Source organism: Mercurialis annua, linkage group LG6 (assembly GCF_937616625.2).
Source record: "Mercurialis annua linkage group LG6, ddMerAnnu1.2, whole genome shotgun sequence".
Taxonomy (NCBI): domain Eukaryota; kingdom Viridiplantae; phylum Streptophyta; class Magnoliopsida; order Malpighiales; family Euphorbiaceae; genus Mercurialis; species Mercurialis annua.
In genome coordinates this window covers 34,357,327-34,429,415 of record NC_065575.1, presented here as the reverse complement: position 1 = coordinate 34,429,415, position 72,089 = coordinate 34,357,327, and the positions used below count along the sequence as shown (strand labels likewise).

The window sequence follows — 72,089 nt, the reverse complement described above, 5'->3', positions numbered from 1 at the left end:
ATGAGTTTATACCACTATCTACATTTATTAAGTGGAAAACCTTTGAAACCGTTTAAAACGTTTAAATACGATATTACGAATAATAGTTGGAACCCTAATCCACAATTCTAAATAATAAACATAATCCAACAGGTCTGGTCCCGAGAGCTGAGCTACACCGAGTTACCACTGACCACACTTATACCAGAGTCCCGAGAGCTGAGCTACACCGAGTTACTCTACTTGGTCCCGAGAGCTATGCTCACACCGAGTTACCACATTACCATAATTACCTTTCCCAGATCATTACCGGTGCGCACGCAGTCCTAATGATGCCCATTAGGTAGCATGTTCCAACTAAGAGCCATAATACAAAAACAGTTCGAAATATACGTACTGTATATATACTTAATATTAAAATAGCAATTTACTTAATAAAGCGGTAAATAGCAAGTACAAACTCACTGCTTGCTTGTCCACGTAAAACTTGGCAAACAGCTAACCCTGCGTAGACTCCGAAGCACGAGCAGTGGACGGGTCTAAAACATATATAAGTCAAAATCCGAACAATCCCTAACTCTAAGAATACTAAACTCCACATAGGACTAGCATCTTGAACACAACTAAAGTACAACCCAAGTAAGGTAAACATCCATGTACCAAACAAACCAAAGAATTCATATCATTCACTTTAAACAATTTAGGCAAGTTAGCTTAGATGAGTTCTTATCCTTAAAAGCAAAACAGAAGTCCTTTCCATAACTTAAATAGTTCTTTTAAACCAAAGAGTTTTCCAAAGTAGTGTGTTAGCCTTAACTGCAGTATAGCTCAACACAACAAGTCGGGCGACCCAAGTCTAACCCGACCCAACCATAAGCCAAAGTGAAAACCAGAGTTTAAAACCAATCCTTAAATAAAACCAAAGTCATTTGAAAGTAAGAACTCAATCCCTAGCTTAACAATGCCAACCTTAAAAGCAATAAGCCACATAGCTTGCCAACACTTGGCAAGTTTCACCCAAAGTATACATCACTTAAAAATGTCACCTTAAATGAAATCAATTGGATTTAAACACCTTTTAAAGGTTTAAACTTAAATCTGAAATATTAACTTATACATAACACCTTTGTAAAATTGACCATAACTTATATACCATTTCAACCATCGATTACCAAACAACATAAGATAAAACTAACATTTTATAAATGTCCAAAATAGTTTATAAAACGTATTTACATCCATTAACAATTTGATCAAAACCAATATTAAGACAAAGCACTCAAATAATCAAATTTGGCAATTTGCCGAAAATTGCCTAAACTAGCCAAACGATTCAAAACCAACAATCGATGAACCAAAGTATGTTACTACTGATTTAAAAACATCAAAACATCATATAGAAAATATTAGATCAGTAGGTATAGCATTTGAAAACCAATTTGCAATCGTAGCGTTTAACTTTCGTAAAATTGTCAATTTCGCAAATCGTAGAGATTTTTACAACATAGATCAAACCCAAATCTCACTTCAAGATCCTAACTCATAAGATCATTAGCTATTGTAGTATAACCACATAATATCCCAAATAACTCAGATTCAACACTTTAACAAATCACTAAACGAATCAATTTCATACAAACCTAGAATTAGCCAATTCGTTGTTTAAATCATGCAAATCCAATTCCAATCATGATACATCATATTATAATCATATTAAACTCCATTTAAAACATAATATTCAAATCATAAATCTCAGACCATTAATCATAAAGTTCCAAACTCCAAAACACCCTAAATCATGCAATTCTACGCAAAACACAAGACAACGATTCACCAATACATAAGAGATGGAAATAATTACCTTAGAATGGAGAATAACAAGATTATATAAGTATTAAACCCTAGGTAAGGGTCTGGACCAGAAGCAACAAGAGTCACAATCACACCAACGAAGAACACCACAAGCAAAACGCGTAGAAATCGCAAAACGGATAAACAATCACCAATCAATTGTTAAAAATCATCAAGGATCATAAAGGAATGATAAAAATAGGGTTTATCTGAGTGTAGGGTCGCATTAGGTCTGATAGGATGAAAAAGGGCTGAAAGAATCGAGTTAAGGAGCTATTTATAACAAAACAGCGAACCCTACAGTGCCGCGTCGCGCTCGAGATGACTGAATCGCGCCCGTGATGGTGTATCACGACCGTGATGCTCCTGTCACGCCCGTGATACACCCCCTGCTTCCAAAATTATTGATTTTCTGGGCCTTAAGCCCAAGGTCGATCCACACGGCCCGAACCACACTCAAAACAAGCCCAAACATCGAAATAACTATTGTGCAACCTAAACCAAAGTTCCAAGGAACTAAACCACCAAATATTAACCCAAAACACATTGAAAAACTCATCGTAACAAGCCGAAAAAATACGGGGTGTTACATTCTCTCCAACTTAAAAACAAAATCGTCCTCGATTTTAATACAAAGCACAAAACACAATATACGCGCACAAAGCAACCAAAGTAGAACATATAACACAAATCCAAAGTACTAAAATAGCATCGAACATTCGAAGCAGCGCTAAACCCCACGTACCTCAAGGAATGAAAGATAACGATTGCACATAATGGACTTCGTCCCCTACGTATACTCCCCAACTATATAACCGAATAAAACTCAAACCATAGGCATTCCTCCACTCATCAACCTACGCACTTGCATAACCACAACTCGACACGTTGTACCTCGAATGATAACTCAAATCACCACTTACATAAAACAACAACTCAAATTTCCACACCACGTATGCGCAAAATTATAAATTCAACAGTTCAATACTCCAACTATTACTTGATTAAACAAAATATAAACCTCCAAGATTATTCAACTATAAACATTAAACATGCTCACAAGGAAGGTTACTAAACTCGTTCGAGTTCTAACAGCAATCAAGACAACCTTGACAAGGTGCAAGGACAAGCCCGAAACTCAAATCGCAATTCTTACAATACCAAAATCTAACACTTCAAATGAAAACCTCGAAATCCCCATTAATAACATCATGCAATCCTCGCCACCTACTTAACATCTCTACGCCTATTATCGCATATCAAAGATATAAATAACTCGTTATATCAAATGAACGGTCTAGTCCAAAATTAACTAGATAAGGTTCTCGCCAATATAAATCAGCCAACTTTAAAACATCATGAAATTCGAGTTGTACACACGACAAGGACTAAGCTCGACAAGACCATCAACCTTAACGAATCAATAAACACATACTCACATACTGATATTCCAAAGAATAAATCACTTTAACCTATGATAACGAATCTCCAAGTTACATACAAACCGACTAATTCAGAAAGATCCTTCCACTCATACAATAAGAAAACATACAGCCCGAAGTTACCCAAAGTAACTAACACCAACATACATACAATTTTTTTTTACACAAACCAAATTTTTATGCCGCACACAAAAGGTTCAACAATTAGATGAAGCGAAATCAAATTTTTTACAACAAAAATTCACAATCAGTATTGACCAACCAACCTTTGTTGTCGAAACCTACTCATCGCGATTCTCAAATCAACTAACTCATAAATCCGAACCAAACTAAAATTCTCAAAATTGTTTCACCAAAAATAACTGTAACCTTGCTAAGAAGAGATCACCTAGATCACATTCGCTGTAATCGGGTCATTGGTTATGCTCAAAACCAAACTTATAGAGAAATAGTTCAAATCACAAAACATTACAACTTCCCACTTCTCTTTAAAAGATTTTAATATCTTATAACTCCTTTTATATTTAAAATCAAAATACTTTTACTATTGGAAAAACCTCCAATTTGTGAACACATCAACATTTTCAAAATATCCGTATTTTGAATTCCGGAGTTACACCTTAGTTTCAATATAAGTTTGCAAATATATAAAATAGTTCAACTAACAAAATTTTTATTCTCTTTAAATCAATGCTTGATAAAAATTTATCCTTTTGTCAAAATAGAAAATATTTGTAAAGAAAATCTTTTTTTTTCACACAATATTTTTATACGAGTATACCAAAACATTATACAAAAACGAATATGTAAAAACAAACTTCCTTTAAAATCACGGCGTAAACACACACGTCGAGCATAACCAAATCCCTTAATCTAATAACCTCAATTCATAAATCGTAAGCTAACACAAAGGCCTTCCAAACCGACCTCAAAATCCTATCATACTTATTATAAATATAACTCGAGTGCAATGTTATATTCATTCTTACTCCCTACCAAGTACAAAATTTGTTATACAACAAACCAATCACTCATAACATAATCATCCTCAATTCACCACCATCATCACAGAGTATTTTGTCTAGCTACCCTTCAGTAACAGTTTCAAAATCATTTGAAATCCAACCTTATAAATATATTTATCCCAAAGTGACTCGCGAGTTCGTTTCAAAACATTTTTCTCAAAAATTCTTTATTCCCGAAATCCATTTTACATAATTGTGCGCCAGGGTGATGACACCTTTCATCCCCAAATAGTTGCATCCAACTCTAACCATTTCAATGCACGTGATGCATGTACTATTATGCATGTACAAATTACTTATTTTCTTATTATTTAGTGAACATACTTAGTGCTCAATGAAATCCCCTATTCGTGACATACAAAAATGCATGTTCATGATATGTCTGGGCACAATTACGTGATAAAAACATTTCAAATACTTTCAATAAGTTTCATTTGAAATCAGTTTATTAATAAAACATTTGCTAGACGTTTCACTCTGTGAGATGTGCACTCGATAACCTCAAAAACATTTCTCAATCCTTACTTGCAATCTACCAAATCATGTGATACTAACATAACAATTCAAACCGATAACTACTATAAAATCTCTTATGCGACAAAAAACTTTCACTAAGCTTAAACTTAACTCAAGGAAAAACAATATATCACCTACGTTTCTACAAAACAAACCACCAGTTCCCGCATCGCATCATCCAATCTGGATGAAAACGCCAGTGTATTAATACACCGATCTATCTCTTCGAATAAGAATTTCCAACATCTTTGTCCAAGATAATCAAAAACCACCAAAGAAACACTTTCTTCATCTTACTCATATCGAAACCCCAAAATCTCAAATCCACAAAATAACACACCAAACCCAGCATAATCCAAAACCGAAACTAAAGCAATACAGGGTCTAAATGAAGGTCCTACTCATAAAATAAAACCATACACCAAGGTAAGCCAACCATGACCACGTGAAATAATTCATCTCACGTGCTACTCCGCACGAAGAGATAAAACAAAAACAATTAACATAGTTCAACCAAACATGTGAGGTATACAAACCATAAACCTCCCAAGCACGCCATTAAGCACAATAACCCAAACATACTTAAAGGACGAATCAAGACATGATACAATAAATTTCGAATCTCCGTAACAAAATAAACCTATAATATATCATCTTTTAAAAGTACGTATCAAAATTCATTTTGAAGTTTATAGTCAACCAGAAGACTTCCAAATTTTAGTTGAGCCCCACGGTTAAAAGCAAAATCAATATCCGAAAATATCTCCTCAATTAAACAATTGCTTTAAAATTTCCAAAGTATCTCAATCCATAAAACCATCTAGTTAGCCGAGTCATTACAACTACCAAGCTCAACTCCCAAATTTGGGTGACCTAAGTCAATCCCAAAACCACCATTTTTAAAACTTATTCAAAATATTTATAAATTCGGAAAAAGTCTTTTAAATAAAATTAAAAAAAAACAATCTCAACCTTTTCAAAATAAGAGCTCAAGCAACCCAAGAATCGAAATCAACTCAAAATCTTAAGTGAGAAAATCTTTGATCTCAAACAATCATTTTGTAAACACCTAAGCAAGCCAAACATAATTACCAAATATATGACCAAACGACGCTTCAAACGTCGACATACCACAACATGGTAAAATAACAGCCAAAAAATATTAAATTCTCAATACGGTGGGAAAAGCTCATAAATAATATTATTTTAAAAACAACCGTTTGTCAACACCAAGTCTAACGTAACATTCTAAGATACGAGAAACTCATTTTACTTGCAAAGTAACCAAAAATCACATTTTTCAATGTACTATGACCAGACCGCTCATCCGGCCCTCGTGTCAAAATAATAACCAAATCAAAATAATTTTCTTAATAAAACTATAAAACCATCGTGCGGTCAAACAGCATAAACCCACAAAACATGCTTAAAGATTTGACACGAAATCTTTTAGAAACCACACAAGGCCAACGCCTAACATATCATAATACGTGCCAACGTATTTAGCACTCAATAACACAACCAAACCAAACTGTACTCACCAACAAGGTGAAAGCAATCAAATTATAATCAAAATCATCCAAAGGCGTAAAAGCCAACAACTAATCACCCAAGGTAAACATCATAAAGGGCACAACAGCCAACAAAGCATCACCCGAAGTAAACACCATATAAGGTACAACACCAACAAAACATCACCGAAAGTATATCTCATATATGGTACAACAGCCAACAAATCACCCAATGTATAAGCAATAAACATTCCAAAGTAAAGCATCAGTAACACATAAGACCGACACTCAACATTCCTATAGGTGAAGGTAGAAAGTTTTGAAAACCAAAAGATGACGTTTTAAAGACAAGACTTGAATCCTAATTCCGCAGTAGATCCTATGACACAACAACAGCACTTAACATGCCTTTAAGCAGTAAACACATAACATGCAAAATGGCCTTGGTTTGAAACCAAAGCTCTGATACCAAGTTTGTCACGACCCATTTTCATGAATCGCAACCGGCGCTAGGGTATGGGTGATGTAGTACCGAAACCCGTAGCTAGCCTTCCATATATCACATAAAAACATAAACCTGCAGAAAACCAATGCTCGGGGGCAACCGAGACTTCAGCCTAAAACTAACAGTTATAATATTCAACAGTTTATATAACATGCTTATTCAATCCCGAGCCTAAAATAGGTTTATCATCAACCAATGTAAATAATCTAGCTTCCACAGAGAATTTGATCCCCTCAGAGACTTGAAAAGGATTCATAATCTTTTGATTGAACACTGCCTCATTCCTAGCTCTCCAAATTTATAAACAGTGGCTGCAATGCTAATTTTTCTCTTCTTAGCAATCACATATCTACCTTTAACCCTTCTAACGAACCAGCTAATCTCTCTTTTCCAGGGATAAACATTTCTGCTAATGTCTAACCAAGTCAAGAATTTCTTCATAATGGAATTAGACTAAACACATTCAAAGAACAGATGGTTTATGGACTCCTTTTTCTCTTTGTAAAGACTACACACATCATCACTGATCATTCCCCAAGACAGAAGCTTGTCCTTGGTCAGGATCTTGCCTTTTATCACCAACCAGAGCAGAAAAGCAAATCTAGAAATGTATCCAGCAGACCAAATAAGAGAGTACCAGGGCACTTTGGTTTTATCCTCCACAAAAGTTTTGAAGGCACTCTTGATAGAGAACTTACCATTAGGATTGGCTTTCCACTTAACAAGATCATCCTCTTCAGTTCTAACCTTGAAGTTATCACTAATGAACTTCCAAGCATTATCAGCATCTTCAATAATAGGGATAGGCAGATTCCAGCAGTTATTCCTCCAGAACTGATTAACTTTGGCATTAGAAGGAATATCAGCATCAAGGAAAGAAAGATTGACATATCTAACTCTTAAAGACTCTCCCTTAAGCCATGAGTCATGCCAGAAGAAGAATTGATTCCCTTTACCAAGCTTATACTCAATTAACTTCATCATAATAGGCCTTAAGTTGAGCATCTGTCTCCAACTCCAAGAACAATCATTCAGCTTAGTTATTCCCTAGAAACTTAGTCTTTTCAACTTGTTATCATTCACCCAATTAGCCCAAATAGAGGGTTTCTGGGAGATAATACCCCAAACATGCTTAGAAATAGCAACAGAATTCCAGATCCTCAAGGGCTTGATGCCCAGACCTCCTTGACTTTTAGGGCTGCACACTTCATCCCATATCACAAGACCTCTTTTCTTGACAGAATTAGCTCCATGCCAAAGGTAATTCTTGCACACATTCTCCACAACTTTGATAACTGCTTTAGGGATAATGAACATGGCACACCAGAAAACATTCATGCTCCAAAGAACTGAAGTGATCAACTGGAGTCTCCCAGCATAAGAAGGAGACTTAGCAGCCCAACTAGCAATCCTGACAGTCATTCTATTAATAAGAGCAGAGCAATGAGTCTTAGAGAGCCTAGAAGACACCAAAAGATCACCTAGGTACTTCACAGGAAGAGTTCCATCTTGAAACCCAAGGATATTTAAAATTCTTCTCTTCTTGGCAACATCTTTAACATTAAAGAAAACAGAGCTCTTGTTCAAGTTGGGGTTCAGACCAGAAGCTTCAGAGAACACCTTCAAAGCTCTCTTAATAATCTTAATTGAGTTTTCATCATCACTGCTAAAAAGAAAGAGATCATCAGCAAAACACAGGTGGTTCAACTTCAAACTATTGCAACCTTTGTGAAATTTAAAACTGGACCAACTGTTTGTACTATACTTCATAATTCTGGAGAGATACTCCATACATAAGACAAAAATCAAAAGGGCTATGGGGTCCCTTTGCCTTAAACCTCTCCCTCCTGCAAAATACCCATCAAATTCTCCATTAATCATAACTGAGTACATAGGGGATCTAATACAACTAATGACCAGCTTAATGAAGCTGTTAGGGAAATTCAGGCGAATTAGCACCTCCTCAATGAAGTCCCAGCTCACTGAGTCATAAGCTTTCTGGATGTCCACTTTAATGGCACAAGAACTCCCATCCCCTCTATGATAGTTTCTCACAATCTCATGCGCCAGTAACATTTTATTTTATTTAACCGTAAAAGAAAAGGAAAATTGCAATTAAAACGTATAAGAAAAAAAAAGCAAATAATGAAAGTATTTGTCAATTTGGACAATTTTATTTTATTTGAACATAAAAGGAGAAAATTAGTTAGGAAAAAGGAAATTTATATTATTATGCAGTTCTATTCTAATTAGAACTGCAATTATAATATTAGTAATTAATTAAATAATTAATTAGTTAATTATTATAAAATCTTTATTTAATAATTAATTTTATAGAATTATTAGGTAAATGTGCCTGCCCCCCATTCATGTTTTTATATATAGTACTAGCGTTAAGCCACGTGCTACGCATGTGAACGACATTAACATGACCCGATATATATATTTAATAATAAGTAAAATAAAAAATGAAATAGTTTAGTTGTTAATAAATTATTATGAATGATTTTTTTTATGTGTATGGATACGCATGTAAGTGATAATTATATGACTCATTATTTAGTTTAAGTATTAGTTAAATTATTAAATATTTAGATATAAATACATTATTAGTTTTTAATATTAGATTAAAATTATAGTACACAAGTGACATTTGCATGATCCGTCATGTATATACACATGGTAAGTTATATTTAAAATATATAGATCATTCTATTTTTTATTTTTTATTAAATGAAAAAATTAAATGTCATTTTATTTAAGTGTTAAAAAATTAAGTGAACTTGAGAAAAATGATGAAAATTTGAACTTGAAGGGAGTCATTCCTTATATGTTTGTTTTAATTTTGTTAATTATCCGGTAGTATTATGTCGAGTAATAAATTATAGAGACGTAGATGACAATTTTATATAAGATTACATATACATGGCCCAATTATTAAAAGCTTAATTTATAAAATTTGATGATACTTTTATGAACAAAGGATCACTTTACCCCTCGAACTTGGCATAAAAGTATCAAAAATGTTCAAATTAGCGAAATGGGATCACTTTTACCCTGAAATTGTCAAAATCGGTATAAAAACACCCCTCCCCACTTTCACCTAAAAGAGTGAGATACAGTCCAGTATTTTTCTCTTAAGGTGGTTTTTAATGAAAAAAGGTTTCAAATGATCCTAATTTTTTTTTTCAAATTAATCCATAAAAAAATCAAATTAATTATAAAACTTTATATATCAAATTTTTATTAACTAAAAATATAAAGAATATTTATGTATTTTATACAAAAAAATGCAATTTTTTTTAGAAACCGATGAGCAGCTGCCGGAGAAGAATCTGGCAGCCGCTCATCGTCTCGGCAGCAAGCAGAGACGACGAGCTCGTCTCTGAAGAGACGAGGTTGTCGTCTCTCACAGAGACGAAACATCTATGTTGAAGACGAACCCATCTGTGTTCGTCTTCAATCAGAGACGGCTGAAGACGAACCCAGATGAGTTCGTCTTCAATAGTTGGAGACGAACCCAATTCGTCTCTAACAGATCTCAACGGATCTGTTGGAGACGAACCCAATCGGTACTGAACGGCTGTGGTTCGTCGGTTTTGGGTGGTTGGTCGGTTTTGGGCGGTGCCTGATCGGTTTTAGGCGGTGGACAGTGGAGGTATGGTGGTTGGTGGTTGGTCGGTTTGAAGAGAAGAGAAAAAAAATTGAGAATTTGAAAAAAGTTTAAAAGGATCTCTAAAATTTTAATTAGAATTAATTAGTATTTAAGTGTAATTAATTAGAATTAATTATGATTTTTATAAATTTTATTTTCCAATTAAGTGCCATGTCAACACAAAGGGGATTTTTGAGCCGGTTTTGTCAAGTTGAAGATAAAAGTGATCCGGTTTTCTTAATTTGAACGTTTTTTATACATTGTGCCAAGTTTAGGGGATAAAGTGATCCTTCGTTCATAGTTTTATTAATAATATTTGGTTGTAGTAAAAAGTAATAATATCGTAGTTAGTGGTGTTTGAGGTCTAAGTGTATGCTAATTGTTTTTTTGATAGTTTGGGGAAGGAGGAGTTTAATGTTCAATTATTATATTAATCGAAATTAGTATAATTTGGAATCAATGTTTGGTTGACTTGCTAATAGAATTGCATTTTGATTTTAATTATTATATTAGTAATCCTAACCCAAATCAAGGACTATTAATCAATTCTATTATCTAATTGATTAATTTTATAAAATTCTGTTACATCGTAATATTAGTATTAGAATCCTATAGAAATTAAACCTCTTACTCTTTAACAATATTTCAATTTAATTAAATACTAATTCATTTTTATATTATATTATTTTATTAGTTTTATTTTTTTAATTATATATTATACTCTTAACGAAATCTATTATTGTAGTTTTGCATATCCTCACCCCCTTTCCCATATATAAAATAGTTATTATTATTACTATTGTTTTGCCACGTGCTACGCACGTGAGCGACATTTATATGACCCGTTATATAATTAACAAAAATTAAAATACTAAATCAAACATTTTAGTTTTTAATACTTATTTTAGTAATTTTTTATAATATTATTTATACAACTCGTTATCTATAATTTATAGTATCTTTATTCATATTAACTTATTGAAATTAAACACCTACTTATTTGGTAGTTCTTAATGTGAGTTAGAGTTAAACTCTTAATTAATCTATTATAATTTTATTTATATTATCTTATTTAAATTATACTCCTGGCCACGTGCTACGTACGTTAGCGACAATTATATGGCCCGTTGTATGCAATATATATTAATTCAATTACTAAATAAACAATTTTTTTATTTAAATCAAATTATAGTACGTGAGTGATATTAATTAAATATAATAGCCCGTTGTATGCATTAAATATTAATTAAATACAATATTTTTAATAAATAGAAATAAATTATTCTTTAGTTATTCAAAATTATTTTTAAATTTTATGTTTTTATTTCCACATATATTGTGATTTGTAATAATAATATTTAGGCTTAATTCCTTAAAAAACCCCCACCTTGTATTTTTTTTTCGTTTATACCCTGACCTTGTAAAAGCACCATTTGTACCCAATTTTGAGTTTTTATGTTTCATCTCTACCCAAAAGCATTAAATTGTACTCTTTTCATTTGAAAAAGAGTTTAAAACAATCCTTCATTTTTAACTTATATACTAATTAAATATTAATGTTATTAATAGTATAAAAATACCATCTTTTTCAAAAAATTAAAAATAATAATATTTTTTTTAGAAAATATATCTGAATTTTTTTTCATTTTTTTAATTTTTCTTCATTTTTTTAAAAAATATCTCCGACAAAAAAAATTAAAGATAATAATAATTTTTTTTAATTTTTTAATTTTTTTATAAAATTAAAAAAATTAATTAATTATTTGGGTGTATTTGATTATTTTTTAAGTTTAAGGATTTATTTGTATTTTTTAAAATAGAAAAAAGTATGTTTTAAACTCTTTTCTAAATGAAAAAAGTACAATTTAATCCTTTTGGGTAGGGATGAAACATAAAAACCCAAAATTGGGTACAAATGGTGTTTTTACAAGGTCAGGGTATAAACGAAGAAAAAATGCAAGGTGGGGGTTTTTTAAGGAATTAAGCCTAATATTTATATGACCCGTTAAATATATTATATATTGATAAATTATTAAATACTAAAGTATAATGGCCGATAATAGGCGTGCATATATATTAAATAAATTTATATAATTATATCATTATTTTTATTTATAATCAAAATTAAATTATTTATAAATTTTTGTTAGAAATTATTATTAAATTTAAGATTAAATGCATCAAAAGTCACCAACTTTTGCGTGTTTGCATATTTAACATAAATTTTTAATTTTGGCAGAATAATATACAAACTTTCCAATTTTTGGCAATTAAGACCATGTTTGCATTTTCTTTAAAAAAATGGTGCCGTTTTGCATCCAAACGGTGCCGTTTTACATCCAAAACAATGTCGTTTTACATCTAAAACGGTGACTGTGTCTTAATTGTAAAAATTGAAAAGTTCGTGTACTTTTTTGCCTAAATTAAAAGTTTATGTTAAATATGCAAAACACGCGAAATTTGGTAATTTTTAGTGTATTTAGCCCTTCAATTTAGAGAAAATTACTTTCAGGCCCCCACGTTTGTCGTAATTCACAGTTTGATACCTCTTGTTTGAAAATCAAACTATTTGGTACCTCAGTTTTGATTTTTTAAACTATAAGGCTCTTCTTTTAGTTCCGTTAATAATTTGATATTTACTTTCAATGGATTTGGTACCTCAATTTCAATTATGTAAACGATTTGGGACCTCACATTTAATTATTTTAACGATTTGATACCTCATTTTCAAACGTTTTGCAAACAATTTGGTACCTCACATTTCATTCCGTTAATGATTTGCTACCTATATTTAACAGAAGGGCCTTATAGTTTACAATATCAAAATTAAGGTACCAAATTGTTTGATTTTCAAACAAGAGGTATCAAACTGTGAATTATGACAAACGTGAGGGGTCTTAAAGTAATTTTCTTTTAAATTTACTATAATTATATTATTGTGTTTTATTTATAATAAATATCAATAAACAAATAATTGAATTAAAAAACTTCTTATGAGTTAGATTAAATTTATTTGAAATTATACTATTGTCTTTTATTTATAATCAATATTAAATTAGTTAGAGATAAGTTAAAATATTCTATGAGTTGGATTGATTATTAATTTTATTAGTTAGTTAATACTATATTAAATTAGACATTTCATTATTCATGCTAACTTTAGACCCTTTATAAGTAGTTTGTTGTATATAAGAAAAAGACAATTCTAAGAATAAGCTGTATAAGTATTAATTATAGTTATATTAAGAGTGCAAAGATTTGAAACTTCTCATTTAACTTTTACAGTCCGACAAACCTATCTAATAAACAATTAAATTCTTCGTCATTATTCAAATCAAACACTTATTTAATTTCTCTTTTTATTAGAATAAAATTTGTTATTAATTTTGTGATTTTTTTAATTATTAAAAATTAATGTTGTAATTTTACCTGTCATTCCCTCTCACATATAAGATAGTTATATATATATATATATATATATATATATATATATATATATATATATATATATATATATATATATATAAATTCTCATAATAAAAAATCAGAATATATTTAACCCCTATATTTTAAAACAGATACTATTTTTTAATTCATAAAAAAATATTTTAGTTATTATTAAAATATTATAAACTAATTATTTTATTTTCTGAATTGATTTAATTTATTTTATAATCTAAAAATTATTTAAAATTACTTAGTGTAATTTTTTTACACAAAACATTATTATAATTACTTAATATAATTTTTTATTTAATTATACTAAATAAATATTAATTATTTAATAAAATTTGTTATTTAAGTAGACTAAATAAAAATTAATTATAATTACTTAATTGTAGAATTTATTATTTAATAATACTACTGTTTAAACAAAAATTAAAAATATGACCCAAAGGCCTATAAAGTCTATTTTCTTTGAAAGACCATTATACTGTAATTAATTGGACAAAGGTTGACTTCAGAGGTTAATTTCAGAAGTTGACTCTAAAGGTTGACTCTAGAAGTTCATTTCAGAAGTTCACTCTATTGGTTAATTTTAGAGGTTGACCAGTAATTTCTCAGAAGATTTAGAAGGTCCAATTCCATTTTCAGAAAAGTAAACCCATATTTAGTTAGACCATTAAACTGTGTTTATATTTACATTCAAATATATATATAATATTTAATTTATTTTATTTTATTTAAAACTAATTTTATATTTAAAATACAGAATACTAATTAAAAACAAAAATTCATTTTCAAATAGTTTTCAAACAAAATTTATTTAGAAGAAATGAATTGTATACTAGAATTGAACAAAATAGACCCGTAAATGAAGCGATCATTACATTATTACCCTTAGAAAAGAAATGAAATAGGGTTAATTGCAAATTAATACACAAACTTTATCCTAATTTGCAATTATAACACGAACTTTAAAACTTGGCAAATTGGTACACCGATTTTCATTTTTTGGCGAATTGATACAACAAACTGGAAAAACACTAACGTGGACCTTGTCATATACATCAAAGTGTTGTTGTATGATTGGTCGGTGTATTAATTTGCTAAAAAAATGAAAGTTGGTGTATTAAGTTGTCAAGTTTCAAAGTTCGTGTTGTAATTGCAAATTAGGATAAAATTCGTGTATTAATTTGCAATTAACCCAATAAAATATCAACGAAACTCCAATACTGCAATGAATTTAGGAGGAAGAATAACTATGTTTGAGATTCATTCAAGTTGAATTCCATTGAACTTTAATTTTGAATTTTGATGGGATACTCGCATAATATGGGCTCTATTTGACTGCTTAAATGAAATTATCAACACAGTTTAAAAAAAAAATGAAATCTTCAACACCTAAGGTTAAATAATAAAGGCAAAATGTAATTTTTATCTCAAAAGTACATATCAGCTCTTTTATTATTTTTTAGTGCAATTAAGCCCCCGTATTTTAAAAATTGAACAATTAAACCTGTATTATTTTAAAATTAAATATAAAAAAATCTTATGTTTTATTTTTGGGACAATTACCCTCTCAATTTTTTAGTAAATATTTTAAACATTAAATTTTTTTTAAATTTTTTTCTTATATGATTATGAGAGACAGTAAGCCATTAACGAGTGTTTCTAACGGTATTGAACGAAAAAAGTTATTTGTTCTATTTGAAAACAAGAGGGCAAGTATACCCAAAAAAAAAAAAACTGATCTATATTTTTATAAAAATTATGAGTTTTTTTTTGACCTTTTACTAAATTTACAAAAATAATAAAGCAATAAAAGATCAATTGGGCTAACTAGCTAGCTGCTAGCTGTGTGAGTTAATGCATATCCAGTCAATCTTGACTAACTTTATGTGTCATTTGGAGTAGTTTAGCGGTTGAATTTACTCATTTATACACCTATGTGTGATAGGTATTTCCGGACATCTGAGCAGACTTATAACTGAACTAATGCCTGCATTTCCCTTATACATTTTCATTAGAATTAATGCTGTGTAAGGTCTGGATTTATTCATGTGAAAATAAAGAACAGTCTGATACTTATGACATTTAGCTAAAGAGAGCACTACAGCAGAGGCACATGCATTGCCTGTTACAGAAACTGAAAAACATAAAATGTAAATTAGAGTTTGGTGATCAAATCAAACTCTAAGGAAACTCGTACGAAACCTTGGCCTCCGGGTTCTTGTTAGCAAAAGATAAACGCTCCACGAATTCATTAATATTCTTATCGGAGCTCCCTCCTTCGCTAACCGTAGCTTTCGCGAGCTGCTTCCATTTTCGTGCATTCGTCTTGATTTCTTGGCTCGTCTCGCCTTCCATTACTTCTTTCAGACATCGAATCACTTCTTCCTTACTAACAACTTCACTCTCATCCTCTTTTCCTCGAACCCCAACTCCCCAAATCTCTTCTATAAACTTGGCATTAGGCAGCTGGTCAGTCCACTGCGGTATGGCCACCATAGGTACGCCCAGGCTGAGCGCTTCGAGAGTTGAATTCCACCCACAATGCGACACGAAGCATCCTACCGCCGGATGTGCCAGCAGTTCAAGCTGGTTACACCATGTAACCATTAGACCCTTGTTGTTAGTCATCGAGTCGATAAATTCCTTCGGAATCTTATTCATCTCCGATTCTCTCACGACCCACAAGAAGTTTAACTCGCTATCCTTCAAGCCCCATGCGATTTCTTCCATCTGTTTTACGGTTAAGGACACCATGCTCCCAAAGGAAATGTATACGACTGATTCAGGTTGCTTAGTCTCCAGCCATTTCACACATTCTTCCCCCAGTGGTTTCCAAAGACTGGCACCGTACCCCTTGTCACCGTCAATATGACCGTCTAAGTACGAAGAGGGAACCATCGGTCCGATCAGTTTTGCAGGCCAAAGTTTCGATATGCCATCTATTGCCTGTTTGAACGTATAACTAAATCATTAGCATCAATTATAGTGTAAATAGGAGTGCAAACACGGGACAAAATCAAGTACGCAATTTTCAATTTTTTTGGTCTGTCCAATTTTGGACGTAAAAGAATTTTATTTTAGTTTTGTAAACAAAACTGCGAAAAATCAACGGACAAATTGGTTCAAATCGAAACTATAAACAATTTTTGATATTTTGGTTTGGTTTTGGAGGTAAAAGAAATTTCAATTCAATTTTAGTGCAAATTGACTTGAAGAAAATCAAGGAATTGAATTTTTTTACATTTTTGTAAATTACGTCTGGTTCAATTTTGAATAGATTGTAAAAAATTTGTTCGGTTGATTTGATAGAGCCAAATGCATACCCTTAGGGCTTCTCCAAACGGAGTCTATCAAAATGATTTTTAATGACTCTTTTTCAAGAGTCTCATCGAAAATCATTTTTATGGATTATATTATTATTTGTTTATATCACAATTTTATATTTATTTTTTATTTTTTATCTAATTAAATATTTAAATATCATTTATGGTAATATTATAGAGTACTTTTATACATGAGAATATTAAAATATTTATTTTTCATAATATAATACTAAATTAACATAAAAATATTATATAAATAATTTTACGAGACAATAGCCTGGAAATAAAATATATATAATAGCATTTTATTTATAAAATATACATAATATTATATATATATATATATATACTAGTTTCGCATTACGTGCTATGCACGTGGCTCGTAGCGTAACACGTCAATGTACATAAAAGTAAATTTATTATAATTATATCAATTTTTTATTTATAATAAATATAAATTAGTTAAGAATTTTTAACATATTCAATTATTAAATTTTTTTCCATACTAAATTTATTCTTCTTTTGATTTTATAATAACCATAATTAAATAATTAACTTAAATTTATTAATTATATCTTTAAAAATAATAAGATAGAAATTTAAATAATAATATATTGACCAAATACAATATTTTAATTTTATAGTTAAATCAAACTAAAAGATAGGTATTCCTACTAATTTAAAGACAATTTAGCTATTTTTTATATACTAATAACTAAATTAGAGATAATTTAGCTACCTATTCTAATTAGAACTTTAATTACAATAGTAATTAATTAAATAACTAATTAGTTAATGACTATAAAACCTTTATTTAGTAATAAACTGAAAAGGATTATCCAGTAAATTTGCCTGTCCCCCCCCATCCGTGCTTTTATATATAGTATAGATATATATATATATATATATATAGTATTTGAATAAATATGAATATGAATAAAAATAAATTTCTAGGTGTAATTGGTAACATATGTACAACTAAGAGTTAAAAATAATTGAAATATTAAAAATAAAATAAATATGTTTTTGATGTTGGATTTGGTGATTCCTTTTAGAGCACCAAATTATTTTTCATAGATAAATATTTAGTTTCCTGACTATAATTATTGTAAATTTGCCAAATATTAATCAATTTGGTATTTATGATGAATATTTGGTGATTACTATCATAGATGGTCAGAAAATTGATGATATTAATATGTAGAAAAGGAAACAAACCTTGGATTCTAAGTCCTGAAAGGTGTTAACAAAGATCCAGTCAGCCATGTCCAAGTTAGAAAACTGACTCAGTTTCATAGCCAAATAAGCCGGATAACTCTCCGGAACCTTGAGAAAAGTTGGCAAATCAGAGCAGTACAATGGAGGCAGACCAGGTAACACCAAAGGATTATTATCCCCCACCTCAACTGGCAGCTCAAGCAATCCATGGTGTAACTGACAAAATATGCTACAAACCGCAGCCGAATTCGTAAAAAACGGAGCACCAAAGATTCCGTTTTCCCTGGCAACATCAAGAGCCCAAGGCAGAAATGAATCATACACAATGCAATTCACAGGAAAATCAGAATCCTGAAACTTTTTGATGAGCCGAGACAGAGTTGTCGAACCATTGGCCTTGAAGGACTTGAGATACAAGTCGACTTCCTTCGCTTGGGCGAACCCGCCCTCGTCGAAGCCATCGGAAATGGCCGCAACGGTGACGTTCGGAGCGGAAATCGAGTCGACCGTGTAGTAGGTAGTAGCAAAAGTAGCCGTTACACCTTTAGAAGCTAAACGTTTAGCAAATTGGAGAAGAGGGTTAATGTGGCCCTGGCTTGGATATGGAACCACCACAACGTGGCCTTTGTATTGTGTTGTTTCTCTCATTTTTCTTCGTTGGTTTTTGGTTTAGGTATGATTATTTTTCCACCAATATCAACTTATTTATAGGTGACAAATTTGAAGATCAGTTTCCTTCGCTTCTATTTTTTTTAGTTTACTAGTTTTTTTTACATGCATCACACGCCTACGTGGCTCTAAATATGACGGGTTAATACTTAATAGTATAGACTTCTTAATTTAATATATTCATCAAATTTGAAATTGCCAACTAATTAGAGCTGGCCACAGGCCGGAACCGCGAAAAACCAGCTCCGAACCGGTTTCGTGCAGATTCACAATTAAAAAAATTAATTTTTTTACTATATATACAAGATTAATTAATATATCTTACTATATTTATTTATTATTTCTTTAATATGTTAGCCCTAAATTGTTTTTACATTTTGTAGTGTAAGATTATATCCTACCATATATAGAATATTAAACGCTAAAATTTAACATCGTTTTTAAAGATTAATCATAATTTTTTTTAATTCTCATATATTAATATGTGATTGCGTCCTACCATAAATATAAATTATCAAAATTTAGAGTTAATTATATTTTTGTTGATCGATCATGTCATATAAGCCCGAGAAAGATATCCAATTGCTTCGAACAATACATTTTTGAGAAGAAAAATATTTTTTTCAATAGCACTCGATTGATTACGTATTAATCAACATTCAATTGATTGGTATGAAGTTATCGATAAAATTCTTTTGTCTAAGTCACTTCATTTTTTTGTCCAAGTTACTTTTTCTTTTTCTTTTTTGACCCAACTAATTAGTTCTTATTCTTTTGTCTAACTCGCTATTTAATTTTTGGGTTAATCCTTATAATATATCAAATATTTGCGGATTTTGTCGGTTATAACCAAACCTTTCAAAATCGGCTAGTTTAGCCCATCTTGAAATTTTTGAAATTTATTCTAGCCATTTGTAAATAAAATCAAAAAATTTGTTATTCGTAAATGGGTTACATTACCCAATTTTAATTGATTTCACTAGAAAAGGTTTCAAATATCTCATATCAATCAAAATCGGCTCGTTCAATCCATTCATAAATAATAAAATTTTGGTTTTACTCACGAATGGTTAGAAAAAATTTCAAGTATCCCAAAATGATCTAAACTAGCCGATTTTAAAAGATTTAATTATAACTGACAAAAACCCGTAAATGTTTTATTTTATTGGAATTAACCCTTAATTTTTCAACTTAAATATAATTTTTTTAAAACTAATAATAATAATAATAATATTACATTTGTAGGGTACTCTAAAAAATTGAAAAATCACTCCCGGCCTGAAATGGATCAAACATTTTGCGCCATTGCATACGTCACTTGAATCATAGAGTGTTAGGGGTGAGCATAGGTTGGTTAACCGATACATGATTGTTATATGCAAACAAGTTCATAATATTATTGTTTTTAAAATTAAAAAATAAAACCTGAAATTTCAAATAAGTTAACCATTTAGAATGGTTAGGATTTTTGATTTGCGAATTTTAACCATACAACCATAAAAGGTAAAATTATATAAAAAAAAACTAAATTTGATAGAATTAAATTTATGTGTATTCTAATACGAAATGATGGATCTATTCTATTATTTTAACATATAGGCCTATAAAATAGAAATAGAAATATCTTATATACTTATAAACCGATTATTCGATTAACCGTGATTTTTAAAGCTTCAAATTCTAAACCATAACCATTAATATAAAACTTTATAATATCAAATCTAAACCTAATCCTAAACTCTTGATCGATTAACCTTATTTTTAGAATTTGATTTCGATTTCAGTTCATTTAGTCGTTTTTTTTTGCCCACCTCAATGATCAAATATATATATAGATATATATATATTAATCGCTCAAATACTACATTTCTTAAAAATGTTAATTATAATATTTTAACCCTTATATATTAATATATGATTATTTTTTACTATATATAAGATTATCAAAATTTAGAATAAATTATTTTTTTATTGATTGGTCATGCCATAAAGGCTCGAGTCGGACATCCAATTGTTTTGAACATTCCATTTTTTAACAGAACATGTGTTTCTGATGGTCAATCAATTACGTATTAATTAATACTCAATTGATTGGTATGAGGTTATCGACAAACGTTTTTTGTCTAAGTCCCTTCGTTTCTTTTTATCCAAGTTACCTTTTCTTTTCTTTTTTCCAATTTTCTTGTCTTTTTGTCTAACTCGCTGTTTCATTTTTTAATTAATTTTTTTGAAATCGATTATAATAATATTAGATTAAGTCAGAAGAATTACATTTGTAAGGTACTCTGAAAACTATAAAATTAATCTTGATAACCTGAAATGGGACGAACAATTTGTACTAGAATATGTGTTTATTGATTCGCAAGTCTCATGCAAATAAAAGATAAATTAAAAAATTGATTCGCTGAATCAACATGGTTTTCAATTAAAATATATGTTTCACACGCGATGGGTTTCTAATATACCTCTATAGGATTCGACTCCATAGTTACATCACACCACCCCTTAAGCCAACTTAAGGCTTTTCTGATACCCATAGCTTCAGCACACCCTAGCAAGAACAAACCCTCCAAACTCAAATTCCAAGCTTGAATGGTCTCACAATGATTATCTCGAACCACTCAACCTGTTTAGATCATCTCTCAATCACTTAACACTGATGTGTCTATATTGTACTTCCACCGACCTACTACCGGTAAACTCCACTTCATCAAACCGTCACACCTCTCGACTACTGCAGATTTCATATCAGATTTGCCAAAGGTTGCCAACTCCTAAGAAGACAGTTGATATCCAACATCATTTAAAACCGACAACACATACCCTATCTTCTTCGCCCAAATTGCATGATTTCTATTACACCATAAATACTAGCAACCCATAGCTATTCCTTCAAAATTGATAGCAAGTTGAGACACCAATCAATAAGATAGCTAGAGGCACCATTATGAATACGGAGCTTAAGATCGCTCTAACAGTCCGCTGCAACAGGGTACAAGCAGAACAGGTGTGTAGAAATTACCATAAACGAACTGCAAATTGGACAAGCTGAGTTGATGAAAACGTGCTTACTCGCAAGAGCATTTGTTGTCGGAAGATAACCTGAACACATTCTCTACAAGAAATTCTTCACATGCAATAAGATTCTTAATCTCCAAAATTTACTCCAAACGGCAGAAGGCTGGTGAGTAATATTTCCACGTAAATATCTATAGCAGCTTCTAACTGAAAAAAATTTCTCCAGTTTTAAAATCACATTCCCAACTATCACAGACGTTTCAAATATTGGAAGGAATACTTATCACTTATTTTTATATGAAAAAAAATCACTTATCTTTAAATTTAATTTTAATTTTAATTTATGTTAAAAGTTTTAATTTTAACCCGCTAGCTTAAGTTTTTTTGAGATTGTAATATGTAGCCATTTTTAACAAGTAGTAGATCAAAATGAGAAATCACATATATTTGATGTAATATTTCTCAATTTTTTGCATTAAATTCATTAGTTATAGTTCTATAAGAAGAAAATTTAAAGATGGATTCCAACAATAATTTATTAAAGCGAATATAGGTGATAATTTATTGAGTTTCCCATGTAATTTCCAAAATTAGAGTATGAAAAGAAGAGAGCAAAACCAGGAAAGATAAGCAACAAACCATAAATAGAAAATAAACATATAAATTAAATGAGATGACATAGGGTGATGGCGTCATATACAATGAGGTAAGCAAGCCAGTAGCACCAGCAGTAGTCATCAGCGACTAGCTCCACGTGCACTATATGACGCCGTTTGCAACGGCATCGGTCAGTGTGTATCCGTTACGATTCTTCATAGTTGCGTCATTGCTGATTCGCTTGAAATAGATACGCCAAATTAAGGATGGGTATGCACCGATTGAGTGTTGTGTTGTTTATAAATCATTTATAATAGGCCAAATGTTGTAAAAAGACCAAATCTTTCACAAAAGTTTTACAAAAGTCCTGACCTTTTAATTTTGTCGATTTTGGCCAAAAACTGATTATTTGGTTTCACAAAAGTTCCGACCTTTCAATTTTGTCGATTTTGGCCAAAAATGGATTATTTGGTTTCACAATAGTCCTGACCTTTCAATATTTGGCATGCCATATAGGCGCCACATAGGCGTCACATAGGCAAATTGAAATCAAATTGAGAGTTGGTCACAATTGAAACCAAATAATTTATTTTTGGCCAAAATCGACAAAATTGAAAGGTCAGGACTTTTGTGAAATTTTTATGAAAGGTTTGGCCTTTTTATAACATTTGGCCTTTATAATATTACAATTTTTAAAATTAAAATAGTTAATCGGTTAATTAAAACATTTTGAATTTTATAGATTTTTTATTATATAATCATAAGAAAATAAAATATTAAATTAAATTTTAAGTGTAATTTCAATAATAAACTTCAATTATATTCGATTTAATAAATATTTTTATGATGTTGTCTACTATGTACATATAAATTTATTTATTTATTTTTTTATTAAATAAACTTTTTATTAAAATTATTTTTATATATAACCTCCAAAAATATAAACATATTCCTAAAAAGAAAATTGTTGTATATATTTTTATGCTCATGGTATCTATGTGTAGTGAGTTTGTCTTCTCGGCGGGTTAACCTGAAAAATCAAAGTTAAATTGTTGATCGAACGGTGGTTGTCCGATGAGCACTCTAATTTTTAAGACAGTTTCTAAATTAAGAGAGTTTTTAAGTAAAAGTTATTGTAGACTTCTATTTTCCGGATAGATAGAGATTTAAGCATGCAGTGATAATTTCCAGAGTAATTTGTCTTGGTAATGAGTTTGTGGTCCGCTTGTTTGGATTCAAACTGGTTAGATCAATGTGCAGTTGCAAACTTAAAGGATTGAAACGTAATTGGCCGCAAATAGTCTATAAAAATCCAAAACAATTGTGAACTAAGCCTAAGAAAATGGACCAATTGCAATATCTTAAAAAATTATTTACCACAAGTTTGACAGATTAAATTTACCATACTCAAATTTTTGGTGTCGTGGAAGCTATTTTTGATACTTCTAGGCACCAAAATGGCATTTTAACCCTTGTTTGCATGCCATATACTAATTAATACCAATTAAATTGATTAAATACTTAGGATAGACATTCAAGTTAATCTAAACACTTACTTGCATAATCCGAACTCTAATTAGACTTTTAAGCTAATCATTATACTCACTTTTAGACATTTAACTTAATTCTAACTTTGTAAACCCTAATCAAACTTCTATAAATAAGACCCTAACATAGTTTAGCTAAGAGTCGATCTGTAAATTGGTCATCCAAGAAAAACACATAAACCTTAAAAATATCAAGCATAGCCACCCCCCCCCCCCCCCCAACCACAGACACAGTAGTCAATCAAACAATATAAAGACGCTCAACCAGTTAAGAACGCACTGTTGCATATCGATCCTAAGTTGGATTCCACATCCGGATCGCTAGAAAACGAGTCAAGGACTCATAATAGTACTTTTGAGGACCCGGTTATATTTTTCATCATTTTTGCCATATTTAGTTTAAACCTGTTAGATTTCATGTTTTAAATTACATGTTTAGGTTGTTTTCTATAAACTGTCATGAAGTGTGATTTTGTCATAGACTCATAATTACTATGTTTTTAAGCTTTTTACATGATTACCATGAAAACGACTTAGAAATATAAAGATTCTAAAATTTATTTCGATTCTAACTCATATGTTAAAACTGTTCGATTCTTATGCTTAGAACGCATGCTTAAAGCTTAAATTGCCATGTTTTTAGTTGTTTTTACGACTTCCATGAAACCAGCTTAGAAACAAGTATTTAGGGTGTTTAATTCAGTTTTAAACATGGGTTAATTGCAAATTAAATCACAAAATTTAGTGTAATTTGTAATTACAACATGAACTTTGAAACTTGGCAGTGTTAGTAGCCAACTTTCATTTTTTGAAAAATTGCTACACCGACCAATCATGCAACAATACGTTGCTGGATATTACAATGTCCACGTTAGTGTTTTTTTAGCTCAGTGTATCAATTTACCAAAAAATGGAAGTTGGTTACTAACATTGTCAAGTTTCAAAGTTCGTATTGTAATTACAAATCAGGGTAAAGTTCGTGATTTAATTTGCATTTGACCCTTTAAACATTGTATATTGATTCTAGTACATTCCAGTATATGTTTTGTGCGTTTTGATTTATTTTTTAGTGTTTTTGCATGAAACCCGAACCAAAAACTACAAACCCCGTAAGTAGAATATGGTGGCGTCGCCGCCATCATATGATGGAGCCAACACCACACTATTTTGGCACCACTGCCAATTTGATTGGCGCCATTATAATCCTCTGTTTTTTGTTTCATCCGCTTCTAGATCTTTCAGATGCAATCCAATTTTTATTTTTGTGTTTCTCGGTTCGTTTCAACTCGGAATTGGATCCCGTTTGAGCCCACGGACATGTAATGAGTTGTAAGACCTATTTGAAAAATTTAATAGGCCAAAAACAATTTATTTTGTGCCCATAAGCCCAAATTTGTAACCTGCCATGCTAACCGGGCCCTCAAGCACAAGCCCGCTAGAGACCAGCAACTTCCAGAAGCTATTCTGGGTTTATTTAAACCGGAATCGACCCCAGTTTGAACCAATGGATCCATGTCGACAAGATAAAGAGCTTCTGTCTTTTGACCAAGCCAATATTCCAGTCACACAAACTACTAGACAATAAACGAGTACTAGACACATATTTCTAACCTTGTATGTATATCTACTACCCATGTGTATGTTTATATTGTTTAATAGCTTTCTAAAACATGTATCCAATCAAATATTAGCTGGCTAATAAACTTAACCACTTTAACTTAGCATTAAATCCAGCAAGTTAAGCAAATCACTTAGAAATTATAAGACTCCCATGATAACGTAATAGTGGTTATATAGACATTCAAGATGACTTAGTAAATCAACTTCACATATATATCCAGTTTAGGCTTTGTGCATGCAAAATGGTAAATACCCACCACTGTATGCTACATGATAGATACCACCAGGAATAATTGCTTGTTTAGCAGTACATGTTATATGTCTCACATGCCAGTCCAGATCGAGTCATATGCGCATCGTACATGTTTATCGCTTTCCAAACTTGTTTACTCTTCCAGTACGATAGCATATGGACTACATGAGTGTTAATATGAGATAATCAGATATGTCACACAAATATGAAAAGTGTTTGATAAGTCAATTACAAGAGTGTTGTTAGTGTCCAAGAATCCGGTCTTTTGGTTTGATACACGATAATCTCACCCATAAACGAGTGAGGTTATCTAATCAATAGAAAAGGCATTTTCTAGCTTAGTTAAGTGAAGACTCCATTATCTTCAAAACCATTCCAGATCCAAAGTCAGCCATAAGCCTGGGTGAGCAACCCCTAAACCCCGCTCCGCTCATAGCGGCGACTCCACTAGGGACAATAAAACTGTTTTTAAACATCAAGACTCAAAATATTTTCAAAGCCAGTTGCCATGGATACAACCACATGACTTGCGTCTTATTGAACACTCTTATTATCTTGACATATCTGCACCTGCTTCATTGTATTAGATTTTTATCTTCTCATCTTAGTCTCTAGGAGACCCTATACCAGCCCCAATGCTCATAGCCAATCTCACGTTTTGGCGCTGTACTCCAACGTCTAGAACGTCTTATGCAAAGTAGCATCACTCACAGCCCAGTACCTTGGTCGCTTATACTCGTGATTGAAGAGACCTATTAAATGTATATTTGTCTAGGAGGACCTTAAACCGGTTACTACCAACACCCATCGACTCAGCCTAAATACATTCCAGCTTACACATTACCATGTAATGAATTAAACAATATAATATTTGTATTCGAGGCATGATGTCAATTTAGGGATTCTAAATCCATTTTCAAAATATATAGTGTCAATCTCAATCTTAGGTCAGGCCTAATAACTTTTATAGTTTTCAAAATCGGATTTTCAAAAATATCATATCAGGCCAGACTTAAAAATTATATCAAATCAAATAAAGTCCATTTACTTGGTCAACCACCATATCTAGTTCCAATCAAGTGAAGTCCATTAATTTGATCAATCTTAACATCCAAATCCAGTCAAGTAAAGTCCATTTACTTGATCAGCCATCGAGGCTCAATTACTTCCATATTTTCTTTCGGCAGCATTCTTGGTCCACCTTGTTTGTGTTTTCACACCTTCCAATTAGAGGGAAAAATAATTCTTATATTGCCTATGTCGCTTGTCTGTTTTAGGAATGCTAGAAGAGTGCTTGCAAGTACACGTCAACCTTTGCATTGCAAATGCGGAAGTTCAAATCAAAACTTCTAGAAATAAACCTTGCCTGAAACCATGTGTGGGAGGAATAAGTTGGAAGAAACAACATGTCTCCGCGATATCACTTGTTCTATGTGCTACGTGCTATGTGTTAACTAACCTTACATATCATAAGCATGCATATCACGCATCACATGCATCCAGAATGCCATGCATCATGTTCTAACCCTTTGTGAATGTAGCCATTCTAACGACTGCTCTTCGGTTACACAGACAACATCCAAGATGTCAAGTATCAGTAAGTGGTTAGCCAGAGCCAAGACATGGAAGCAACCTGAAGTCAAAATTGTGCACTAGACGAGGCGATAAATGAAAGATCGACCCGATATTCCAGAGCTATTCGAGAAAGAGGTTAAAAAGAAGAAATGTGAAGAAGGGTCCTTAGATCTAACTAAAAAGGAGAATAGTAAATATCAAGCATTCTCAAAGACCAACAACACAGATTCTGAAGAGGAGGAATATGAGCCTATTTTCAAATTGGGAAATCCGATCACCCATATTTTTAGAAGGCTAGTGGAGAAGGTTCATATGGAACCACTATCTTCAGAAGAATTCTGCGAGTACCACAAGGAAACCGGACACTCTAAGGAGCACTACACAAGCCTGAAGCACGCTATCCAGGATTTGATAGAGAGAGGAAGTGCGAAAGTCCTTGCAGAGACCATCTGAGGATATACTGCTGCGCAGGATGGACTAACAATTTTCAAAGGCAACATGGTTACTGAACTGAGGGTCGAGATGGAAACTTTCAAGCAAGAGAGAAGGAATAAAGTTACAACCATTTTCAAAAATGTGAACAAATATCTCGGTATGCTAAGACTCCTCATGGATGCATGGTACACTGCCCATAAGAAAATCCAAAAATATTTGGGTATGCAAAGTGCTTCAAGCAAAAAGTCTCTAAATTTGAGAAAATCTCATTTGCCATATTTGAAGAATTAAGAGTTTTATACTTAATAAGACTAATAGCGGTGAAGAGGGTGCCCGATCCAAATAGTCCGAGCGTCGCATACTGCAAGATATACATCAAATTGAAAGGCACATGATTCTTTCAGACCTTTGAAGGAACATGAGCAGTGACCCTACCCATGTTTTAAGCATTTGGAGATCCATTCTCCCAAAAATTCTTATTTGTTTAAGTTTCCATTTTTTTTGCATTTAAATATTTTTGGACAATTTATTTATGTGATTTATTTTAAGTTCCAAAGTTAATGATGAACTCTAATTTTGCTTATTTATGCAATTTCTTGACTAACGGGCATGTTATTTTCAATCGCCATACATGCATGAGTGATAAAATTGGGTGTTAGAAAAAACCGCAATTACGGTATCTCGCAAGTAGTATAATCTATAAGAACGGATATTGATCCCACGAAAACAATTTGACTCCGCTTTTGTTTATATCTTTGATTCGTTTAGCAAAAGAGATTTGGAATAGTTATAAACTGAAATTGAAAAACTAAGAAACAAAACCAACATTTAACATATATGCAAACAATAAACTAAATTTAAGCAACTAGTAATTAAAAAGAACAAATAGAAAATATTAGGGTAAAACTAATGGGATTTAAACTCTTATGGGTTGACACTTTCATATAATTTTTGATTCATGGATGATGAATTTTCATGGAAAACTATAAGAACCGAGTTTTTCTAAAGCACCAATTTCTGCTCTCTCGAGGCTCAAAGAACGAGAAAACTATTGAACAACAAATTAACTAATGCCTAACTCACTCTTGTGATATTAAACACCAATTAATCAATCAAAAATTTATTGTGAAACCAACTTTACGGTTATCTAAATCCTAACTCGCTCTCACAATGTTATAATTTAGATTCCTAATTATTTGGTCTATTTAATTAGCAATTTCTCGATTCATTAATTAAACATAAACCATGGTTTACGAGATCAATCTAAAATAAGCATTATACCCAACAATTAGAATATGTAATTAAGGCATCTATTCAAACCCAACCATGCAACAATCATATATCCATATCAACCCCCAAACTAGGAGATTAGCTACTCATTAATAAAAATACAAACAAATAGATAATATGAAGAAATAAACATGATTGGTGAATAAATATTCGGAGTTGTCACTTTCGAATAATAACTTCAATAATTGAGTAAAACTTCCATCAATATCCAAAAATCAATACAAAAGTTTAAGAATAATGGAGTGAAAACAGCTGAGAATATTTATGGAGGCTCTCAAAACCTCAAAAAGTGTGTCACCCTAAAAATGGATACAAGTGTGCCTTATATAGGTCCTTCCAAAAGAGGAAGAAAATTAACTCTAGTACAATCCTAGTAAGGACTAAAATGGAAATGGGCCAAAGCAAAGCCCCTAAATCTTGTCTCAGCTCAACTTGGAATTCTTCTTTTTAAATTAACTTCTCGATCAAGACAGATAGGTTCTCATTCGAGACCTTTGGTCACGATCCAATCTCATGTGCCGAGACCGGCGCTAGGGAATGGGAGTGGTAGCTCCGAAACCCGTAGTAAGCCTAAAAACGTAAATAAATTTTTCTCGAATACCATACGTCATGCATGACATGCACACATTCGTGTCACGCAAAGAACATGTCAGGCCATACATTATCCTCTGGAAAATAAACTTTAAAACGCAGCAAGTACCGTATATACAAACGTAAGTTTAAAAACATCAGAGTTATATTTACAGAAAACCGTTGATAAAAAATAAAACACAAACACCTATCTACTGCAGCTCTAGAAGTATAGTAATGTATCTTTGCATACTTTCAAAAATACTGGACTTCTGGATCAAGATTAGAAGTCCGTTGCTTCAAAACTCTTTTCACCTGAGAGGGAAAACAGTGAGGGGTCAATATATGGGAATATACTGAGTGAGTTCATATATTTACTAATAAGTATTCATATAAAACGTAAAACAACACAATAGCATTTAATTCACGTGTAGCCAAGTACAAGATCCAATTGAAACCCTAATCCCCAAACATGCCAAACGTATATAATCAAATCAAACTGATCCAAATGGTCCGGCCCCGGGATAACCCAACCGCATCATCCGCGACCAACCTCTTAATCTCAAGTTGTGGGCTCCGGGATAACTCAACCGAGTTCAACCCACTAGATACGGGGCTCAGGTTACTTCAACCGAGTTCACTCTCGTATCCACATTCATATATATATATATATATATATATATATATATATATATATATATATATATATATATATATATATCCAACTTCTATATTTGTATTCATAATCAAATGTACAACTGTAATAAATCAAAATTGGTGATAACGCAGTCCTATTGCCGCCCAATAGGTAGCACATTCCATCGGATCAATACTAGTTTCAAACCAAAAATGTACGTATTTCATGTAAAAACATTGCATTGAAAACATTCAATTCAAGCGTAAAGCAATATAAAATATTTTCTTGTGTAAATACTTTAAAAGTAAATTTATATAAACTCACTGAAGACGCTATCCCAAAAATGCTATGGTGCTCAGAACGTCAAGCTTCCCGAGCTCCTGGTCCAGCTGCTTCTTGCCTCGCCGGATCTAAAATGATTTCAAAACAATTGACTAACATCAGAATCCTATTCTAAGATCGACTCTAGACTTAAGACACGACCTATTATTCTTATTAACCGTCGTGCTTCTCATGAATTCAAATTCGATAAACGATTTCTGACTCGTTTACGGTTCATAAATCTCTTCTAAATCGATTCTCATTTAACCTCATTAGATCAAACAACTCAAATTATACGATAACTAATTGATTCCTATAACTCAACGCGAAAACGCGGTGAGATTCGGAAATAAAACGATCGAGCAACTTGTTGTGCGAGCGCACGTCTCACTGTGCGTTCGCACAGCAGACTGTGGAGTTTGCACAGTTGACTGTGCGATCGCACAATCCTGCTGTGGTTTGCACAGCACCTGTGCGAGCGCACAGTGTGTTGTGCGTTCGCACAGTTCAACTATGCAATGCACAGTACGGGTTTTTCAACCCTGAGCTCGATTCCGACGTGCTTTAGACCTAATTTCGCATATCTGACATCCAAAAAACACTCTACTACATCTATAACACGGAATACAATATCAAAACTCTAAAAATCGATCCTAAATCATTAAAACGATAAAACCGTTCCGTGGCCTAAACCTTTAACTCGATATATCATCAAATTCACCCAAGTTAACCGTAAAACGACGTGCTTACCGTGATTTGTCACTGAAATACGATCGATTCGAGCTATAGAACGTCGGAAACAGACGAGAAACGGAGATCGAGCGACGAAAACGATGAATTTGACGATGAAAAGGAAATGAACTTATGGTTTTCTTCTGGATCCTTCATTATGAAGGAATGATTATATATATGCTGGCTAATTTGCGCTTTAAAACTTTCAAAAGTTACAATTTAGTCCAAAATTTATCCGCGTCCAAATTTTAAACAGTCTCCGATTGACTCAAAATTTTTATCATAAATACTATAGAGTATTTCGTGGACCTTGGCAAAATAGTTATTAACTCGGGATTTATATTTTATGTTATATTAATTTTCTAAACTTTTCCCTTAAATCCCGCTAACACGCTAATAAAGATTATTCTAAATTATCGATATTATTAAATTAAATCCTTCTTAATTTAATTTATCAAAATTCACGACACGTGACACGACTTAATTATCTTAAAATATTTGTGATATTACACCTTCAATAAAATCATACTTCTCGATTGGAAAAGGGAGCATCTCGATCGAGCTGAATCCTTGGAGAAAACCCTCTGTAAGAACTCCAATATGTCTCGATTGAGACAGTGAGGGTGTCGATTGACACCTTGCATAATTGGTTGTTTCTCTTCCATTCTTCGCTAAAGACTTCACAACTTCGTCAAATCTTCGATTCTTCACACTTTTAGTCCCAAATTGCTCCGCAATCACTCTATTATATCTGAAATGCTCACACACGTACTCTTAACCGAATTAACCATTCGACCGAATAACATTAACCAAATCGACCGAATTTAATTTTTAACCAAAAACTGTACCGAACAAATAAGGTAGGAAAAAAAATTCAAAACTGAACCGACCGAATAGATCGGTTAATTCGGTCGGTTCGGTTAAAACGGACAAATTATGAGGAAAAATTCAAAAAAATCAAAATTTTGGTTAATTCAGTCGGTTCGATCAATATGGATAATTTAAAATTAAAAATCAACCAATAACCGAATAACCAAAAAAATTTATATACAAACCAAATTAACCGAATTAACCATTTTAGCAAAACCAAACTGATCAAAATTTGTTGGTTATGTCGGTTAATTCGGCCAAACGGTTATTTTTCTCACCTCTACACACACGCACTAAGGCATACAAACACCAATAAATGTATGATAAAAAGCAATAAAGCGAGTTTTGGTCTAGATTGCCGCATCTGAAATGTTATGGTTGACATGTACCGACAAGCTCTCTTCTAGAGGTCCTAAAATAGACAAGCAACATAGTCAATGTAATAATTATTTGTCCTTATAATTGGATGGTGTGCAAACATATAGGAAGTGGACATGGCGGTCCGAAACAAAATTCGGGAATATAATTGATCCTAGGGGCTGATTAAGTGAATGGACTTTTCTTGACTGGATATGTATTGGATGTTGACCAAGTAAGTGGACATTACTTGATTGGATATGGTATTTAGGTCTGACCTAACATGGTATTTTTGAAAATCTGGTTTTTAAAAACTGGGTAAAAGTTGTTAGGTCTAGCCTAGGACTGAGATTGAAATAAGATATTTTGAAAATTGATTTAGAATCCTTACATTGACATCATACCTCATATTATATTAGGTATTGTCTTAGAGGGAAGTGTCTAAGCTGGAATGCATATAGGCTAAGTCGATGATTTTGGTAATCACCAGTTTAAGGTCCCCACATACTAATATACCTTTTGATAGGTCTCCTCAATTATGAGTATAAGTGTCACGACCTGAAATCTCGAGCCGCGACCGGCGCTAGGGAAAGGGAATGGTAGTTGCGAAATCCATAGCAAGCCTTAAAAACATGTAATTTTTTTCGCAAACATTCGAACATACAAATCCTCTTTCATACATAAAACGTTTTCATTAAAAATTCCTTCCAAGGCTAGATGTATAATGACGTCTATTCAAAACCTGAAAACGTCACATTAGGAACCTGAGTCTTACTATGCGATGTCACACATCCTAGTACAGCTCGTTCTGTATCGTACCAATCAAAACAAACGGTTTTAAAAGCGGAAGTCAAAACATCACACATATATCAGAGTTTTATCATACATGAAAACCGTTTGACAAATAAACATACATAAACTAGGACTCGACCCTACTGCAACACTATTGGTTGACTCCTTCTTCCTTTACATAAGGACTTCTGGAACTAAGGTAGAAGTTTGTCGTGTCATAGACCACACACCTGCAACATACACTGTTGGGGGGGAGGGGTCAGTCGAGACTGAGTGAGTTATACGTTACTTATCCTATTATCAAAATAACATTGCATCTTAAAACCATTTTAAGCAAACACAATCATTTCATATACATAGACTTTTAATCAATTTAGATAGGCAATTCGGCAATTCAAACAAGTCTTAATCTTAGACTTATGTCGCTCTAGGTACTTGCCTATTCTTATGGAGGTATTTCCTTTTCAATCCATGACAAATTCTGGACTAATCACCAAACACAAAGTTTGGGATCAATCAACCAAACACAATTCTCGGGATACTTCCACCGAGTTTATATCATACACCTTCACAAAACTTCCACACCAAATCTCAGGATAATTCCACCGAGTTCACACCAAACAACTTCACAGAACTTCCACACCAAATCTCGGGATAATTCCACCGAGATCACACGAAACAACTTCACAGAACTTCCACACCAAATCTCGGGATAATTCCACCGAGTTCACACCATACAACTTCACAAAACGTCCACACCAATATTATAGCCATGAGTCCCGACATAATTCAACCGGGTTATCTCATGCTAGGTCACACCACACAACGTCAAACTCAAATCACACCTACAAAAGTCCCTATTAGTTAGTTGGGTTCGTTCTATGTTTATCGTCTACACTTGACTCGACTTCATGATTACATTTCTAATACGAACCATACACACATTAACAATTCACATGTACAAAACAATATAAACAATACAAGCCAAACCAAGCCAATACAATTAAGTCGTATACAAATGATACAAACTAATCCAATCAATTCAAGCAAACAAAATAATCCAATTCAATCCAAACAATCCAAACATTTAAGTGATGCATTTTAATACTAATCATATAGTATATTAAATAACATTTAATAGGATAATGCGAGTAAGTAAAATATACTCACTGCTTGCTCATCCAAAATCTTTGCTTATTATAGCGTAAGTTCCCTGAACTCCTTTTCCGCTAGTAGGTCGCCTTATAGGACCTATGACATTTATAAAATAGATCTCGAGTGAGACTCTAACTCAATAGACACTTAGACTCGAGAATAAACAAGTTGCATAACTTTTCGCATTATCAACCTCATAGTCGACTATGTTTGCTAACCGTACAATAGTCTGACCTCTAAACGAAACCAGCATTCTTAAATTTCAAAATGTCATCTTCGAATTTCGTTTAGGTCTCGGGCTAAGTTTAGCACCCGAAGGTGTCGGAACTAGCCCTTAAGTTAATAACTTGTGACTGTCCTAATTTTAGAACTACTACGCACAACTTAATGTTCTTCGTTTGGGTCACTTAGAGGCCGAACTAACAGAAACTTAAACCTAAACATTTTTAGACGATAGCTTTAAGTTTCCGTACCAATAAATGGAACTTAATTCGGAGCTATATAGCCTGAGATATAACCCTCGCAACAGGGCTATATTCAGCAATTTACCAAATTTATCATTAACTCCTTAATTAATCTAAACTTATCATAATTCAATTCTAGGTGTTCATAATTAAGCATCACAACACGTTTTGCATCCCCTCTCTAAAACAACACCATTTGCATCCCCTCTCTAACATTTGGTTCATGGCCGAACCATTCATCATCATTTTCTATCAAACTTTCATCAATACACAACACAATTTCTCTAGCTAACTAAACCAATCATCAAACCTATGAACATACCAATCACACATGCTTAAACCATCATTTAGGTTCAGACATCAAAGCTTAGAATTTTCAGAATTTTTTACCCTTGATGATTCCTCATAGCTGAATGGTTTTCTTACTCCAATTCACCATCAAAACTCATGAATCAAGCTTATAAACGCGTCCCCTAATTCAATTAAACAAATCCTCAATCTTTAGACTTAGAACCCTAGGATTTTTTTTATCAAATCATCAAAACTTAATCAAGGAAACCTTAAATTACTTACCATAGATTGATCACCTTTGCTTTATGAGTAATTTGCATACAAAAAGATGGATTTTGGTGAAAGAATCATGAACTTGTGTTCATGGAGGAGGGGTACGACAAAATGAAGGAAAACGGAGAAGAAGAGAGTTTCTTTAGCTTAAGGAATGAAATGAATGATTCATTCCCTTTAATGATCATTTAATGGATAAAGTGCCACTTTGACTCAAAACGGTTAATTTGCACTTAAACTCAAATTTCTAATTAACTGTCATGCTAACTTTCCAAATTATTTCGGTTATCCTTTTCCCACAAATTCTTATTTATTATTAATAATAATAATTCTCATTTTAAATTATTATTATTTCTCGACCTATCTTTAGTAATTCTCACGTCGATGTCCATTTCCCAACCTACTTGGTCCAAATTACAAAACTTTAGGACTAGTGGCATCATTTTCTTATTTCAAAATTTTGGGGTTATTACAATAAGCGACCGAGGTATTGGGTTGTGAGTGATTCTACTCCGCATAAGATGCTTTGGGCATTGGAGTTCAATGCTAGAACATAAGATCAGCTATGAGCATCGGGGATGATATAAGGGACTCACATAGAGTAAGATGAAAAGAGAAATCTAATGCAATGTGGTAGGGTGGATATGTCTGGTAAATGAAAATGATCGAGAAGGCGCAAGTCATGTGGTTATATCCATGGAAACTATTTATGAAAACACTTTGAAAACATTTTGGGTTTTTAATGTTTAAAAATAATTTTTTAGTCCTTTCCAGTGGAGTTGCCACTATGAGCAGAGCGGGGTTCAGGGTTTGCTCGCTCATACTTATGGCTTACTTCAAATGTGGAAAGGTATTGAAAAATGGAGTCGCCACCTAGTTAAGATAGAAAATGCCTTTTCTACCGACTAGATAATTTCACACGCTTATGGGTGAGATCATCGTGCATCAAACCATTATCTTATTCGATGGATATCACCAAAAATCTTGTACTTGACTTGTATGATTGCATTCATTTATTGGGCATATATTCGGTATATCTCATCTAAATCGTATAAGCATTCCACAGGATAATATGCTGGAAAGTAAACAAATATGGGAAGCTGGAAAACATATGAGATGCGCATATGACTTAATCTAGACTGCATGTGAGGCATGTAGCAAATACTCCTAAACAAGCATCTAATCCTGTGATTTTTATTGTGTAGCAGATATAGGGGGTCTTGGTCATTTTGCATGCACAAAGCCTAAACAGGATATATTTGTGAGATTGATTTTATCTAACTCATCTTGAATATTTATCCAACCGCTAATTACTTTTGCATGGAAGTCTTAAGATCTCTAAGTGATTTGTTGGACTTGGTGGATTTGGAGCTAATTTAAAGTGGCTTAGTTTTTAAGCCTGTTAATATTAGATCTGGACATGCTTTGAAAAGCAATAAACATTGCAAACATACACAAGTGCAGTTGATATATACACAAGATTAGAGATACTTTTAAATCTTGAAGAACCAGAGTGTCTCGCACTCGTATATTGTCTAACTGTCCATGTCATCAGAATCTGGACTCAGTCAGAACATGGAAGCTCTTCTTCTGGTCGATACAAATCCACTGGTCCAAACCGGGGTCGATTCCAAGTTCAAACAAACCCAAATAACTTTTGGAAGTTGCTGGTCTCTGGCAGGCTTAGGCTTGGGCTTCGATGCCCGTTTGGCATGGTAGATTATAAGATAGTTTTGTAGCCCGATATAGAACATTTCTGCTTATAAACATTTCCGAAGACTTCATAATTCCAAGCCCCCAAGCTTGAGGAACAAGCATAAATTTTATCAAGGATAGAAGCCCTTTGAGCTGTCCTTCAGTCTTCTTTCACAACGTCACCGTAGTCCGGATGTTTCAACCACATAGCCTCAAAACGGAACAACCTTTTCTTATTCTCACGCCTTTTAACGCCATCAAGATAGGATAATGGGGCAATGATCAGAAGAAATTCTGACCAATTGAGATGAAGAAAATTATAAAAAAAACATACTTTTTCAACCTGATATAGCAAGAAATCTGTCCAATAATGTTTGATATTATGTACTCCTGTACGACCATTATCCCATGTAAAGGGATTACCTTACCAACCCAATATCACAACGCCACAAACATCAAGCACGTGATGAAAAGCTTCCATAGGTTGCGAGGACTTAGGCATTGCCCCTAACCTTTTCATCACTTATGAGAGTCTTATTTAAATCTTTAAAAGCAAGCAAAGGAAGGGAAGACTCCCCATCTAATCTTTTTAACAGATCCCATATTATATTCCTAGCCCCATGTTTTTTATAACTAAAATTCTGAAATATTCTTTTTTATCCCATGATTTTGATTTTTTTTTGAAATATAAGCCCCGTGATTTCTCAAAATTGATTTTTTTCCAAACCCAACAACCATTAGGAGACTTAGTCATACATCATAAACTCAATTGCTTCAAATTTATTACGGCCTTTTATAAAAATATCTAAATTTATGAAAATAATGATGAAAATAAAAGTTGAGTGTTTTTATTTATAAAAAGTACCGAGCTGGTTTAAAATTTATAAAAAATACTAAAAATATAAAAACGAAGGGTTAATGATATAAAAATTCACCAACTTTACACGTTTTCTCAATTTAATGAAGTTCTTTAAAACTTCTCATAAAAATACACCAACTTTCATTTTTTTCCAAATTCATACACGGTACTTAAGTATCACTCATTCATTGGTTAATAATGACTTGCACCTCAACAAATTGCACCAATGAATGAGTGCCACGTCAGCACCGTGTATGAATTTGGGAGAAAATAAAAGCTGGTGTATTTTTATGACAAATTTTAAAGAACGTGATTAAATTGAAAAAATGTGTAAAATTGGTGAATTTTTATGACATTACACCGAAAAAAATACAAAAATTCATTATGAATTTACTGTTATTATAATTTCAGTTATTTTAATAATACTGTTAATAAATTAATATATTTTGAAATTTATATTGTTAGTATACTATTTGTTTAGTTTAGCATATTGTTAATAAACTATTGATGTGATATTAGTATGAATATATTTTTAATATATATATAACATTAGAATAATGTAAATTCAATTCTAGTATATTTTATAAACTATCAATATATTATTGGTATACTTTTAGTTATATAATTTACTACAAATAAATATATTGTATGTATATTTAATTATAATTTTATTTATATTTTGATATACAGTTTACATAATTCTATTATATTTTGGTATATTGTTAGCATAATATTATTAGTTTTAGCTTATATGATTAAATGTATAATACACTAAATAAATAAACATATATAATAGTTTGATGATCAATTTGAACTTTTATACAATAATTACCGCCGTCAAAGTCGGCATCAAAATGAAAAAATGTCATTGCTTATATCTATATTCTATCATCTCTTTTCTTTTAATCATCAAAACCGTCAAAAGTAACAAAATATCTCGCCGTTAAAATTTAACCAAATATCCTCCATTGGCAACCAAAATTTCCAGAATCCTTCCTCTCTACCTCGTAAATATATTTTTAAAATTTAGTTTTATATATTATTACTGAAAATTGGTGGATTAAAAATGAAATTCATATCAAAAATGACAACAAGATTTGGCCATTTTCGTATATGTTTTTACCAAAATAACTCTGGAAACAAAACCAGCAAACTCGAAAACCGTTACAACAATCATAATTCGCCATTAAAAGTTGTTAGAAAGTGATAGTCGGAATTGAGGAGTAACAACGGTTTTTAAAATTTTCGGTGAGTTTTCAAGTGAATGACAGGTACCAAAATGTTCAGTATGGTGAGACACCTCCATTCAAAATTTGGCGGTCATCCAATATTGGTTATGTGAGATATTGAAATACAACTTTAACAGTATTTAAAACAAATAACAATACATTTTTCAATAGAAAAAGTAGTCTTGTAAATACAAAATAGTACATCTATATTTGTAAAATGTGTTACTGGAAAAACAAATTCTACCGTTCACTTTTTTTGCAATTTAAGCCTAACGTTTAAAACTTTACGAAACAAATTCTAACCTTTTCAATTTTTGTAAATTGTTGCCTAAGCCGTTTGCCGGTTATTATTTGGTTATGTGGCAGTCATATTACTATATTAAATTCCAATGTTTTAAAATTTTGCAAATAAAATCCCAACATTTCGCATTTTGTCAAATAAAATTCCAACGTTTCGCATTTTTACAATTTGCAGCCTAAAAAAGATGACAAAATGGCTGAAATTAGAATTTAAACTATAATTTATAAAAATTGAAAATGTTGGAATTTATTTCGTAAAATTTTAAACGTTAGACTCAAATCACTAAAAAATGAAACATTAAAATTTATTTTCCCAATACCTCTTGTAAATATTACCACCTGAAATTTCCTCATTTTTCTTTAGAAAATGCAATGAATGGCATATGAGAGTTGAAGCCTCATCCGGCACACTAATCAAATTTACTTGGGTGGGCTTTTTATTTTGAGTCATCTTATTTTGAACTTTCTACAAAACTGTGTTTTTTTATTTTGTTAAAGATGGTAATTTTTTTTTATCGGATTAAAAATGATAATTAACTCTTTCAATTTCAATTGTTAATTGTTAGTTACGGAAAAAAAATTTAAATCTACAATCATTCAATGCACTTAAAGATGTTTTGGCCTACCAAAATAGATCTACACTAGCGCTTTCTACGGAACTGATTAAACATAAGTAGAAAATCATACACATGAGGTTTCAGTGAAGGTTGCATTAAGAGGTATAAATGAAGAGTAATGTTATTTAATTCACTTTTATAATTAAATAGTAGATAAATTAAATTTTATTTTTTAGATATACACTTCTAAAATTGAACATATAAAATATTTACATAAGAAGAGTTATAAAAGGTAGGTTAAAAAGATGAGTGTTATAGCATTTTCTACGAATGAACCGAGTTAAGTTGAACATTGAAAAAATTGAAATTAACTTATTTAGTTTTGAACCGAATTTCAAATTATATTATCTAGCATTTCTCGATCCCTCCAAAACTCACAAGTTTAACGAATTTAATTGAATCTCATTTTTATTTTTAAATTAAAATTAAATTATTTAATGATTTAATAAAAATATAAATACTCCCTTCATCACATAAAAATAGAAAAAATAGATTTTTTTCACAAATTAAAAAATTGGTTAATGCACGCACGGGTTTGGTCTAGTGGTCTAAGTATCAGCCATCTGCGCGCCAAAGGTCGCGGGTTCAAACTCCGGCTACGCCCTTTCTTAATATAAAGTGGTTGAGGTTGGATTGCTGGCCATTATAGCCCGGAATTACCAAGTATGTGGGTTTGCGGGCGGTCCACATTCCGGGATTGACAATGATATTGAGTTTTGGCTCAGTAGAGTAAGTACTCGTCACCAAAAAAAATTGGTTAATTATAAATAATCTATAATTTTTTTTTTTAAATTGTCCTTTTGATTTTTCGAAATAAATCATAATCAGTTAATAATCCACACATACCAAATCCGTTGCATAAATATTACTAGTAAATAGAATTGTATTGTAGATAGCGACCACTGGTTGCAATTAATGAAGTCCTGTTGCACAGGTTTGTCATTGACATCAGTACTTTGTTTTACAATAAATGTTGAGACTGCTAGCAAACAACAAAACTTAAGATGGCTTTCATTGCATCATTAAGGTGGCTGAACTGAACCTTTCATACCATAGAAATACAACTAAGAAAGTCAAAAAGAACTATATTATGGATTGAAAGGTTTAAAAATCTATAAATTTTGTTAAACTTTATGGATTTCAAATCCACCGAGTGTAAAAATTTTATAAAAAATCACAATTTTACATGAAATTTTATTTTAATCACGATCTTTAAAAAGTTAGCATTTAAAGACACGATCTTTCATTTTGTTTCAAATCTATCACCAAAGTAAAAATCGGTGTATTTTTCTGACTAAAAATTAGTAATCCTACATACTCTAACTGAAAAATAATAATATTTGATATCAATTTATAATTAGGTAATTTGTTAATGGTTTATTGAAAAATTTAGTCAATAAAAATAAACTAAAATGATAGATTTGAAAAGAAAATCATGGTTTTATATGTCAACTTTTAAAAAATTTGATTAAAATGAAATTTCGTGTAAAGATCGTGATTTTTAATGGAATTAACCCTAAATTTAAAGTTTATGTACTTCAGATTGAACATAAAATGTAAAATATTTATAAAAAAATTGAAATAATAAAATATAATAACAATTTCTTAAACATGAAAAAATGAAGTAGATTTTCCCGGCCAAGTAACATTCTTTATTGAAATTTAAAAATCTTAAAGATAAAGAATGATAGATTTTCTAAAAAATTGCAAATATTATTCCATATGTTTCAATAGAAATGTCAATTATTTTTATTTTTTTATTTCAAATTTTTTTGCACATTCCTAATAAAAAACATCTTTAAAATCAATTTATTTATATTATTATTATTTAAATTCACTAATAAACTAATATTCATTGTTATTTCTTGAAATATATCAGTAAATAAAAATTAGTGACTATATTAAACAAGAGTATAACAAGAAAAGTAAAAAAATATTATTATAAAAAGTCATCACATTAACCGTATTTTTTAAAATTATTTAATAATAAAAAGTGAGCACAACTCAGGTGGGGTGGGGGGAGTAATAATTGGATTTTTTACATAAATCCGTCAAAAGTGCTATAGTATTGCATTTTTCTCTCAACATTTTAATTTTGGCAAAAATCACTCAAAAAAAAAGAAAAGTTTTCAAAAAATCTCCCATAACCCAAAATAAAAGAAAATGAAACAATATTGTTCTTACTATTTGTCAATATCTTATTAGTCTATATGTGAGTCAATAAAATGTTGACATGTGGCAAATATGAGTTTGGTTAGACTAACCAACCGACCACAACCGACCACCGGCCGATTCCGGTCCGACCACCCGATCAACGGAGGTCAACGGCGGCGGTCAACAGAGGTCAACGGCGGCGGTCAACGGGGGTTAACAGGGGTCAACGGATGTCAACAGCGGTCAACGGCGGTCAACTATAGTGGTGAGATTTTAAAATAATTAATAAAACACAAATTTACTCTTGGTAGGGTTTGAACACATGACCGCTCACTCTTTGTCTATGTGCCTAACCACCAACGCAAGACATGCTTGTTGTGTTTTTATTTACTCTTTAATATATATATTTGTTCTCTTTAATAATATATAAAAAAAACATATAAACTAAATATCAACCTATTAAAATGGTTGATTATAAATAATACATTATTATAAAACACCAATAAGATATTACGCTTGTCAAAATTTGAAATAATTTATTATAATTAAATATTAACTTAAAGTAAACTAAGTTAAAATAGATTTTATAAATTAATGTATTAAAAACACAATCAACTTAATATCAACTCGACATAAACTCAAAACAGATTATATGTGTTAATTGAGTTGATATTAAGTCAATTTTTAAAATTATAATAATTTACTAAAAAATTTACTTTGAATTGACATGTAATTTACATTGAGTCGACATTAGGTTTACATTAAGTTGACATTGAGTCGACATTGAGTCGACATTAGTTTGACATTGAGTCGACGTTCAGTTATTAAGATTGCATTGAGTTGATATTAATTAACATTTCAAAATTACAAGAATTTACTAAAACATTACTTTGGATTGATATTAGGTTGACATTGAGTCGGCATTAGGCTTACATTGAGTTGACATAGAGTCGCCATTAGGTTTACATTGAGTTGACGTTGAGTTATTAAGTTTATATTGAGTTGATATTAAGTTATATTTGAAAATTAAAATAATTTACTAAAACATTACTTCGGATTGACATTAGGTTTACATTGAGTTGATATTGAGTTGACATTGAGTCGATATTAGGTTTACATTGAGTTGACATTGAGTCGACGTTAAGTTATTAAGTTTACATTGAATTGATATTAATTTACATTTTAAAATTAAAATAATTTACTAAAAAAGTACTTCGGATTTATATTAGGTTTACATTGAGTTGATATTAGGATTATATTGAGTTGACATTGAGTTGAAGTTGAGTTGATATTAAATTTACATTGAAATGATATTAAGTTAATTTTTAAAATTATACTTACTAAAATAGATTAAGTTTACATTGAGTTGACATTAGGTTACATTGAGTTGACATTAGGTTTACATTGAGTTGATATTTGGTCGTCATTGAGTTGACATTGAGTCGATATTGAGTTGACATTAAATTTACACAAATTACTGTAATAAAAACTTAAATAATTTACTTTCAATCTACTATAGTTTATTTTTGAAAGTATAAATTATAGAAAAATAATTTTATATAATAATAAAAAATAATTTCATTTTAAATTTATAATTATTTATCAAAACATTTACTTTGAGTTAACATTCAGTGAACATTAAATTGATATTGAATTTATATTGAGTTCACATTAAGTTTACTTTGAGTTTATATTGAGTTGACATTGAGTTAATATTAAGTTTATATTCAGTTCACTTATATATTAAAATTACTTTCGGTTTATTTTATTTTAATAAAACTTTAAATAATTTACTTTCAAATTACTATTAGTTTATTTGTAATATTATAAATTACTTTTAATAGTATACATAATGAAGTTGACATTAAGTTATCATTGAATTGACATTAAGTCGTCATTGATTTTATATTGAGTTTTCGCACACTACGGGGGTCCCACTACCATATATCCGACCACGACCATTAAACCATTATATTTTTCAATTTTAAAAAGTGAAATATTTTTACTAGTTTTGCTTATGTATTAATAAATTATATAAAATATAAATATATGTATATTTTATTTTTTATTGTATAAATATTTAATAAATAAATAAATTTAATTAGACTAATTTAATTTTAAACTTATAATAAATTTAATTTAAGTTGATATTTAGTTGATATTTAATTTGCATTATAAATTAATTTCATTCTAATAAATTAATCTTAATTTATAATCAGTTATATATATATATATATATATATTATAGAGTAAATGTTGACAAGAATCAGCCTTTGTCTTAATGGCAAAGCACACTCTCTTATAAGAGGTTAAGGGTTCAAATCGCCTCAACCACATAATGTGTTTTATTTAATTTTTAATTATCTAACTAAAATTGGTCCAACCATTAAAAATGTTAGACCACAAACCAGTAATTGTCCAACTGCCGTAGACCGCGGTGGTCCGGCCGATGACCGGCATTGACCGCGGTGGTCCGGCCGTTGACTGCGGAGGTCCGGCCGTTGACCGGCCAATAATAGTCCGACCGGTGGTGGTTCGGTTATAAGTGGCCCGATTTATGTAAAATGAGGAGAAATTATTAGGTGTAATGGAAACACAATAGGTAAAATACACCATAAGGATAAAATAGTAATCACAACTATTAAAAGGTAGAGATAAAAAGCATATTTTAAAATTGAGAGATTTTTACAAAAAAAATAATAAAAAATTGGGTGATTTATACAAACTTTTGAGTTTTTGGGTGATTTGGTGTAATTTTCTCGTAATAATTTGTTCATCTTACTAAAAAAAATAACTTTGTTATAAACAGATTTTATTACATTATTTATCTAAAATGCACGGTGGCAGAAAAAGTGAGATTTTTGCACAGAAACTTCATTACAAACATTGAGATGCATACATGCATATGTAAGCCAGCCAAGGCAAGCGGAGATTATTTAATTTTAACAAAACACAGAGGTTGTTTAATAAAACTAAGGGCACTTGGTTTTGTTGCCGTGAGTTTTCATGTCCGTATAGCACTTCCCGCACAGTTCTCTCTTTCCGGCGGTGCCCGGAGGAACACACTGGCATCTGTAGCAGCAAGTCCGGCATGCCCTCTTGCACACATTTGGCCTCGAGTGTAAACTGCACCTCTCATTGCACAACCCTCCACAATCTGGATTATAATTGCAGCTACTTCTTTATATATTTTAGCACTGTTTTAATCTTATACGACCAGTAGCGTAGCCAGAAAATAAACAGAGCTCGGAATTGGAACTTTTTTCTTAAAAAAAAATGCATTTGTGATGAATTAAGACTAAAACAGACATCAAGTTTAAAGCATCTTAAGGGGAGTCACTTAATTTGATGAATTTTCACCAAATTCACTCTAATAAGAATTATCAATTTTTTCATAAAAAATATTTTTTTTTTTATTTTTTAAATATTTTGATCATTTTCAAGTTTTAATATTTTATACACTTTTTACCAATTACACCCACAAAATTATTTATATCCATATTCGCCCGAATTCTACAAATAGTATTTTTTATATTTTAAAAAATAAAACACTATTAATTTTTTCAATTATAAAATCTTATATCATTTAAAAGATAATTGTATGATATTTTTATTTAATTATCTCGTAAAATTACTTATATTAGGCTTTTATGGTGTTGTTTCGTAAAAAATTCATATAATATTTTTATATTATTTTCTCTGTTTAAATTTATCTACATATTATTTTTATATTAAATTTAATATTTTTATTATAAAAAATAATTAAATAATAATTTTAATATTATTACGTGTAAAACTTGTCTATACTTATTTAATAATTAAGTTAATTAAATACTATCATAAACTATAAGTATCAAATTATAAATTAATTTTATAATGAGCAAATTACGCTAAAATCCCTGAGGTATGCCATAATTAACAGTTTGATACCCCTTTTTTTAAAAGTCTATTTAATGGTCCTTCAATTTTAATTCTATTAACTATTAGGTCCCTCCGTTAATTTGACACTTATTTTCAAACGATTTGGTACCCCACCTTTAGTTTTGTGAACGATTTGGTCACTCACTTTTAATTTTATTAAACGATTTGGTCCCTCACTTTTAAACGATTTAGTACCCGAGTTTTATTCCGTTAAACGATTTAGTCCCTCAAATTAACAGAATGATCTCTCAGTTAACGGAATTAAAACTGAGGGATCATTAAGTAAACTTTTGAAATAAGGGGTACCAAACTGTATATTATGGTATACTTAAGGAGCCTTTAAATAATTTACTCTTTTATTATTATATTCAAAAAGTGTAATGGTAAAGGAGAAAATAGTTCATCTAATGAGAGAACTCATTTGGAGATGACCCGTGAATGCCTAAATCTGGAAGCTCAAACTAAATTTAAACGACATTTTCGATTAACATGAGAATCTTACCCATGAATGGCAAGAGCCTTCTATTGGTTCCTTTCACCAGCTGATTAGTGCTTTGGCCTTGGGTCTCCGAGTCGGATGAAACCTGCAAATTAAGCATACAAGCCAGAGTCATGGCTCATGATCAGGATCAAATTTTGATTCTAAATAGGAAATTTGGTTAACGTAAAGATGAAGTGTATACCTGGAGGATGACGAAGAAGAGAAAAAATGAGAGAAAAAGAAGGGAGCGTAATGCCATTTGAAACAAAAGCAATCTTAACTCTGAAAATGATGCTTGTGTTTTGATAGTACAAGTGTAGTGAGAAGCAGGCAGTGTTGTATGGCACTTTATAGGGGACTTTTTTGGTATCTCTATTACCATTTTACCCATGGGCTACTTTTTATTATCGAGCTTATCTATCCGTTGGTTATCCATTTTTTTCAATCAATTTAAAATTCATTAATTTTACGGGTCGAAAGTGTCCGGATGAATTTCTAAAATTGAATTCTATAAAAAAATAAACATCAAATATGATTAAAAAGAGATTTTAAGCGTTCACTCCAATACTAAAGTAAAGTGATGAAAAACAAAAGAATAGAAGAATTGGATGAAAATGAAAAAATTGTACATGAGATTTACCCATAAAGAAGTATAATTTCTTTTATCAATCAATCAATCCATGTACATGTTGAATTATACTTTTTTTATATACCTAAAAGAATATGTTAGTATACCTGTAATGCAGAAACACTAATTCTTTTCAAAGATCCTTATGGTCTTAATCTTGATTCGAGTATAAGATTCATGTTTGAAACTGAGACTTATTCAGTTCTTGGTTTTACCTTGTCTAGAGTTGGTTCATGCTCGAGTCTTTCTCGATATATTTATACCTTACATAATAACAGCTTAATAAAATTTTTGCTCGAGTGTTAGTTAAACGGAGAAGAAACTGTACCAAAAAATACAAAAAAATTAAGTATTCCAACACTATTGTGCATGATCCATTAAGCAATTTAGCGAAATGTACGCATGTTAACAACTTAACTACGATTATCCGCTTAGTAGCTTACAATAAAGTTAGGAACTCGGCAACAACTGAATTTGTATGATACGAATGCACGTTTCACCAAAATGAATTTTCTTCTAAAATTCTTTATGCCAGTTAACGAGAAATAGTAAAAACAAATCTTGATAAAAAAAATAAATTATTTTCTCACTTATTTTTCTTCTATATACAAGAAACATAAATTTTTTGTGGGACATAATGGAAAATTGCACTTAATTTTTCATCTCACTTACTATATCCTTAATCTATTAAACAAAAGGGTGGGAATCCCAATGTATTTCATTGATTGTTAAATTTCCTTAATCAAACATAGGCTGAAAGGTTCCAAATATATTTGTATGGGTAATACAGTCTGGAAGGGACCATATATATTAATTACTATTGCTAATATATGAGAGATTAAAACAAAAATCATAATAATGAAATGGGCAGCGTTATGGAGAAATTGAGTACAGCCAAAAAGGTACCATCCATCCCTGGTTAGACATTTTTGAATAAGTAAAGATCAATCAGATTTCATACAGAAGTTCATTCAACAAATGGCAAACAAACACACACATATGTATGCTAAACGACGGCGTTTTAGTGATGCAGAAAGCAGAAGAAGAAAAGAGAACAAATGAACTCACTATTTGATAAGAAAAAAAAATGGTTTGAGCTACAGCAGTGAATGACAGCTAAAGCATGGTTGGCTAAAATCATGCATATTTTGGAGGGACGTGGTTGTCATAAAATACAGATTTGGGGATGCATTCACTACATAGTTTCTCTCAAATACCATGCATCACCCAAGCAATGTTGAGCTGTATCCCTTTCGGAATTAATTTATCTCAAGGACGGACCACATACTCTTCCTTTTTATATACTCTACTACTAATTTTTATCATTCCATCTCCCAAAATAATTTTACTATCTTAAAATATGAGGTTAAAATGATAGAATATTTTAAAAAGACTGATAGAAACCTAAAATAACATCGTTATAGTTAACCACTCGATTTGTGTTCATTTTTCTATCTTTGCAGCACGAATATCGACCGATTTACAGCGTAGAATCACATAGTAATTGGTACTGATCAAGTGCAAAGTGCTTCTTGGCTCAGCATGATTACAAAACAACGAATTCAGTGTATACACATCCGCATGACAATAGTATAATATAAGAGCAACCTTTAAATCACGATCCACGAAGGCTCAATTATCTAATGTGGTGCAAGTAATCATATAAAATACCAACTCAAGTTCTGGTTCCAAGGATCTGCAACCAATCCTAGGCCAAGCTTACAGGTAACTACATGAACATGGTTCGTCTACTACTACAGAATTTGCGGACAAGACAGCCATGAGACAATGAGACGGCCATAAAACGAGTAATATTTTGCCATAAAATGATTTCACCAAGCATTCGTTGTATACCTGACCGCCTTTGTACTTCATACAAACAATGGACTACTCTAGCCTATATTCAATGTAAACAATTCTCATCATTGGTGAGAATGATAGCCTAAATAAATCATTTACTCCATCCTCTAGCACAAAAATAAAACATAGTGCAGCTCGTCGATAAGCAACTGTACTTGTACAGCTTATAATCTAACTTTTGACTAATCAGTTAACTTGACACATAATCCCTGGTGTTAACCTGTGCAAGCACTATAACAAAAGAATAAATGCAAAAACGAAAAGATAAGAAAAATGGAACCAGCATAACATCATATAAAACCAATGGCAAAAAAAGAGGTCAAGGGGTGTACAAAAACAGAACCAAACCAAACAGAAAAATTTAGTTTGGTTTGATTTTGATAGTGAAAAAAATTCAGTTTAATTTGGTGCAAACCAAACCGAATTAAAAACATAAACCTTCAGTTTGAAACATTTAAAATCCTGATAAAACCGGTTCAATTAAAAAAATCAAAATTTTGATTTGATTAGGCTCAGTTTTAACTCAATGCACACCCCAAATCACAAATATTAGATATGAATTTACAATGAGTCAATGACTGGCCTACATACCACAAGACCTATCTAATCTGAAATATATATATATTATGGTTCTAAAACATCGTTAATTCATCTGCATATATATAGTTTCAGTATCATGAAGAAAAGGCTAGAAAACGCTCAAGATCCTATGAGCTCCAACTTTCCAACAGTTGACTGCGGAGTCGAAATATACATAAGATCCACTCTTTTGATCATCAACAAAATAAACCTTTTCAAAACCACTCAAGGAGCTATTGCTCATGTGAGATTGAGCTCTCTAAAAGCTATGCTCAGTTATATTTCTTAACTTGATTAATTATTAAATTTTCTGTAGTTAGATCAAACAAAAATCTGTCTTTATTGGTCTTGATCCCCTCTTGTAGTGATAATAATTAATCAATCGAGGACATGTCTGGGTAGTCAACATTTAAATAAAAATATTTATCATACTTCAAAAGGAGCAAATACGAATATAAGATTAAATCACTTAAGAACCATGCACAATACAAGACTAAGATAGACAGTCAGTTTTGAAATCTGCAGATTGAACTAAATCATAACAAACTTTTGCCAACCAATTACTATCAATAGACTGATCAAAAACAAGAAAGCTTGTATCTAAATTCAGACAAAAATTTCAGGAAAATGCTTCCAAGGACTTAAAACTGTAAAGTGGTGAAGCTAACTATATGATCTCTCAAAATTCTCAAGTGCTCAACTTAATTTAATGGCTATGGCTCAAAAACAATTTGCTGTTTGAGTTCTTACCTATACTTGCCGTGTGTGGGTAGGGGGGAGGGAGAAGAACTAGCTACTCCTGTCATTAACATTTGAGACGCTATTTTCCTGTATCCCTAATTCAGCTCTTCACTTCTAGAAAACAATGTTCACTTCCTTCTCATTCATCTCGTATACGTGGTCTCTTGCATCAGATAGAGCACTCTGCACAGAATGACTCTACTTATGCAAGCGAACCAAAGAAGAACAAAACAAAATGAACTTTCCAGGTGCTGAGAAATAGGGAGGGAATGCACTTACCTGTCCAAATTTTGTAAGGAAGTTATTTGCAAGATTTAAAGAGGTAATCTTAACATCTTCGTTAGCCTTGAGTGCTTGAGCAATAGCAAAAGCTCCATCATCCTGTACAGAATAACAATATGAAAAGAAATGCAGGATAGTCTCAACATGTCAACAAAGATTCTAAAAATGATTATTTACTCTTATTTCATTGAATCCTAAGTCAAGTTCAGTGAGAACTTCATTGACCACTTTCAAGCTCCGAGCCAGGCAGATTGCACCCTGTAAATTAGAAAAAAGAAATATAAGATGTGATTGCTAAGGAAAGCTACCACATAAAGGTATCTCAATGGTCAAAAACAAACTTCATCTCTGAGTCCATTTCCTCGCAAGTCTAGAATGGATATGGTGTTATTGTATTTTAAAGTGTCTGCGATGTTCTCTGCTCCTTTTGCTCCTATCTACAGGACATTTTCCACATGAGAGATGAATAATTAAGCAAGCAAATGATTTGTGAACGTGCACACATCTATATTTACATTTACCTGGCACCAACCAAGCTTCAATACTTTGATATTTCCATTAAACTTAAGAACTTCCGATAAATCCTTGGCTCCGTCAGGTCCAATAGGATTATAACCAGCTTCCAACTGTGAGAAAAGATCCTCATGTCATGATCTAAATTAGCATTGAGAAAGAAAAGGATAGCGTCATGACACAGGAGTAACAGCTCACTGTTGTGATGATAGAGTTATCCTTCAAAACTTTAGCTATTTCACTGAAACCCTTGGCATGTATGTTATTTCCACCCTGTAGAAAATAGAGATGACAGATATAGTTCGCAACAATTCTTCAGGAAGAGATTAAAGCATACATAGAAGTGAGGATACAGCGGAGAACTCTTCACTCACTAGGTCTATATTTGCCAGACTCCGGTTCTGCTTTAGGGCATCCGCAATTTTTTCTGCACCCTAATATATAATCAGGACGAGAACAAAAAAAACAATTAAGGCTTAAAGCAGAATCATCTCTAGCATTAGGTTAAAAACGTAGCCAAGTGAATAACTAGATAGTAATTTCATCACCTCATCGCCTATGTCATTCATGTACATATTCATCCAGAACAAGCTCTTGCTTCTCTTAAGATATTCAGCAACATGAAAGGCTCCCTTCGCACTGATTGAGTTGTTTCCAATGTCTAGATGGGTAAGTTTAGCTGAAAAACAATCATGCATGTCGATATATAACAGTGAAAATAGTTGTTCTATAATCAACCTAAAATGACAATTAAGCAATAGACAGACCTTTACTTGAAGATAAGCCTGACATCAAGACACGAACTCCTTCATCACCAATAGAATTTCCTTGCAAGTGAAGTTCCTGATCAAAATTGACTCCCCTAAGAATCCTTTATCATTTGAAAATAATCATGATTGCATATTCGAATCCTACTACCTACGCAGTATTTTTGGCATTTTGGCATTTTGGCATAGTATATTCAGACCTTGAAGAAAATCAATATTTGGCAGGAAGAAAAATGATGTCTCATACAATCAACCTTCAAAATTCCCAATCATGTTACTTTTACATTGTTTCAGTCGAGGCCATGACTTATCAAGTTCACACAAATATTAAAGATGAAAATAAACTAAAATAGAATAGAGAAAAGTAAGTCGTGGTGGGAAGAAAATCTGCCTAGTTTATCTACACCCAGCTGTCTACCGTAACCACTTCATACAGGAGGGTCAATGCCTAATCTGTATAGAGACAAAAATAATGGCAACTTCAATCATTCTGAATAGCTGATGATTCTGGAACAGTATAATCAGTAATCACGTCCATAAGAAGCCATTCTATCAGGTCTCAAGTTCCGGTTTGAAAATAATTTCTTTAGGATTCTCCTACACCTGAGTGATTAAGTAATCTCCTGGCTCAGTTTTGACAATCCATTAAATATCATGTCTCAAAATTTCCCACTTTTGACGAAGCTTTTAAAGGTTTATCAATTTGGCCTAATTTGATAAATCAATTTCAATTTTGTCCCAGGTACCAAAATTGAAGAACTAATAATATTGATCGACTTCACGCATTAGCAAAAATAATTTTCCTTTCATTGAAGATGATGAAAAAAAACAAAAGAGATAGAAAAGATTAATGTGGTATGTACCCGTAAAGATTTGTTCCCCTCAAGTCCTTTAGCCAAAGCATTAGCCCCCAAAGCACCACCATAATTGCCGCTTAACAGTGATAGAATGTCAGCAAGATATCCAAAAGTAAGATAAAGAAAGTGCACCACTGGTAATATTTATCTAAAGCTGTTCAAGAGCTCAGCCTGTTAAAATTCAAAGAGTTTTTGTAGATACACTAGATATGCTATATTGTAATTTGTAGCCCAAGAGAGTGAAATGAAAGGCAAAATTCTGGGATCTTCTACTCACTTTAGATATATACTTCGTAAAGTTGCATTCTCCAAAAACGCTCCAGCCAGACTTGTAAATCCCTACTTCCAATTCCAAAAATGATTCATAAACAAAATCAACTTCGCAACTTTTGACATTTTTGCCTATTCTATTTAAAAATGTTATTGTATCTACATACAGAATAGTCGATCATGTTGTTGTTAAGTTCGATCACACGAATATTTGAATTTATTTTCAACAAATCTGCAATAGCTTTTGCACCCTGCACAGTAAGAGCATAGTTCACAAACATGATTACCATATATGCCTTTAACAATATATACGAATTCTGGAAACTTGATCTCATACTTCTCAAGCACAAATTTGAAGCAAAAAGAAAGCCAACCTCATCACCCAAGTCAGTACTGTTCAGCTGGAGCTTTTCAATACCGGCATTATCTCCTAATATGACGCACAGACTCTGTTTGCAGCAAAGGAGAGAAAAGGAATGCATTATGAAAGCAGAAAATTCATAAAGTCTGTGGTCATGCTCATCATTCTCCATATTTAGTAATTCAAATATGACAGTTCCCGTAGTAATGCCGACAGTGAAAATAGTTTTATGGGGAAACTAGATAGTAATTAAAGTGAAACACGGCAGGAACTTAAAATCTGTCGAGTGGGGAAAAAATATTTAAAAAAGAAACAGGATATGAATTTTGCACAACAGCCTCTGTACTGTAAGTAGACATTGATGGCGAGCCATGAAAATCATGACTGTCTTACATCCTCTGCATTCCCTCTATATCTAATTAAATATATCAGAATAGAGTTAAAATAATAGGCTTAAGAAAAGACAGCATCAACATTCTAACTTCTAGGATAATACCGAAAGCATTAAAGAAATACACACCATAGACATGTTACTTAATAAAATGGATAATTTTACTGATCAACAAACTCAAAAAAGACTATCAATAACTCATATTACACTGAGATACAACCTTCTTTCTACCCAATGTTGTTAGCAGCAATATACAAGATATATAAATCTTCAACGAAGTGGATATGGGCTAACCTTAGCTCCCTCATCTCCAATAGGGTTTCCAGATAAGTTAAGTGTCTTCAATGCAATGTTTGATTGAAGAACTCGATCAAAGGCTTTTACTCCTTCTGCGGTTATTCCATTTGCAGCAAAACTCACCTCCACTAAAGTCTGAAAATTGGTCAAGACATATTTCAGTTCATTCATAATAGACCAATTTTTCAATGTAGTACTAAAATCAGGAACTAAATTTAGATTGCACTTACAAAACTGAATAAATACCTAGATTATGAGAATAACAGAGAAATCTGGAAAAAAAAACAAATGAAGAACTCAAACCTGATTGTATGCTAAGCTCTCAGCAAGAAAAAATAGCCCTTCATCTCCAAAGTTACACCCTGCCAAATGCTTGAAAGGTCAATATCACAATTATATTGGAGGACATGAATTTATATCATAGCTACAAACTAGAAAAGTTGAGCATACACAAATTCAGCAGACAAGAGTAAGAAACAATCAAACACACAACTCAATGAGCACAGCAGCAGGTGGCAGTTGAGAAGTCGGAGCAATGTAGAACCGTATTCTTGAAATTTTTCTCTTACATCAATTTAGGTCCTTAAGACCCTCAATGACATTGAATTAGCATTTTCTTAAGCAGTTCCCTTAATCTTACAAGTCAAAGTTAAATGGATATCAGTTTGAAGCTCTACAACTTGTGAGATGAAAAATGGTACTAACTTCATTGTACTCCCTAGCTAATGACAATATTCAAACATCATAATGGAGTGCATGACTGTATCAATTCATGGAATAAAATTCTGTCCTGTTCAAACTTTATATTGACACGGTAAATATCTGAATCCGCTATGTAGAAGCAACATGTAAGTAGTGACATGTCTGACATACCTGACATGTCAACAGCGCCAAACGACCTAAGTTCTTTGGCAAATTCATTGAGCTTCTGCTTAGACTCTCTGTCAACCTTTGCAGTGAGACCAGGAAATAAATTAGTTCCGGCAGCAAAAGACCAATTCATTCCCGTAGAGGGAGACTTCTTTTCCACCAATGGTTGCTTTTTCGGCTTTGGCATCATCATTTTCTCCACCAATTTCCACAAAACTGTGAGCTGAATTGATAAATTAGTGCATCCACAGACGAAGAGAAACATAAATAATTAAATGAATTCCATAGCAATTTAACTAAAACAAATCATGTGCCAGAATTAAATCAATAATCCGAATCACGCTGTAATCAAAAAAGCTTCAAAATAGCAAGCATCTAGGTCGTTTTCATACCGAAAGTAAACACAACAAACGCGCCGGCAGGCACAATAGACGACGCAATCTGCTGGACTTGGACAGGAGCGTTAGAAAACGCACTGTCTCCCTGAGACTGCCGGTAAGCTCTCCGGCCATTGGACGACCTCTGAGAGCCGCCGCTGACAGCCTTCACAAGAAGACTCCTCCTAGACCTGGAACAGCTTGCTCTTCTTACTCTACTAGGAGTAGAAGAAAACGAAGCCGTGGAAGCAGCATTTGAGAAGGATAGAAGACCGCCGCGAGGTTCAGATTGTGACCTAAGTGAAACCTTTGAGATGAAAAGATAAAGATAAAAACAAGGATGGTGAATTTAGTTGAATTAAGAAGAGTAGATAGCAAATGGAGAAGTACACAAGGTTTACCTTAGGATGGAAGTAGAGAGAGTGAGTAGCAGTGGAAGCCATGGATTAGATGCTCATAGCAGAGGGATTATCAGCAGCAGCTACCTGACCAGCGACGAGCGACGAGGATTCTAGTGTGCCATGGTGTTGATGAACCTGGGTTTTGTTTTGATATTTTAGCCCTTTCCATCTCCGTCAGATGGGCTAAAACTAATAGATGGACCCAACCCATCAATTTATTATGGTTCTTTTTGGAGAAAATTAGGGAAAACACTCTATCTTTAAAAGGGTTTATTATATAAAATATTATTTTTTCTCTAATATTTATTTTTTTCTACCCTTTCTAAATATTTACTTTTCATACCAACTTTTTTTCTTTTTTATACTATCTTTTAAAAAAATTTACTTTCTATATTAAACTTTACTTTTCAACATTTTCTTTTATTATTTTTAATTTATTTTTTCACCAGTATATTCCTGCATTTAATATATATGACATATTTAAATTTAATTTTTTTTATTTTTGACTGTTTTGAATTTTGACTTTTGTTGATATTTTTCGTCAGTTTTAATATCAACACAATATCAACAACATTTAATAAACTAACTATTTTAAATTTTTAAATTTTTTTTATACTTATTTTTATTTTTTTCATCATTTTTTCAATTTAATTTTTATTTTTTTATTTTATTTCACGTACAATGTGGTCTTTTTTTTAATGCTAAAATCAACTAAATATTAACATAAGATCAACACGATATCAACATAATATCAACATTGTAACAATACAATAATTCAACATTATTATTTGCTTTTCACCAACGCTAAAATCAACTTAATATTAACCGAAAATCAACACAATATCAACACTGCAACATTACAATAATTCAACATGATTATTTGTCTTATTCCTCAATGCTAACATATCATTATCCAGTCTTAGTTTAATTTTTATATTTTTAGTTTATTTCACGAAAAGTATTATCTTATTTGTTAATGTCAAAATCAAAAAAAATATCAACAGATTATCAACACAATATCAACATAAAATCAACAACACCGTAATATTACAATAATTTATCAATCAACAATCATCAAAAAATCGTACTGCAGAATTAAAAAAAATGCAGAAATACAACCAAACACAGTAAAAATGCAGAAATAACAGATTTTTCTTCCATAAAACCATAAAATCATTTTATATAACATGAAAGATAATCTTTATACATGTTTAATGATGAAAACTTACTATTATATAAAAAAAAGTAAACAGAAAAAAAAATTGCAGATCTGAAACGAAGAAGAAGAATAGAAACGATGAACTTCATATCTGATGAAATCAAAATAAAAAACGGCGATAGTAAAAACGAGCAGAGAAAATGACTTCGATGGCGAGGTAAAGGTGTAACGGCGGAGATGGAGCGCGAAAAACAGATCTGAAGATGCCGATCTACTAAATTAAAGATGAACAAAGATGATTGTGGAGAAGAATAAGAAACTTTGTAAAAATTTGAGTTGAGAGAGAGCTGAGAGAGAAATATGGGGAGAGAGAAAATAATTGTAATTGTGAGGGTTTGTTTGAGAGGAGAGGTATATATGTGAACTGTATAAAAGATATTATTTCACCCGTGTACCGTATTTTAGAGATATAAAAGTTAGACCTGTATAAAAGTAAAATATTCGAGAAAGTTGGTTGTTTGTGTAAAAAACCCTTTTAAAAATCGGCTAAATCTATTTTAAGGTCTTTAAACTATACCTTATTGGTTCATTAGGTCCTTCAATTTTTATTTGGCTTCCTCAAGTCCTTAAACTTTTAGTTTTTTGGTTTATCAGGTCCTTCAACTTTTATTTGGCTTTCTCAGATCCTTAAATTTTTGTTTTTTTGGTTCCTTAGGTTGTTAAATTTTTGTTTTTTTTTTTATTTCATTAAGTCCTTAAATGGATCTCCCTTTAAGGACCTAATGAACCAAAAAATAAAAGTTTAGGGATCTGAGGAGCCAAATAGAAGTTGAGAGATCTGATGAACCATGAAATGAAAGTTTAGAGACCTGAGGAAGCCAAATAGAAGTTGAGGGATCTGATGAACCAAAATTGTATAGTTTAGGGACCTCAAAATGGGTTTAGCCTTAAAAATAATAGTAAATTTTATCTCAACAAGAAAAATATAAAAAAAATCTCACTTTTTAGCACTTTTATTGTTTTTACTCTAATTGATAACTTGTGAAACGGAGGCTGCACTCTGATCCGATGAAACTTCACAATTGCACCTGAAAGGCACAATATAACCATTAGAAAGGTGTCGGAATGGGATTCCGGCAAACCACTCCGACGGTCTAGTCAGTTGATATTTTAGTGAGAGAAAGAATAAGAAATGAAAAGGAGTTAAGAGTTGAGAGAAAAAGAAAATTAACCTTTTTACCTACTTTTTCTTAACCTTTTATACTATGTCTTTGTTTCTCTTTGTCTGGGCCGCCAGGTCTGATTACATTCTCTTTGTCTGTGCAGATATTGTCTGGAATGTCAGGGTACGTTCTGACAGATTTGTCTTTGTGCTTAGTATGAGGTGATCTCGGATGGAACCGAGATGATGTTATAATGTATGTTGCTCGGTGTGACCGACATGGTGCTTGCTATGTGTTTTATTCGGTGAACCGAGGATACAATGTGATATGTTTTACTCGGTTTAGCCGGGATAGGATTCACGATCTGATGTGCCTTGTTCGGCTAACCGTGGTAATTTTATGGTGCGCTTTACTCGGTTTATGTTCTATTTTGAGATTGTTCATCTGTGTTATTATCACTAATTTTTTTTATTGTAATAATACTTATATTTTATTATTTTTTACGTTAAACATTTTATTTTTACTCTAACATGTGTATCTTTTTTTTTCAATTTCTCTTTCTCTTTCTTTATCTTCTTTTTCTTCTCCATATATTTCTTCTTCAACGATCCGCCACCGTTCCTTCAACCGCCTTTCCTTCAACGATCCGCCTTCGCCCCGCCTTCTCTTCGTCTTCGCTCCGACGCCGATTCACCGTTCTTCCATATTTAATTTTAGCGATTTTTTCTTAACTCGTGGTGATATTACGATTTATTTTAATTCTCAGATCTAAAAAAATTGTTCTTGGATTTTTTCAGTTTAAGATATGGAAATCTGCATTAAAAACGATTTTATGATGAAAAAAATGATTTTCTGCAGAAAAAACGATTTTTTGTAAAAAAAAACATCGCCTGATTATCATATCAGTATCATTATGATGTTATCATATTAGTATCATAAAACTGCAGAGAAAAACAATTTTCTGTCAAGAAAAGTGCTTGATTATCATTTCGGTATCATTAACATTAGCATATATATATATGATAATTATCATATCAATATCATAACATTATATGATTATGATAATAGTGTGTACAATTATGCTAAAAGATAAATAACGTTATGATAAGAGTATGATAAATTTGATGATAATAATAATACTGTTTGATAATAACATGATAAGATTATAATAAAATGTTATGATATAGTTATGATAAAGTATGTTATGATAATATTATGATAATATACTGTTATGATAAAGTACGTCATGATATTTTATGATATTGTTATGATAATGGTATATGATTATATTTATAAAAACAGGTTATGATAATGTTAAAGATAATAGTATGACAAAGTACAAAAAATAATTTTTACAGAAAAATTATGATACCGAGATGATAACGTCATTAACAGTTATATGATAACAGAGTAAAATCATAATTATTTTAATACTCAGAGTAAAAATATAAATCTGAAAAAAGAGGTATTTTTGTAACTTTTCCTTGTTGATGTAAAAAGTGTAAATATTTTTATTTTTTAGGTAAATTTGTAAATCTCCCTTCTTCTTTTTTTCTTCGATCAATTAATATTTTTCAAAATTATTTTATCTTCAAATATAATATTATAATTTAGTTATTCATAGCTAGGATCGAACTCTCACTGAGGTTCTTAGTTGCATTATTTATAGCTTATTTGTTTTAAATTTTAACTAGTTTTACAAAAAAATGAATAAAAGTCATATAATAAAATCATAAATAAATTTTATTCACTTGCAAATAAACATGGGTCGGGCTCAGACTGGGTCCAAGTTAGAGATAGCAATAAGACGGGTATTCCCCGTTTCCCATGAAGACTCGCCCCAATAGGACAGGAAATCCTCACCAATTGACCCATAAATACGAAAATGAGAGAGATCATTCCCATCCACAAGGATAAAAAAAGAACTGGGAGTATAGTCTCCACCCCATGGGGATCCCCATAGAGCCCGACTTATATTTATATTATTTTAATTACATTTTGATTTTTAGCATGTTATTTATAATTTTAAATAATCTAATTTAATTTTTTTTATTAATTTACTTTTAATTATAAATTTTAATATCATAAAAGGTAATACTATTTTAATTATAAATTTTATACGAAAAATGAAAATCCTCATCGAGATAGAAAATCCACGGAGACATAGACGAGAATGGTTTCGTCCCATCAAATAAAAAGGGATGGGGTTTTAACATAGAGGCGGGGACGGGGATGGGGCCCATTGTCATCCCCAGTCCGAGCCAGTCTTGGTGGGGCTTTAATTATTTTAATGTAAGTTCAAACACCGCTAGAGTCCGATTCGAGTTTTACATTTGCGATTTAACACCGGCTCTTATACTCTATGAATGCGGACTCCGACCAGACTTATAGTAAAAGTAAGAGACCACCCATAAATTAACGGGTTTTTTTTTAGTTCGGCTTCGGACCAAACTTGAGATAAAAAGAAAATATTCAAGCCCGACCTTATGGGAACGAACCCGAACGGAAGGGCTAGATACCCTGATCCATGAATAGGTCTAATTGTAAATGATTTTTATAAGAACTGTTATCATAAATATTAAAAATAATTATAAGCAACATTCATAAAATATTTTAAGAGAGTTTGATTTGATAAAATATATTCTCTTTACAAATTTGATTTTCAAAAATATTGTGTTTGAGAACATATTTACACATATACCAAATAAAATACTCTTCAAATAAAAGGAAAATGGTCCAAATATAATGTTATTTTCATGGCCTCCTGTACTACCCCGTAAGTTTAAGTAATTAGAATATGCCACGAGATCAAATTGCAGTAATCAAAATATTAAAAATAATATTTTGAGGTTTCGAATATTAAGAAAAATATTCGGAAAGACTAAGTTTAATAGTCAAATGGTAATAATAAGGTTTAACTATTTAAGGTTTTTAAATTAAATCACGGGAAGTGATTTAATAAATTCAGAATACGTAAATTTAATTTACACGTATCCGTAATAATATGAGTTTAAAATTTAAATCGGGAATTTAAATTTTAATAAACGAGTGTGGACGTGAGTAATAAATTTGAGAATACTCTTTAGCGTCGTATAAATTGATATATTGATAATTAATATATCAATGTACCACTCTAAATGGAAAGTTTAAGATTTCGGACAAAATCCCGAAATTAAAATGTCGAAACTCGGAAAGCTCGACGAGTTATGGACGAATATAAGTTAAGATATATATATATATATATATTAAAAAAATAAAAGAAAAAAAATAAAAAGAAGAAGAATAGTGGAGGCGGTGGGTAATAAGGAAAAAGGTTTTCTTTAGTCCCTGAATTTTTTACTTTAATTAGTTTTAATTATAAACTAATTAAATGGTATTAGATTTTTTAAATTGAAAATAAAATAATATATAAGTCCCGAGCGAATAATTTTGGTGTCATTATTCGCGAAATAATTCGAAAAAGCTACGGTCCAATTTTTATTAAATTTGGACGTAGTAATTTTATTTAAGTGGGACTGATTTGGACCTAATAAATGTTTGGAGATTTATTAAAAATAAAATATAAGTCGGATGCGAATAAAAATTATATTTTTATTCGTTTTATATTTTATTGGATTTTTGCGTAAAGTTTTATAAAATTTGGAATTAGTCTCCATTTAGACTACGGACAACTAATTAAAATCAGAATTAAAGTGCATGATTGAACTAATACCAAATAGTACTTTAGCCAATCCAAATGCCTATATATAGAAGTGAGGGGGCATCTCATTTCTCTGCGTCAAGATAGTTGACGTGCTTGCTAGTTATAGCAAGCCGAGGGCCGCGCGACGCGATCCATTTGGCGATTCCGACTCCGTTTCTTCGATGATTACTTAAGTAATCGAGGTATTAATCTCGTATACAAAGTTTATTTCGATATATAATTATTATATATTCGATATTAAACGGTAAACGTATTGAATCGATCGTGTGCGTATCGATTCAACGTTTTAATTATAGAATTGAATTGTTTGGATTGTGGTTAAATGTTCGGAGCGGGAAAAAAATCAATCAAGCACGTCGGAAAGTGGCTCGGGAATGAAATCCCGGTGCCTGCACGTGTGCACGACCGTGCATAGGCAGTGCACGAACGTGAACAGGCCGTGCACTGGCCAAGCAGTGCACGAACGTGCTTAGGCCGTGCACGAACGTGCACTGGCCAAGGCTGTGCACGAACGTGCACAGGCACTGCACGAACGTGCACAGGCACTGCACGAACGTGTAGTCCGACTCCGACGGGGTCTTTTCATGCGGCGAATCCGAGGAGACTTCGTCTAGTAGGACGGTGTGTTTTCCGTCAGTTAGTAAATGTTTAAAGGTGAACATATTAAAATAATAGAAGTCTATACCAAGAGTGGTATTTATATATTGAACGAGAAGTTCAATATTGAGATTAGTTTATGTCTTCGTTTGTAGAGTTGTCTATAAACAGAAATAGTATTTGAGTCTATCGTTTATACGATAGGACTAGAGTTAGAAATTCAATGTCTAATGAGTTTTGACATTTGAATTTTAATTAGATCCGACGAGTGGTTGATCTAGTGAGCCAAACACCAACGTGTTTGGCTCATTAGCTTGCTTGGAGCTTACGTTTTTAAAAATGGGGACGACAGTACTGTGAGTTTTACTTTGTGGTTTTTACTTTTGAATATTTATGTTTAAACTGTTTTAAATAACAAATCGCACTAGTATAACTTAACGATGAAAGATCCATTGGAACAAGCTTCCTATTGGTTGTCAATAGGACTGTGTGATCACCAGTAGTGTTTCTCGATACGAGCCTGTGTCTGACATAGAGGTCAGTTAATGTCATTGGGCGTTGGAAGTGCTAGCGACCCTGACTTAACAGTCTGAGACGGCAGTAACGGTTACGGTCACAAGCAGTACTGTGATGGCAGTTTCACGGTTATGGTCCAGACACCCGGCTTAGACGGCAGTGATTCAGTTCACGGTCTAAGGCCCATGTTGTGTAGGTTGAGACCCATACAATAGTCTGCCTTGTAGGGTTTCATCTGAATCGACTAATTGGTAATATTTTACATATACAAATGTTTTATGTATTTGCGATTTGAATATTCAATTGTAAAATTGTAGACTCACTCAGAAATATTTATATTTCCGACCCTCCCCAATGTTTACCTTTCAGGTAATCAAGTATGAGGTCGGACTTCCATAATAATTCTAGAAGTCAATGTCAGCCATACCTCTAGAGCTGCTAGTAGTTGGATACTGGGAAGTCTGTCTTTCTGTTTACAGCAGTTCAAACTTATTTTGATATACTCTGATTTGAACTACTATATATGTATATGATTGAAAAGCTGCGTGTTTTCTAAAATGCTAGGACCAGGTGTTTGAGTGATACATTGGTTTCATGTGTTTAGCATTTTAGGATTGTATTAGAAACAGAGCAGGTGCGTCAACTGAGATTGATGTTTGCGCTCTGGTTTCTTTAAATACAATCAGGGTCTTAAGACTCAGTTTTCAGAAATGTGTTTACATTAAACAAGAGAAAAGTTTTAACGATACTTTCTGAAAACAGATCATATGTGATATATGATCTTGAATTGCGATCGCGTTTTTGATAAAGGTGTTAAAGTATTTCTGCAACGAGGTTGCAAACCTTTTTATGTTTTAAAACGCGAAAAATTTACAAAGGTTTTTAGGCTTGCTACGGGTTTCGGAGCAACCACTCCCATTCCCTAGCGCCGGTCGCGATCCATGAATTTGGGTCGTGACACCTCCGTCTTTTATAAGTATCTTGTGTATCTCGTGTAAGTTTATATATAAATACTTTAACAATAATATGTTTCTAACTATTGTAAGAAACACATATATTATTTGTCCATTTAATCACAATTACATAATTAAATCAACAGAATTTATTAAGGCTTTAAGATTTAATAACACAATAGCATTAAATAAAACATAACTTGATCCATGGCTTATTTGATGTTAAATCCTTAAATGTATAGTTTTTCTCTCTAACCTTTTACTTTTAGTAAACTTCTTTCAATGGTACAAGGTTTTCTTTTCATGTTGCTTATATAGCGCTTTTTAGTTTCTTAATGTTTCTTTTTCTTAACTTTTCATTTAAGAAACTAAAACGCATAATATTTAATTTGAAACTAAAACTAAAAAGTAGTATATTTAAATTCAACAAAAAATACAATACTTAAATTATAAGAGAAGTTATGTTTCAAATATATAACTCTTAATTAACCATAAGTTATAATTAAGTTAAAAAAAATTTATTTAACTAAAATATAACATATTTTCTTTAATTAAGCAATCATCCTACTATCCAATATTATTATACGGATAGTGTAAAAAGAACTTTGATATATAATTTAAGGTTGAGACAAAAGAATTATCTCAATAGTCCAATTCATTAAAAACTAATAACCATTATATTAGTTTATATAATATTAGACCATATATTTAATTATTGGTCATTAATATAAGATTATAATAATAATAATCTTACATTCTCCCACTTGACCCATAAGATGATTTCAGCATTTTAACCATAACTATAAGCGCGCTCCTCTCGTCAAAATTATCAAATTACCAACTTTAAATGAATCTAAACAATTGAATCATGGCGGTCACAAATTATTTGATCGACAAGATTCCTTCCATGTATCACAAATTGTTTCATTCATATAACTTTACATTAACATTATTTGAAGTATTTCATAATCTTCAATTTTTATAGAACTGTTAATGTACATAACAATACTAATGACATAGTAAAATTGTTTGCAAAAACAACATTAATTGAATTCATAAGTGTCAAATAAAATGTTCAAGCAAAGAGTCACATGTACATGTAAATTAAAATCATGCTAACAAGGACTTATCTATAATACCCATCCTTTCTACATGACCTGTAAAAACTATGGGCGCCAATCCCTTAGTTAACGGGTCCGCTATCATTAGGTCAGTACCTATATGCTCAAATGACACTCTATGTTTTCGCACATTTTCTTTAACCGATAGATATTTTCAAATCCATGTGTTTATCACCTTTAGAATATCTATCATTCTTTGCAAAGAAGACAGCTGCAGAATTATCACAAAACATTCTCAGCGGTCTATCTATACTGTCGACAATACCTAACCCTGAGATAAAGTTCCGTAACCACAATGCTTGAATTGTAGCCTCAAAACATGCCACAAATTCTGCCTCCATAGTGGAAGTAGCAATGACAGACTGTTTTCCACATTTTCATGAAATTGTTCCTCTTGCTAGTTGGAATAAATATCCAAATGTAGACTTTCTAGTGTCTACACAACCAGTATAATCTGAATCCGAATATCCAATCACTTTTAGGTGATTTGATCGCCTAAATGTGAGCATGTGATCCTTAGTGTCTTGTAAATATCTAAGTACTTTTTTTGCCGCTTTCCAATGATCCAAACCAGGATTACTTTGATAACGACCTAACATTCCAACGACAAAACTAATTTCTGGTCTAGTGCATGTCTGAGCATACATAAGACTACCGACCACTGAAGCATAAGGAATCTTATCCATTGCTTTTCTTTCCAAATCATTCTTTGGACATTGCATTTCGCTAAATTTGTCCTCTTTCTGAATTGGAACTTTAGTTGATGAGCAACTTTCCATTATAAATCTCTATAATATTTTCTTTATGTATCCTTTCTGAGACAATCCCAACAATCCTTTTGATCTATCACGAAATATTTCTATTCCAATCACATAGATGCCTCACCCATATCTTTCATTTCAAAATTACTAGAGAGGTATTTTTTTTACATCATGTAACATACCCAAGTCATTGGCTGCTAAGAGTATCGTCAACATATAATACTAAAATTATGAACTTGCTCCCACTAACTTTGATATAGATACACCGATCAACAATGTTTTCTATAAAACTGTATGACAAGATGGTATCATTAAACTTAATGTACCATTGTCTAGAAGCTTGTTTCAAACCATATATTGACTTCTTTAATTTACACACCATACCTTCAGTATCTGAAGAGATAAAACCCTGAGGTTGATCCATATACACTTCTTCTTCTAAGTCACCATTAAGAAAAGCGGTTTTCACATCTATTTGATGAAGCTCTAGATCATAATGAGCCACCAAAGCCATAACAATTCTTAAAGATTCTTCGATACTAGAGAGAAAGTCTCTTTGTAGTCAATGCCATTTTTCTAAGTATAACCTTTGGCGACAAGTCTGGCTTTATATTTATTAATATTGCCTTTACAATCCCTTTTGGTCTTAAAGACCCATTTACATCCAACTTGCTTGGATCCTTTAGGCAACAAAATCAAATCTCAGACTTTATTATCATCCATTGATTTTAACTCTTCTTTCATAGCACTTAACCACTTTTCAGAATTTTCATATTCTATGGCTTCCTTAAATGAAACTGGATCTTTATCATTGCTTAAGTTGCATTCATGTTTAAGTGAATATACCACATAGTCATTTGAAATTGCTGGTCTTTTATCTCTTATAGACCTGCGCAATACCCATTCTTGTGGTATATTCTCCTCATTTGCAACTTCAACATTAACATTCTCTACTGGTGAGTTTGGAATATTCACCTGTTGTTCTTGTATGTTGTGTGACTGTGATACAACATAAGGAACGAAAATTCTAGAAGAGATATCAAGTGTTGGATTCTTTTCTATTTGAATCTCTTGAATATTCACTTTTCGTGGTTTGTCACTCCCACTATTCTCCCCATTCTCAATGAACCTTGCATTACCAGATTCAACTATTCTTGCTGTATGGTTAGGACAATAAAATATGTAGCCTTTAGACTTTTCCGGGTATCCTATGAAACAACCACTAATGGTTCTTTCGTCAAGTTTCTTTTCATGAGGATTGTAAATCCTCACTTCTGCTTGACAACCCCATACATGCAAATGCCTTAAGCTAGGTTTTCTTCCCGTCCACATTTCATAAGGTGTTATAGGAACTGCCTTACTAGGAACCCTATTAAGCAAATAAACTGCTGTCTTTAATGCATGCATCCATAAAGATAAAGGCACATTATTATAACTCATCATGCGTCTAACCATATCCATAAGATTACGATTTTTCCTTTCACTTACACCATTTTGTTGTGGTGTACCGGGCATTGTGTACTGTGCACAAATACCCCGACTTTCAAGAAATTTTGCAAATGGACCAGGACATTGTCCACTTTCATCATATTTTTCATAATATTCACCACCTCTATCACATCTCACAACTTTAACTTTTCTATCTAATTGCCTTTCAACCTCATCAATAAACACTTTTAACATGTCTAATGCTTGAGACTTTTCATGCAATAAATAGAGATAACAATTATGTGAATAATCATCAATAAAGGTAATAAAATACTTTTCACCGCCCCAAGACGGAATATGAAATGGACCACAAATGTCAGTGTGTATTAACTCGAGCAATTTAGTACTTCTTGCGGCTGGATTCTTTAATATGTGTTTGCTTTGTTTACCTTTGATACAATCCATACACACATCCCAATCACTAAAATCTAGTTGGGGTAAAATTTCACTTTTTATTAACCTCATTAACCTTTCTCTAGATATGTGACCTAATCTTTGATGCCACAAGAAAGCAGAATATTCGTTATATGCACTACGTTTACTACCAATATTATGATCAATATAAAACAAAGATTCAGTAAAATTAACATCAAGATTGACACGATATAAACCATCATTAATGTACCACAACCATAATAGTACTGATGTTTATACATAGAAAAACAACCATTACCAATCTTAAAATGAAAATTACATTCATCCAACTTTGAAACAGAAATTAAATTCCTGGCACATCCAGGAACATAGAGACACTTTTCAAGATCTAGACAACATCCGTTGTCCAGAATCAATCTATACGTCCCTATTCCTTCTATTCGTGCCTTCATTATGTTGTCCATATAAAGGAACTTCTCAGTTCCTTTTAAAGTCTGGATTGAAAGGAATTCATGCATTATATGTGACACATGAGTAGTGGCACCAGAATCTAACCACCAAGTATTATTGGGCACTTCAATTAAATTTGATTCAAAGCATACAGAAATAAAATATTTACCTTTCTTTTCAAACCATGCCTTTCGTTTATGACAATCCTTTTTGAAGTGTCCAGGTTTCTTGCAAAAGAAGTAAATCTTCTCTTCTTAGATTTGACCCTCATTCACTTTTAGAGAAGTCTCGCCCTTGCCTTTCTATTTCTTTCCTTTGCTGTTGCGAGCCTCATTATAAACAGAAAGATGGATGGTGTGATCCTTCAATTTTCTTAATCTCCCTTCTTCCTAGATTAGCATGGCCTTAATTTTTTATAAGTTCCACTTCTCCTTAAGTGTGTTATAGTTTACTTGGAACTGTCCACATTTAGGAGGAAGAGAGATGATAATGAATTGTACGAGAAAAGATTCACTCACATCCATTTCCATTCCCTTAAGTTTGGCGACTAAGTTGGTCATTGAGGTTACATGATCATGAATTGGTTTTGACTAATCAAATTTCTTTGTTGTCAGCTCACTCATCAGAGTTCCCACAATAGATTTATCAGTAATGTCTGATTGTGAATACTCTTTGATTTTCTTTATAAAATCCTTAGCACAGTCTGTCTAGGAATCGGCGGCTTAACATTTTCTGTCATTGTCATTCTTAATAGGTTCAATGTCAGCCTGTTTGATCTTTTCCAAGCCTCATAAAGAGACTTTTCAGTTTCAGAACTAGCCTCAGTGGCTACAGCAGGCTTTTCATCAATAACCAAAGCTAGGTCTAAATCCATTACGCCTAGTTGGAACTCAATCTGCTTGTTCCAGTCGGAAAAGTTCAATCCATTGAATTTAATCAATCCATTTCCTAAGCAAAAATGTTGGTCATAGCTGCAAACATTAATACATTTTCACTTATTTAATATTTTGAGTTCTTTTCATCGAATTCAAACATATAGCAATAATCTATATATTTAAGTTCACTTTTGGGTGATCCTTAAATATATAACATCAAACTATAATAATTAAATATGGATAATTTTAATAAATAATTAAACATATTCAAATAAACAAACATGTATGTTATCTTTGGATATACACCCATATTTATTAAATATGCTAATAAATTTCTTTCATTTTATTAATTATATCAATGGTTCATCTTTGGATAACCTCCTAAATTTATAATTAATAATTTCAATTATTTTATAATCTATTTTTTTTATGTCATTCTTTGATCATAAATAATTGAAATATATTTAAATTATTTAAGTAGCCTTTAAAAGTTAAGTCACTTTGGTGATTATAACTATTACTTAAATATAATGTCATGTTTTAATACACTTTATAAGTTAATCACTTTAGTGACTATAACATATATTAAATTAATCAAATCATCCATTTATATTTGATTAAACAATATTTTTTTATTGACAATTAAAATCAAAATATATAAATTGTCAAAATATCTATTATTCAACAATCTATAAATTATTAAAAGGATCAATTTAAAATCCACAAATATATGCCAATTAAACAGCTCAATTCAGCCCTCATCATTTCTTGATATATATTATAGAAATCAGAATAAAATTTAAACAATTATGCGGAAATTTGAATATATTAATTCTATTCAAAATTCTTTAAAACAATTTTAATTTTCTTTGATGAACCCTAATCTTAATGTAATTTAATTGTAATTGATAGGCTCTGATACCAATTGTAAGTTTATATATAAATACTTTAACGATAATATGTTTCTAACTATTGTAAGAAACACATATATTATTTGTTCATTTAATCACAATTACAAAATTAAATCAACACTAAGGCTTTAAGATTTACTAACACAATAGCATTAAATAAAACATACCTTGATCAATGGCTTACTTGATGTTAAATCCTTAAGTGTATAGTTTTTCTCTCTAATCTTTTACTTTTAGTAAACCTTTTTCAATGGTACAAGGTTTCCTTTTCATGTTTCTTATATAGTTGTGAGCGGAGCAGGATTCGGGGGCCGCTCGCCCAAGGCTTATGGCTGACTTCTCGATCTGGAAATGGTTTGAAAAATGGAGTCGCCACCTAGTTCATCTAGAAAATGCCTTTTAACTGACTGTATAGCCTTACTCGCCTCCGGTAAGACTATCGTGCATCGGACCAAAGACAAGGGTTCGTGAACCTCCCCGAGTCTCATGTGCTTGGCTTATCTGTTACCGGCTTTATTTTTTGGACATATTCGTTTTATATCTCATCTCAACAGTATATGCAGTCCACATGATATGAAATCTGTAAATAAACAGTGATGAAAGCAGTAAACACGTTTGACGCGCATATGACTCGATCTGGACGGCATTTGAGGCAAGTAGCAGGTACTCCTAAGCATACATCTAACCTTAGAGGTTTCTAGTAAATAGTCATAAGTCTGGCTGGTCTGGATTGATTACATGCACAAAGCCTAAAACCGGATGTATAAGCGTGATTTGATTGATTTTATTAGGTGATCTTGAAAAACCTATACAACCGTTACTACTTTTTCATGTTAGTCCTACGATGTCTAAGTGATGGGCTGGATTTGCATTAATGGGCCAATTTTGAGTGATTAGTCCTTTAACCTGTTATTATTGGATTTGGATGCTTTTGGAAAGCAGTAAACAGTATCAGCATGCTCAGGGGCGGTTGGATATACATACAAGGTTAAAGATACTTTTAAACCTCGTTGACTTTGAGTGCTTGGCACTCGCGCGGGTTTTGACCATCGGTCTGGTCATAATTGGCCTTCGGTCAAATCACAAGAGTTGTGCGTCTCGTTGATACGGTTCTAGTGCTTTGATCCGGAGTCGATTTCGAGTTTGGGTTAGCCCGGAATCGGCTCTGGAAGTTGCTGGTTTGCTGGGCCTCTGACTCATGGGCCCGGTTGGTTGGGCATATTACAATAGCGGGCTTAGAGGCCCTAAAAACATCGGGTTAAGCCCATTTACTATTACAAACAGGTCCTACAACTAAAACAATAGTTCTGGAATCAAATTAAGCCTAAATCGGAGTCCGGATGAGCCCAAAAACACGTCTGAAAGTTTGGATCGAAGTCTGGAAGATCTGGGAAGCAATCCTGGGGGAGCTGAGGGAGGAAGAACACGGCGCCAGTTTGACCTGGCGGCGCCGACAATTCATTGTGGCGGCGCAGCCACTTTATCCCGGCGGCGCCGTCGGCTTCAGTGGCGGCGGCGGCGGTTCGTCGGCAGTTTCAGGGGTCGTTTTGTTTTGCTTCGTTCTCACTCGTTTTAGCTCCGTTTTTCATGCAAAAGTAGTCAAAACAGTATAAAATCGAA

The 72,089-nt window shown here is 32.0% G+C and overlaps 4 protein-coding genes across 5 annotated transcripts; all 4 read right to left on the bottom strand.

Annotated features, from left to right (window-relative positions):
- Positions 1 to 15,961: 15,961 nt before the first annotated feature.
- Positions 15,962 to 19,168, bottom strand: LOC126686204 (UDP-glycosyltransferase 74B1). The gene is made up of 2 exons (XM_050380248.2): positions 18,482 to 19,168; positions 15,962 to 16,886 (listed from the first exon to the last, which is right to left on the bottom strand). The coding sequence occupies exons 1-2, from the start codon at positions 19,127 to 19,129 to the stop codon at positions 16,122 to 16,124; spliced, it is 1,413 nt and encodes a 470-aa protein (XP_050236205.1). The 5' UTR covers positions 19,130 to 19,168; the 3' UTR covers positions 15,962 to 16,121.
- Positions 19,169 to 45,583: 26,415 nt separating this feature from the next.
- LOC126687095 (snakin-2-like) lies at positions 45,584 to 47,678 on the bottom strand. Its single transcript, XM_050381469.2, has 3 exons — positions 47,406 to 47,678; positions 47,225 to 47,306; positions 45,584 to 45,958 (listed from the first exon to the last, which is right to left on the bottom strand). The coding sequence occupies exons 1-3, from the start codon at positions 47,592 to 47,594 to the stop codon at positions 45,774 to 45,776; spliced, it is 456 nt and encodes a 151-aa protein (XP_050237426.1). The 5' UTR covers positions 47,595 to 47,678; the 3' UTR covers positions 45,584 to 45,773.
- A 3,139-nt stretch (positions 47,679 to 50,817) lies between these two features.
- On the bottom strand, positions 50,818 to 56,539 carry LOC126687094 (uncharacterized). 2 transcript variants are annotated; one of them, XM_050381467.2, is made up of 18 exons: positions 56,398 to 56,539; positions 56,012 to 56,303; positions 55,623 to 55,835; positions 55,053 to 55,111; positions 54,747 to 54,884; positions 54,075 to 54,149; positions 53,868 to 53,951; positions 53,708 to 53,769; positions 53,437 to 53,506; positions 52,574 to 52,649; positions 52,355 to 52,485; positions 52,181 to 52,240; positions 52,005 to 52,079; positions 51,815 to 51,919; positions 51,635 to 51,730; positions 51,471 to 51,551; positions 51,291 to 51,392; positions 50,818 to 51,194 (listed from the first exon to the last, which is right to left on the bottom strand). In XM_050381467.2, the coding sequence occupies exons 1-18, from the start codon at positions 56,437 to 56,439 to the stop codon at positions 51,126 to 51,128; spliced, it is 1,830 nt and encodes a 609-aa protein (XP_050237424.1). In that variant the 5' UTR covers positions 56,440 to 56,539; the 3' UTR covers positions 50,818 to 51,125. The 2 variants fall into 2 exon arrangements, with proteins under 2 accessions (XP_050237424.1, XP_050237425.1); XM_050381468.2 differs by lacking the exon at positions 56,398 to 56,539 and having other exon boundaries at positions 55,623 to 55,842; positions 56,012 to 56,280.
- Positions 56,540 to 65,986: 9,447 nt separating this feature from the next.
- On the bottom strand, positions 65,987 to 66,388 carry LOC126687795 (secreted RxLR effector protein 161-like). Its single transcript, XM_050382350.1, has one exon. The coding sequence runs from the start codon at positions 66,386 to 66,388 to the stop codon at positions 65,987 to 65,989; it is 402 nt and encodes a 133-aa protein (XP_050238307.1).
- Between the last annotated feature and the right edge of the window lie 5,701 nt (positions 66,389 to 72,089).

Bases quoted from the DNA above. Each gene is read 5' to 3' on its own strand.
- LOC126686204 (XM_050380248.2), bottom strand. From the start codon at position 19,129: ATGAGAGAAACAACACAATACAAAGGCCACGTTGTGGTGGTTCCATAT. The intron at 16,887-18,481 runs GTTTGTTTCCTT...ACGTTCAAACAG, and splicing joins TTCAGGACTTAGAATCCAAG to GCAATAGATGGCATATCGAA.
- LOC126687095 (XM_050381469.2), bottom strand. From the start codon at position 47,594: ATGGGTAAAATGGTAATAGAGATACCAAAAAAGTCCCCTATAAAGTGC. The intron at 47,307-47,405 runs GTATACACTTCA...CTTAATTTGCAG, and splicing joins TCTTCTTCGTCATCCTCCAG to GTTTCATCCGACTCGGAGAC. The intron at 45,959-47,224 runs GTAAGATTCTCA...ATTATAATCCAG, and splicing joins AAGGCTCTTGCCATTCATGG to ATTGTGGAGGGTTGTGCAAT.
- LOC126687795 (XM_050382350.1), bottom strand. From the start codon at position 66,388: ATGGAAAGTTGCTCATCAACTAAAGTTCCAATTCAGAAAGAGGACAAA.
- LOC126687094 (XM_050381467.2), bottom strand. From the start codon at position 56,439: ATGGCTTCCACTGCTACTCACTCTCTCTACTTCCATCCTAAG. The intron at 56,304-56,397 runs GTAAACCTTGTG...TTCATCTCAAAG, and splicing joins CTCTCTACTTCCATCCTAAG to GTTTCACTTAGGTCACAATC. The intron at 51,731-51,814 runs GTAAATGTAAAT...AATGTCCTGTAG, and splicing joins TGAAGCTTGGTTGGTGCCAG to ATAGGAGCAAAAGGAGCAGA.